We start from the raw sequence: 69,607 nt of genomic DNA, 5'->3' as shown, positions 1-69,607 counted from the left end.
CCATCCCCAAGAAGGGCTGGCAGGAGGATCTGGGAACTCCAGGCCTGTCAGCCTGACCTCGGTGCCCAGCAAGGTTATGGAACAGATCACCTTGAGTGCCATCACACGGCACCCACAGGATGGCCGAGGGATCAGACCCAGCCAGCGTGGATTTCAACATCTGCATTGATGGTCTGGATAAGAGGATTGAGTCCACCATCAGCAAATTTGCAGCTGACACCAAGCTGGGTGTGAGTGTGGATCTGCTGGAGGGTAGGAGGGCTCTGCACAGGGCCCTGGACAGGCTGGATCCAGGGCCCAAATCCAGCAATGGGAGGTTTAAAAAGACCAAGGGCCGGGTCCTGCACTTGGGCCACAACAACCCCTGCAGTGCTACAGGCTGGGGACAGAGCGGCTGGACAGTGGCCAGGCAGAAACGGACCTGAGGGGACTGCTGGACAGCAGGCTGGACATGAGGCAGCAGTGTGCCCAGGTGGCCAAGAAGGCCAATGGCTCCTGGCCTGGATCAGGAATGGTGTGGCCAGCTGGGGCAGAGCTGCTGTGCCATCACTGATCTGTCCCCAGTTAGCACACAGACATTGCTGCTGCAGCTCCAGAGAATGAAACAAAAGGGGGATCTCCAGAGAAGACTTTGCTGGGAGATCCTTTACTTCATTTAGAGCGACTGAGAGCACAGTTCCTCATTGACGCAGTCTGGGGCCACAGCGAAGAAGAAGAGAATCAAAAAGAGAAGAGGCACAAACAATGGCCTTTCTATGTGGACAATGTTGAAAAACAAGAACACAGGAAAACAAAACAAAAAAAACCCCACAACCAAACAAAAAAGAACTATCAAAGATGACTTTTATTATATTCGATTTTCAGAAACCTGCCTATAGTTTAGTGTTTGTGAAATTGTCCAGTGATCAGTGTCCACACTGCAGCCTTGAGCTCCTGGTTCCTCAGGCTGTAGATGACGGGGTTCAGGGCTGGAGACACCACTGAGTACAGAACTGACAATGCCAGATCCAGGGATGGGGAGGAGATGGAGGGGGGCTTCAGGTATACAAAAAATGAGGTGCTGAGGAACAGGGAGACCACAGCCAGGTGAGGGAGGCAGGTGGAAAAGGCTTTGTGCCGTCCCTGCTCAGAGGCAATCCTCAGCACAGCTCTGAAGATCTGCACATAGGAGAAAACAATGAAAATGAAACAGCCAAAAGCTAAACAGACACCAACCACAATAACCCAAACTGCCCTAAATTTGGAGTGTGAGCAGGAAAGCTTAAGGATGTGTGGGATTTCACAGAAGAACTGGCCCAGGACATTGCCATGGCACAGGGGCAGGGAAAATGTATTGGCTGTGTTCAGCAGAGCATAGAGAAAGGCACTGGCCCAGGCAGCTGCTGCCATGTGGGCACAAGCTCTGCTGCCCAGGAGGGTCCCGTAGTGCAGGGGTTTGCAGATGGACACGTAGCAGTCGTAGCACATGATGGTCAGGAGGGAAACCTCTGCTGAAATGAAAAACACAAACAGAAAGAGCTGTGCAGCACATCCTGCATAGGAGATGGTCCTGGTGTCCCAGAGGGAATTGTGCATGGCTTTGGGGACAGTGGTGAGGATGGAGCCCAGGTCGGTGAGGGCCAGGTTGAGCAGGAAGAAGAACATGGGGCTGTGCAGGTGGTGGCCGCAGGCTACGGCGCTGATGACGAGGCCGTTGCCCAGGAGGGCAGCCAGGGAGATGCCCAGGAAGAGGCAGAAGTGCAGGAGCTGCAGCTGCCGCGTGTCTGCCAATGCCAGCAGGAGGAAGTGGCTGATGGAGCTGCTGTTGGACATTTGCTGTGTCTGGCCATGGGGGCCTGTTCAAGGAGAAAAGATCAGTGACAGGTTAGGAGAAAGTTCTTTCAGTAAAATCAAAGCCTTTTCCCACAGACCATTCTTCTGTATCACACTGACAGCCTTTTGATTTTCTAGCAGATTTTCCTTAAACTCCAACTGGGGAGCCCTGGTTGGTGCTGGCTGAGTGGGTCTTCAGGTTCAGGGCAATTACATGCAGGGTTTTTATAATTCAGCCTTGCCGTGCAGACGTGAGAGGGGGACAGGGAACCCGTCCTCGTGTTCCACTTTGAAACCCTGTTAATACAGAAGTCTCTGTCAGCTTGTACTCCCACTGCCAGTGACCAGGAATGGTAAAGTCTGTTTAAATGTTCTAGAGTTTTTTCAACAGCTTTTCTTCATCTCCACTTGACTATTTTTGATGTCAGAAACTCAGCATTTCTGCTGCTGCGCTTAGGGAGAACAGAGCAAGTTCTCTGAGGCAAGGTGGTGCATGGAGAATGAGGGGAGGAGGTCTGTCACCCTGTCCTGTTCCAGGATTCTCTGGGCTTTCACCTGTCCCCTACACAGGATGATCACCCTCCCATGTTTCCTTTAAAAACCGTCCTGACACTGCTGAGAGCTGATGGATCCACCAAAGTCCACCCAATGTCCATCCTCTTCTCAAGGGCTCAGACCCACATTTGTACCCAAGAACACACGGGACTCATTCCACCAACCCAACAGCATTTTCTCCATCACAGAACTTGTGTGTCTCCCCGTGGGGCTTTCAGATAACACAAAGATGCTACAGGGCAGGTTTGCATTGTGGAGGGAAGCTGGAAGCTTGGAAGGAAATCTCAGGGAGACTTTCAAGTGTCCTAATGATGGCACTGGATTAAATGAGATGGAGCTCCTTCCCTGGCTGCAGTGACAGCATTGCCCACAGCCGGGCACTGGGGACAGGGTCACCCTGAGCCAGCTGTGCCCCCTCCCAGAGCCCCCCAGTGCCAGGCAGCTGCTCCCAGCCCTGTGCTCTGCAGAGGGAACTGGGCCCGGGGCTGCAGAGCTGCCCCATGGCTCTGCTGCAGCTCTGCCTGCACAGGAGGGGCTTCATGCCTTGGACCCTCTCTTGGTTTGGGAAGACAGGTATCTGCTAGGTAATAATAAAAACAACAACTGCAGTTTCTTTTGGGATGGAGAGTGTAACCCCCCCCCCCCTTCACTCTCTTTTTTTTCTTTTTTAATTATAAATTACAATCAGAGGCTCTTAGGCAAAGATTTGGGAAATAGGAATAGCAGTTTTTTATTAGTATGTATTACAAAGTAAACAGACACAAAAAAACCCTCACCAAACAACTACAGCATTAATAATAAACGAAAACAGTACCAAGATCCTTGAGGGTTTTGTTTCACAAAAAATAGGGCAGTTTGGTTTCGGTGTCTCTGCAGGATCCTCAGAGCACCAAGCTGAAACTTTTCCAGCCAGCAACAGCCGTTCCCTCTCCCCCCGAACGCCGGTAAAAAGAAGAGCCCGCAGCTGTCTCAAGCTTTGTCTTTTACCTGCATTATCTCTTCCTTCTAACTTTGTCCACCTCTTTGTTTTGGTTAAGTACCCTCAAGTATCCAACACTTGGTCTCCTTGGTAACTTCTGGGGAAAAAATTCTTTAGAGAAAGAAGGAACAAACCTGACCCCCAACAGACCCCCAGCCCTGAGGGCAGAGGCTTGGCTGGGGGACAAGAGGGAGGGGGCTTGTTCCGAGGGAGGGGCTGCACTGGAAAGGATCCTCTGGAGATCTCTCCCTGCCACAGCATTTCTGGGTTTTGTTTTCTCTCATTTCCTGATCTTCTCTCTGCTTCCTGGAGATTTTTCTCCTGGAGGTATTTCCCTGTTCCTGATCTCTCCCTGCCAGCACTCACAGACCCCAAATCTCTGTGCACCCTCCTTGGCCCTACAGAAACCTGCCTGTTTGCAGGGCACTGGCTGGGGGCAGGTTCTGTTTGGAGCTTGGAGAAAGGACAGGTCAGACTAAGCCTGATGGCTCCAGTGAAGGTGATGCTGGTGCTGTCCATGGGCAAAGGAGTGGATGAAAGCACTTTTGGGAGCCCATGAATAGCACTGGAGGTATAGTTCAGATGCCTTAGGGACTTTTAAACATGAAGTTGTTTATTATTTATCCCCCCCGTTCACCAGGAGTAAGAAACTGAAAACAATGACTCAGTAAATTTTATCTTTATAAAAATTATTGTCCTGGAAATATTCCTGGAGTGAGCAGAAGCCCTGAGCATGTCCACATGGTTACAGCAGAGATAGTCTGAGTTGTACTTACAGAATCCATAATGGGATGTTCCTGCTTTAGGAGATCATTGCAGGAGCTGCAGCTGCATTGTCCTGCAGCCAGAGGCTTCCGGTGTCAAGGGCTGGAAATGATTCTAGCCCAGTCAGTCCTCAGCATCTTCCCAGCCCTGAGTGATTGAAGCTCTCAGTGCCTGTGTGCTGGGCCCAGGGTGGCTGCAAGCAGTGCCCCAGCCCTGCTGGGCTGTGCACAGGAGCCACTTTGATGGAGAAATGCCTTTTTGAAGCTCATCTTGGTTGCCAGGAGGTGCCTCTGTGTCAGGAGCCCGGCCCAGCTCAGCAGCACAGACACAGCACAAGGATGTTAATGAGCCTCTCAGGGATTTGCTGTTGTTTACATCAGACTCAGTCCCTGAGAGAGTGTTCAAAAAACTTCTCAAGGACTCAAAGTCAGATTAAAAACGCCAAAGTTTCTTGAAGTTTTAAATGGGTCCCATTGAGGGACACGCGTGAGAAAGTGTCCCCAGGTTCCAGTTAGAGCAGAACACCGCAGGCACTGATGACAGGTGGGGACAAACAAGGCAAAGGTGTCTCTGATGCTGAGCAAACCTGCATGTGTTTCAGGAATGCAAAAGGCCAAGGCCTGAGCTCCAGCCCCTGGCAAGGCAGATGCTGTCCCTTCCTGTGGTGGTTTTATGTTTGCTGAATTTTGTTTACTAGCTGGCAGATAAGATTTTGGGAGAAAAAGCTGAAACAGGCTCAACCTAAAAGTAAAAACAGATAGATTTTATTAGCATACACTAAGAAAAGAGAAAAAGGAAAAATGAGACATTCAAACATCTTTTCACTTACCACAAACCGTTCACTTTCCCACTCAACAGAGAGAAAACCATGATTTTTAGCCAATTGCAGCTATTTAAACACAATCCTGCATCACCTTGGGAGAGGAGCCTCTCTAGAGTTTATGGAGATACATGCCACAGGAAAAGGTCTGGTGGTTCTCATGGTCACAAATGTGCAACCACACGGAATTTTTGCAGATTCTGTGCAGTCCCACCCATATAACAGGTTCCCAAGCTGCTTATGGGCCTCTGCATGTTTGGGGTACCATTTTAAGAATGCTTTTCTAATATAAAACAAGGATTCTCTTCTTCTTTCTCTAAAATCATCACTATCTCAAAAGAAATAGAGACCTCCTTTTATGCCTAGGAGCCGGAACTTCAAAATTACTTCCTTTCTAGAAGCATCTTCGTCTCAAAGGCTGAGACTTCCTTATTTTTTCCCAGGAGCCGGGTATATTTTCTATTCAAAATCCTAAATTAAATCTCATTCATATCAGTACATACAACTGTTTGACTAGAACTTGCGTTCTCCCAAACAGCATTATAATAATCTATTTTTCTGTAATTCACATCCAGAGAAGTCTGGTCAGAAATATCCACTTCTTCCAATAATCTGGAACAGTTGGATGGGTGGGCAGAGTCTAACAAAATGAAGTTTAATGAGTCCAAGTGTCGATTCCTGCATTTTGGCCACAATAACCCCCTGCAGCATTATAGGCTGGGGACGGTGTAGCGGGACAGTGCCCAGGCAGAAAGGGCCCTGGGGGTTAGCTTCAAAATCCCCCATTTCCTCTGTGACAACTCCCCCTTGTTCAAACTGTCCTGCTCTGACACCAGCCTGCTTTGGGAAACAGACTCTGTCTTCTTACCGTGTGTCGTGCTGGGCTCCTTATGTTTGACTCTGGCATTTGACATCTGTGTCCTTTTCTGTGTTCTGCATCTTCCAGCAGCCTCTGGGAGGAAGAAAGCTTTGACCACGTGTTCTTCCCATCCCATCACCTTATCCATTGCCCGTGGGAGCTGCATTGCTCTCTGCACGTGTCCTGCAGAAGATGTTTCCTTGAGGACCTACAGAACTGGAGCTCTGCTGAACACAGTCCTGTTCCCATTCCTAAATCCATTCATCTGCAGCCTTGGGAACAAATCTGTGATCCTGGCCCTGAAGAAATCCATTGCCAGGCCAAGAACAAAGCCTTTCCTCTAAGCATGGTGCATTTCTGGAAAGCCATCCCAAGGATCTGGTATCATCTGTTACACAAAACCAGTGCCTGTGTGTGCAGCCTCCAAACACGGCTGCCTCAGGAGATTGACGCTCCTGCTGGGTTGTGTCAGGTTAAGAGAGAAGAGACTCATCTGCACTCCCAGACAGGGCACCAACAATGGCAGCAGGACAAACTCAGTTCATTCTCTGCCCGGGCTGCTCCCGGGCCCATCTCAGGAGAGCCACCAGCTCATTAAGAGCCCATCTCTGGAACAGAGAAGAGCTCAGAGGAACAGTGGCAAGTGACAATCCAAATTACAGCTCCTGAGCGATGGACACCTTGTCCCAGCTCCTTTCCTGGGACAGCCATCAGCCCTGCTTTGAAACCCCAAAGTTTGAAACCCCAAAGTCACCCTCCCAGTAAAGAAAGACTTTCTCCTGTGCAGTCTAAACCCTCCCTGGTACAGCTTTGAACCATTCTCACACGTTCCATCCCAGGATATCAGGGAGAAGAGAAAGGGAAATGCAGGGCAGAGCCAGGGGGGCAGCGAGATGGGAGTGTGCAGCCTGCAGGGACACAGCAGCAGCTGTGGGACAGCGCAGGACAAGCTGTGCTGGACGTGGCCAAGGGCCCGGCAGGGCTGGCAGTGCCCAGGAGAAGCCAAGTCTTGGTGCCCTGGGGCACAGCAGGGTCTGGGCCACCAAGGGCTGGGAGGGGACACCTTGTCCTGAGGCCCTGGGGCCTCCTGGCACAGCCCCAGCAAGGCTGGGCACTGTCACCCCCTTGTCCTGCCCTCAGCATCCCCCCACATCCCAGTGGCCCCAGGGATCTGCTGGGACCAGTCCCTGGGGAGCCTTGGTCAGGAATGGCCCTGGGGGGCTCCTCAGTGCTCCCAGGGACTGCAGGTTTTTCAGAGCACTTTGGGTTTTGCTTTTGCCTGGGAGTCTCTGAGGGGTTTGTGCAATCACGGCCTCCAATTGTCTGCTGTAATTAGTCCCTTGAGATGTTTTGTCACTAACAACACTCAGTGGGGCTCATTAATGCCTCAAGTTACTCAAGAGTCATTAAAGTACTACTTTTTGACACTGAATCACTCTGAGAGGTTTGTGCAGTCATGGCCTCCAATTATCTGCTGTAATTAGTCCCTAGAGAGGCTTTGTACTGACACTCAGTGGGGCTCATTAATGCTCTGAGATACACAATATCTTTTAAGGTACTTTGGGTTTTCCTTCCCACACTCCGTCTCTGAGAGGTTTTTGGTCACTCTTGGCCTCCAGTTCTCTCCTCCAAGGAGTCCATGAGGAGCCTGTGTTGGGGATGGACCTCAGTGGGCCCCAGGAATGCTTTGAGACACGTTGGGTTTTTCCTCTGACTTGGACTCCTGGAAAGGTTTGTGCCATCTCCTCTCAGGCCCTGAGGGCTCAGCACCAAATGCACCACGGGGCTCTTTGGGATCAAGCAAGTCCTGACAAACCACGGCTCTGCCTTGATTTCCCTCTGCTCTGGTGCAGTTCATTAGGAAGGTTTTGTACTGCAGTTATGGAGAAAGATTTCAAAGAGCTTCTAAGAAATTCACATTCCTGTTATAAAGGGTGTGTTTTATCACTGTTCTCTTTGGAGCAGAGGTGATTGCAGCATTCTGTGATTGATATTGATCCAGGGCCTCTCCTCCAAAGGCCTGGCCTGCTCAGAGAAGCTGTGCCTTGAGGTCTGACCCAGTGTGGACAACCTTGTTCCACATTCCCCAAGCCCACACTGCCTGTCCTCACTCACCTGGGACCTGCTTTGCTCAGAGAGCTGCCTGCACTCAGGCAAAAAAGGGCTTTTCTATTTTTGAAGCAACGTAAAACTCGTAATTTTCCCCACTGAAAACAGACACACTCCTCAAGTATGTGCCAGCCCAAGGGGCCACCAAAACCACTCCAGCCCTGCCCTGGGCCGGCTGTGAGGGTGGATCAGCATCCCAACCTGCCCTGGGACACTGCAAGGGGCTGTGGCCACGGACACACTGGGACAAACTGGGGACAATGGCAACACTGTGGGGAAGACTGGGGAATACTGGGGCGTGCTATGGAAGATACTGGGGGGAACTGGAAGGGAATGGGAATGAACTCAGGTGTATTGGGAGGGACTGGGCTGTACTGGTGATGAAATGGGCTGTAAAGGGGGGCACTGAAGGGCCACAGGGGTAGAACTGGGCTGTACTGGGAAGGACTAGAGGGGTTGAATCGGCTGTTCCCGCCTCCGCAAACTCCCATTTGCCGAGGCTCCCGCCCGTCACCGCCAGCACCCAATCAGTGCCAGGAAACCGGGGCCTCGGGGCGGTGCCTGCTGTCGGTGCCACGTTTCGGTTTTGCCTTCAACTCCCGTCATGCACCGCGGCCCAATTGAGCCCCATTGCAGCCCGGACTACAATGCCCGTCATGCCCCGCGCTCCACAGAACCCCGCCCCCGTATCCCCCCTCCCCCCCATGTGTACCCTACGTTTCCCCCAGACCCTCCAGGATCCCTAAGTGCCCCCTCAGTATTTATTTGGAACCCCCCAAAATCGTCCCCGACTCCCCTGAATGCTCCCAACCCCAGAGATGCCCGTTAGAGCCACTTCTGGGAATTCATCTCCGATCATCCCCCGTGCTCTCAGAGCTCTGCCCAACACAGTCTCGCGCCGAAAATTCCTGCTGTGCCCCGTGTCCTAAAGCGCCCGGTTCGAGCTCCCCAAGTTCCCCCCAATTCCTCCCGAACCGCACACGTTTCCCCCGAGGGCCTCAAGTCGCGACTCGGACGCAGAAGTGTCCGCCAAGCGCCTTCCCGGCCCCGCCACAGCTCGGCTTTATGCACTTCCGGGACTACAGCTCCCAGCATGCTCCGCGGCGCACACAGAGCCCTATTGCAGCCGTGACTCCATCTCCCGTCATGCCCCGCGCCCCACCGACAGCCATTGGAGCCGCGCCTCGAACTCCCGTGATGCTCCGCGGCCCCGTTACACCGTGTTCTACCCGCGCCTACAACTCCCATCATCCCCCGCGCCCCAGAGAGTCCCCTCAGGGCCCCCAAGTGCCCGCCCGGACCCCGAAGGGCCCCAGATTCCCCTCCCTGACCTCCAAGTGCCCACCCGGCTCCCCCAGATGTCCTTCAGACCCCAAATTTTCTTCAGATTCCATCCCCAGGTTTAGAACTGCCGCAAATGTGCCCCAGAAATGTCTCCGTGGACCCCAAAGTGGCCCCTTTTACCCTGTCTGAGAAAACGATAAAGAAGATTACAAAAAGAGTAAAAATAGAAGTAATTAGCATAAAGAGGGAGGAATCAATAGCCAGATGTTGTCAATGAATTAATGAAGGGAATTGTGTTACTTAAAACCAATGACCAATAATTTTTTGGGTCGCTAAAAATGTATCAATTTTTTTAAATACATGTAAAACATAGGTTAAAACGTATATAATAATATTTTATATATTTATAAGTATTATTATAATTTCCTTATAATTTTTTTAAAAAAGAAAAATTGCTAATTTACAAAAATTATTTCAGATGTCAGTCCTTGGTGGGTCATTTCAGACACGGTGAGGTTGGGGTGAGGAGCAGGTTGTCCAAACAGGGTCAGCCTGCAAGGGGCTCATTCTCCATGCCCAGACCTCCTAAGGAGACACTCAGCATTAAGATCACTTGTAGAATACGTCTTTCATGTCGGCAATGATCTGAAAAACAAAAAAAAAATGCACCCTGGATTAGAAAAAACTCAGGAGGTGCACTTTGAAATCTTCCTCCATAAGAGAACTCCAAACTGGCTCCAAGCAGCTGCACAAGCCCTGCAGACGAAGACAAGTGAAGGAAGAAAAGGAGGTCGTGACTGCTTTCTGGATTTGAATCAGCCCCATGCTGGATTTGGGGCTGAGTCCAGAAGCTCCAGGCACTGAGAGAAGGTTGAAGAAGCTGCTCAAGGAGGCAGAAGCAGAACTCCAAGTCCCTTGGAGCATCCCTGGGCCCCACTGAGGGCAGGGAGTGCCAAAGGCTCCCCAGGGACTGCTGAGAGCAGATCCTTGAGGCCAAAATTGCAGGGAGCCGCAGGCTGTGAGCAGGGAACTGCAATGCTGAGCAAGGCCTGGGCTGGTTGGAGGCAGCAGAAAGGCCAAGCCCTGAGCCCAGGCCTGGCACAGCAGGGCCTGTCCCTCCCGGGTGGCTCGGGGCTGCTTGTGGGGCAGTGGGATGGGAGGGGCAGCAAGGACAAATGGCACAAAGCTGTGTGACACTCCCGATCCTCATGGCACTGCGGGCCAGTGTGACACAGCAGGGCTTCATGGAAACAAGAGGCCGTAATGAGCCTGGGGGGCTGTAACACCCCAGAACACTGAAATAATGGGGGTACCCAAAGGTTCTCTTACTCGAGTTTGGTGCACAAGGAGAAATGCCAACCAGATAGTCTCAGGATGAACAGATGCACAGAATATTCTTATTTGCAAGGAACAGTCAAGGATCATAAGTCCAACTCTTATGTGAATGGCACACAGAGGGACTGAACCCACAACCTTAGTGATATTAGCACCATACTTTAACCAACTGAGCTAAGAGGTCAAAGCAACACACAGCTCTACTGGCAAAATAGAGAAAATCAAGGAACTTGGAAAACCATTTAATAAAACATCCAACTCAAAACTCTTATCATAGCAGTAGCTTCATTGACTTAGCCCATTTGACCTGGAAACCTTTACAGAATTACAGAATGACAAAATGACTAGATTGGAAGAGACCTCCAAGATCATTGAGTTCAACCCATGTCCCAACACCTCACCTAAGCCATGGCACCTAGTGCCACATCCAGTCTTTTTTAAAACACATCCAGAGATGGTGATGCCACCACCTCTCCAGTCAGATCATTCCAGAACTTTATCACCCTTTCCGTAAAAATCTTTTTCCTAATTTCCAACCTATATTTCCCTTTGTGCAGCCTTAAGACTCTGTCCTCTCATTCTGTCAGTGGCTGCCTGGAGAAAGAGACCAAGCCCCACCTGACTACAAACACCTTTCAGGGAGTTGTAGAGAATGATAAGGTCACCTCTGACTCTCCTTTTCTCCAGGCTAAACAACCCCAGCTCCCTCAGTCGTTCCTCACAGGAGTTGTGTTCCAAGCCGCTCACCAACCTTGTTGTCTCCTCCGGACACATTTAAGCATCTCAAGGTTATTCTTAACTGAGGGCTCAGAACTGGACACAGCACTCGAGGTGTGGCCTCAGCAGTGCCGAGTACAGGAGAAGAATGACCTCCCTGCTCCTGCTGGCCACACCATTCCTGATCCAGGCCAGGTGCCATTGGCCTTCTTGGCCACCTGGGCACACTGCTGCCTCATGTTCAGTTGGCTGTCGACCAGAAGCCCCAGGGCCCTTTCTGCCTGGGCACTGTCCAGCCACACCGTCCCCAGCCTAGAGCACTGCAGGGGTTATTGTGGCCAAAATGCGGAACTCAGCACTTGGACTTAATAAACTTCACCTTGTTGCACTCTGCCCACCCATCCAACTGTTCCAGGTCTCTCTTCAGAGCCCTCCTACCTGCCAACAGATCGACAAATGTTCCCAGCTTAGTGTCATCTAAAAATTGACTAATAAGAGATTCAATAGCCCCATCCATGTCGTGAATACAAATGTTGAACAGAGCTGGCCCCAGCACAGACCCCTGAGGAACACCCCTGGTGACTGGCTGCCAGCTGGATGCAGCACCCTTCCCCACCACTCTCTGGGCCCGGCCATGCAGCCAGTTGTTAACCCAGCAAAGAGTGTTCCTGTTCAAGCCGTGGGCTGCCAGCTTTTCCAGGAGCGTGCTGTGGGAGACAGTGCCTAAGGCCTTGCTGAAGTCCCAACAGACAACATCCACAGCCTTTCCCACATCCACCACACAAGTCACCTGGCCATAAAAGGAGACATAAAAACTGGTCAAACATGACCTACCCCTCCTAAACCCATGCTGGCTGGCTCTGATACCCTGTCCATGAAACAATATAAACTGCTCCGTGACCTTTACCATGTACTGAGGTCAGGCTAACTGGCCTATAATTACCAGGATCCTCCTTCCCACCCTTCTTGTGAATGGGTGTCACATTGCCCAGCTTCCAGTCATCTGGAATCTCACCAGTGGGCCAGGACTGTTGGTAAATGATGGAGAGCGGCTTCACAAGCTCATCTGCCAGCTCCCTCATCACCCTGGGGTGGATCCCACCTGGGCTCATAGATCTATGAACATCCAAGCAGCTCAGCAGTTCTCTGACTGCCTCCTCCTGGATACTAAGTTCCCTCCCACATCCAGTACAGAACAAAGGTTGGCCTTCCTATTGCAGTTAATATATTTGAAAAACTTTTTTTAATATCCTGTACAAAATTGCCAAATTAAGTTTGAATTGAGCTTTGGACTCCCAAACACTTTTCCTACATGCTCTAGCAATCCCCTTAAATACTCCTTGACCTGACCCTCCTTCCAAAGATGATACATCCTCTTTTTATTCCTAAGTTCCTTCAAAACCTCCTTGCCCATCCAGGCTGGACGTTTGCCTCGTCAGCTCATCTTTTGGCACACAGGGAAAGCCTGTTCCTCTGCCCTCAAGATCTCTGCTTTGAAGCACGCCCACCTTCCCTGGACTCCTTTGTTTTTAAGGGCTGCTTCCCTAGCAACTCCCTGAATAAGTCTTGTAAATAGGCCAAAGTCTGCTGATTGGAAGTCCAGTGTAAAAGTCTTCTTGATGTTCTTCCTGATTTCACCAAATATCGAGAACTCTATAATTTCATCATCACCGTGTCCCAAGGAGCCTCCAACCACCACATCTCCCACCAGCCCTTCTCTATTTGCAAACAACAGGTCGAACATAGGCCCTCCCCTGGTGGGGCTCACTCACCAGCTGCAACAAAAAGTTGTCCTCCATACACTCCAAAACCTTCCTGGACTGCCTCTTTCCTGCTATATTAAGTTCCCAGCAGATATCTGGCAGCTTAAAGTCACCTACAAGAACAAGGGCTGGTGATCCTGAAACATTCTCCAGCTGCTTTTAGATTAAGTTGTCCACCTCTTCTTCCTGGCTGGGTGGATGATAACAGACTCCCAGCAGGTTCCCCTGGTACCCCGTCCTGTTTTCTTAGGGTACAACGGTAACAATGAAAACCTTACCAAGGGCACAACTCCCAAGTCCACAAGGAAAAGAACAGACAAGCTGTCAAGTTCTTCAAATATTTGTCCTGCTTTGCTGCAAGACTCCTACTGCACACACGGTGTGGAAAGCCAAGGGAAGCTGCAGTTGGTGGCACGTCTTGTGACAGAAGCTGCACCTCGTTCTCCAGGAAGTGTTCTTGGAAAGAGCAGACGGGACTGTGGAGAAGATTCTGGGAAAACTGAAAGAGCATTTAAGAAATGAAATGAAAATGTATAGAACCAATACTAAGATGTCCTTGTCAAATGATTTTGATGCTCCCCTTTTCCATCTTGCACTACTTCTCCATCCCATGAACTACAAATGGATCTCACGTCTAAGATCCATGATTTGGCAAGTTTGAGATGCTGTAAAATACCATGAGCTACACACAATTTGCCTTCCCCTGTTTTTCTTGGAAAGCAATGCTGGAGACACAAGTGCAGTGCTTGGGCCAGGTACAAATTCTGCATTCAGGGAACGTGCTCTGACAGTGTGTGACCCTCAGCAGGGACAATGCACAGCAGCAACCAAGGGGAATGCTCTGCCACAGTGCAGGAGTCAAGACTCTGTGTCTTGGCTCCTGTGGGCAAAGTTCCCGTGTTTGGACAGGCTCGGGGCTGCCCCCGGGGAGCGCGGGGCTCGGCGTGGGGCTGAGCGGGCAACGGACAAACGGACCTGGGGAAAAACGGCCCCGGGGCTTCAGTTGCTACAGCAGCAGCGGCAGCAGCGGCAGCAGCGGCAGCAGCAGCGGCAGCAGCAGCGGCAGCAGCAGCAGAAAAAGGACTTTTCTAGACTTCCTCCTGCTTTTCCTCTTCCTCTCCTGCAGGCCCGCACCCTCTCCCTTAGTCCCGCACCCTCTCCCGATCTCCCTGTCCCGGTGTCCCCTTCCTCTCGCAGTCTCCCTCTCCCCTGCAGGGCCGGGCCATGCCCCCGGCCCGCCCCCGGCCCCGGGTGGGGCTGCCCCGTCCCCGCCCCCGGCCCCGGGCCTCCCGCCGCGGTCTCGCCTCCGCCGGGCTCTGGCTGTCCTGGCGATGGCGGTGGCGGACGAGGATCAGCGCCTGGGGCTTCAGCGGCATCGCCGCCCTTTGCCTTCGCCTGTGCCGAGCCCGGCCCCGGCCCTGGCCCCGGCCCCGGCCCCTCCCGGGCCCCGCGGAGGACACAGGTGGCGCTGCCGCTCCCGCGGCCTCCGCCGCGGCTTCCCCGGCCCGAGCTCCGCCGCTCGGCAGCGTGGCCGCCGGCCCCGAGCTGCCGCTGTCGCCTTGCCAGGAGCGAACGCCTGGGGATTCCCGGCCCGGGGCGGTTGAGGGGCGCTCGGGGGCCGTTGCTGGCCCCGGGCCGAGCACTGACAGCCACGTCTCGCCGGCAGGGAAGGCGCAGCAGGGCCTCCAGGAGCAGTACCGGCTGGGTTCGCTGCTGGGGCGCGGCGGCTTCGGAAGAGTCTTCGCAGGGACGCGGCTCTCGGACGGCGCGCCGGTGAGCGGCGGGGCTGGCGGCGGGCGCAGGAGGAGGAGGAGGAGGGCGGAGGAGGAAGAGCATGGGGCTGGGCAGCGTGGGCAGCGTGGGCAGCGAGCTCAGGCCGCTGCTCCCCTTGGCTTGCAGGTGGCCATCAAAAGGGTGCCACGGAACCGCGTCCGGCACTGGGGAGAGCTGGTGAGTGAGCGGGGGCCAGCGGGAGAAGCCGGGGCGTGCCGGGCGGGGACGAGCCGAGGCCCGGCAGGGTGGAAGCCGCCAGGACGCCTCGAGGGAGAGCGGGCGTGGGGCCAGCGGAGGGTGCAGAACATCCCGGGCTGGGTGAGGTCTTCCCCACCCCTGGCACGGCCTCAGCCCCACTGACGGCATCGTGGTCATCCCACAGCCCAACGGCACCAGCGCACCGCTGGAGATCGTGCTGCTGGACAGGGTCTCCACTGGCTTCCCTGGTGTCGTCCAGCTGCTGGACTGGCTTGAGCTCCCCAGTGAAATCGTGATGGTGCTGGAGCGCCCGCAGCGGTGTCAGGACCTCCAGCATTTCATTCGGGCACGGAGGTTCCTGTGCCTGCTGCCTGTGTCACTGCACAGGGGTCATCAGGTGGGCACAGGCAGCCCTTGTGCTGGAGCTGAGTTGCCATGCGAGTTGTTTTGGCTTGTGCTGGTTCACTGACAGCTGGGGCCCTGGGCAGAACACTGACAGCCTGGTCTCACCCCCAGGGAAGGAGAAGGAGCCCCTGGAGAAGCTGGACCAGGTGGGGCTGCTGCTGCTGGAGACAGTGAGGACGACAACAAGGATGACAACCTCTTCCTGAACCTGGCCACCAGCAATTGAAGGTGATGAACTTCAATTCTGGCACCTTCTTCAAAGTCAGGCTCCACAGCCAATTTGCAGATGAGTTCGCACACAGGGGGATGCTCCCAGATTTGGGCATTGCACAGCCTGGCCAGGAACCAAAGGTTCCCCCCTTTCCTGGGGCTGATGCAACTGATTGTTCAGTGGGCTGCCAAGCTGCTTTTTGGCAGGGCTGGGGTCTGGGGTGGTTCTGAAATGGGAGTCGGCTCCTGGCCCTGCCAACAGCCGCCACCCCCCACCATGCCCTGGGCTGCGGCTGGGGCAGCCAGCCCGACACAAACCAACCCCCAAGGTGGGAGCAGAGGTGGGACTCCAGAACCTGTGCTCGGCTGCTTTGCTTTGCCGGCAAGGAAGGACTTGGGCTGCTCCACTCCCTTTGTTTTCTTTGGGATCACCATTAGTTTGGGGGGCAGTGTAGGGGGGGAAGAGTGAAAGCATGGGCTTCCCTCAGTGGTGGGTGGGTTTTTCCCTAGCATGCAGGGCATGGGGGCTTCCTCAACCTCTGACAGAGATAGGATCTTTTACCTTTTCCCTTTTTTTCCTTTTTTGTCTGTAATCCCTTTGTGAATTTTATGTTTGTTTTTCTAAAGGAAGCCTTCTAGGTGGTGTCCAGTCTTGACTGGGAAGTGCTTGGGACCAGCTGTGGAGTGGATGAAGGAGAAGGCTGAGGACGTGGTTTGGGAGCAGCTTTTCTTTGCGCGGCGGATGGCGTGAGGTGTGTCCCCGTCTTGTTGGCACGGGTGGGGTAAGAGCTTTTGGGAGATGGCAGCCAGCACAGGAGCATCCTGCTCTGGGCAGCTGCTGGGGAGGTGGATCTGGCCTGGCTGGCTGCAGGCTGGGCACGTGTCCTGCCCTCCTGCTCTGCCGCCAAAGGCAGCAATGATGGGCAGCTTTGGGCCCCGCTCTGAGCACGGCCAGCATGGCCTGGGCACCGCGGGCGGCTGGGACAAGGGCACAGGAGCCTTCAGCTGACGGGCGGTTTCTGGTTTCTGTCCTTGCAGCCGGGCTCTGCGGATGCTGAGGCTGCTCTGGGCTCTGCCCGGGCTCTGCTGGAGCTCAGCACCGGGCCGAGATCAGCCAAAGAAGAAACGGTGTGACCTGCAGCAGACTTGCCTTGAGCATTTTGGCAATGCAGCTCAAGTTTGCAGAGGATGCATCTCCAAGGGATAACATGACACCTCCCCAAAATAAAATTGTTCAATACCTTCTGAAATGAAATCTATCTGGGGTGACACCAAATGACATTTTTCAGCTTGCTCAAGCTGTAGCTCAGGCCTTCTCTGAACAGTTCTGTCCCCCACCTGCATTTTCCTTCACAACTGCTCCCTATTTTCCCCCAGTGAGTGCCCAGCTGATTGCAGTCTCCATCACACTATTGCCATCCTTGGTGCCCGTCACCATGAGGAAGACCAAGCCCCAGGCTTAGGGACTCATCCTGTCACTGGCTGAGGGGCAGCAATGCCTCAGAGGTCTGGTGGCATTTTAGTGTCATTCAGAGCTGCTCTCTTGCCCTCAGCTCTCCTCACTGCTGAGTTCCCACTCCCTTTTCCTCATCCTTCCAGCAGGATGAGCTCTGTGAAGTCCCATGAGCCACCCCACTCTTCCCGGCCCACCCACCCACCTCAGTTAGGCTGAAGCTGAAGGGTCTGTGTGTGCCAGGGGCTCTGGGATGTCTCTGTACCCATGGACAGAAGGGTCTGTGTGTGCCAGGGGCTCTGGGATGTCTCTGTACCCATGGACAGAAGGGTCTATCTATACAAAGGTTTCCATAACATCATTGTTCCCTTGGGTATGGAATGAACACAGAGTGAAGGTGTCAGTCATGCTGCTTGTGCACTCCTTCCTTTCCATACAAGACACATCCATGCACACCCCCACATACAGATATTTTAAAAGGATAGGGATGGATAGAGATTTCCCACAGAGCTCTAACTTTGGCACAACTCACTTGTTTGCTGATGGTCAGGGAATTTTTTTCCCAGCTCTTTGTGAGTAGGTTTCCAAGAGCTGAGGGGAGCCGCATTCAGAAGCAGTTTCAGGATTTCTAGGCAGGAAATGGAGCTGACAACCATCAGTGTAACTCGCCCTATTCATTGGGATGTGCTGCTGGTTCTTTAGGAATATGGCACGATGGAGCCACTAGACTTGGAAAAATCCCAGCTCTCTGTGGATCTGTGGAAAGGGGGGAGCAGCCGGAAAACTTTGTATCTGCTTTGGGGGCCACAAGGTCCAAGTAGCTGCGGTGGCAGAGGGTGACCAGGGCTGGTGGCAGGTGAAGTCCCATTTCATGACATTCACGAATGGAACAGGACGAAGTTCCAAGCACCCCCAATCCCACTGATGAAGTCTTTGTGATGCTGCACATGCTCAAGGGAAAGCTGCTGTCACACAATCTACTGAGATTTATATATCTTATTTTTTTGCAATACTTTATGTCTAAGTTTCAAACTGCAAAATTTTTACACTCACGATGCAGTCATGCACATTCCATCTTTCAATTTCCTATTGCTCCAATCCACTATTTAAATTAACTTAATATTGGTTAAAAAGCCCAAAATCTGCCAAAGGAATTCAGCTGACGGATTTTTTCCACCAGCACATTAACAAAGTAAGTCACTGAGTTGTCTGTTCAAAAACTCAGTTACCTCTTTCCTAATCCAAAGTTACAGAAGACTTTTCACTAAACATTTGGGGTAGTTTTTATCTTTTATATATTTTCTAATCTTTTCTTTTTCTTTTTTCTTTTTTTTTTTTTTCAAAACATAAAACACATCCTATAAAAGGCATTTCCTTTGCTCCTGGTTCCCCTGTGGAGCTGCTCCCTTCCTGGTGGCCGAGCTGCTCAGGCAGAGCCCGGCAGCTCCTGGCCCTGCAGGGCTGAGGCTTTTCCCCGTTGCTGGGCACAGGCTGATGGAGCAGCACTGCTGAACACGGGGACACACAGAGGGAGCAGAAGCAGCTGCCTTTGTCCACCTGAAGCTCCAAGGCCCAAACTCTGAGCAGACAGGGCCAGAAGAGACTGGCAGGCTCCCTGTTTGCTGTGCTGCCCCACTTGTGCCCGGCCCAGCTCTGCGGGAGGCAGAGGGAGAACAAGGGGCAGCTCCTGCCAGCCCCCATCCCAGGGACCCCTCCGGCCCCGGGCCCTGGGGCACTGTCAGCACCCGCTGCTCCAGCCACGGCTTCTGCTGGCCCTGACAGCAACAACCAAATTGTGCCTGATCCCCAGGGAGCAGCAGCAGGGCCTGCATCTGATCCCTCAGTCTGGGGCAGGGCTGGACAAATGACCCCCACAGCAGCAGCAGCAGCAGCAGCACATGGAGCTGACTTTGAGCACAGCCCCTGCCACTGTTCCCTCCCGTGGGCAGTGGTGTCACAGCAGCCTGAGGCACCCGGGAGCCCTCAGGGCCAGCAGGGACTTGAGATGGCAGCCCTGGGCTCCTGGGGGTTGTGAAAGGAAGAGAGGTGGGGACTCCTTCTCCACGTAGAGCTTCCCAGATGGAAAAGGCTGCTGTGAGCAGGCAGCTGCAAGGGCAGAGAAAGGAGGGTCTCCACCACTGGATCTGTGCCAGTTCCACAGTCCTGGGCAGCAGCCACCGAGCACAGGGGGAACAGAGGGCACAGCAAGAGGGACAAAACCAGGCAAGGTCAGAGACTGGGAAGAGCCGGACCTGGGAGCAGGAGCAGCTGCTTCATTGCACTCTTGGAGAAAGCTCTTGGCTGCTTCAAAGTGCTGAAAGGCATGAAGGGCAGGGAGGAGGCCACACCAAACAGTGCTCCTGTTTTCACACCCTCCCCTCTCAGTGTCCCAGAAGGAATTGGATGAACTGTATTCTTCTCTCCGAGTCGTTTCGTTCAGTGTGAGCAGCTTAGCAGCAGGAGCTGAAGGAGCTGAAGCCTTAGGCCACAAGCACTGACCAAGAGGAAATTCTTGAGTCAAGTAATGCTGCTAACATGGACCTAACTGAATCCAGCAGATGGAATCCTGGAATTATAGAATTCTTTCTGTTGGGAAAGACCTCTGAGCACATCAAGTCCAGCTGTTCACCCAGCAGTGTCAAGCCCAACACTAAACCTGGTCCCTGAAGTACCAAGGCTGGACAACAGGCCCTGAGCCAAGGTGTCCTCTGGATGTAACTTCCAACCAAAGATTATCTTTGTATGTGCTCATTAATGAAATATGCATGGTCATTAGTGCTGTGATAGACGTATCCCCTCATCAGTGAAACATGGATTGATCTTTCTGTATTTAGAAACTGGACAAGGCCATGAAATCCGACATCTGGCCTTGTTTGGGGGTGGATGGTATTGGTTATTGGTTATATTTGAGCTCTGACCAGGCTTTGGAACAAACCCAAGAGGAGAATGAAACCAGATGTTCCCGCACCAGAAGTGCTGTCAGTTTGTTTATTCAGCGCTGTCAGAGCTGGGCCCTCTCACAGCCGGGTTGGAGCCTCACCTGTGGCTGGAGGCACCTGCAGGAATTCCCAGTGTCCGGGAGTGGCTCTGCAGTCCTTGGCTGTGACAGCTTCCCCCAGCTGATGTGTGGATCTGGTTGATGGGAAAGTCTGAGAGTAACAGGTACATCTTTTTTCATAATCACTGCAGGCAATCTTTGGTAGTGACGATTGGGTGCATTGCTGAGCTTCCCCTTTTGTCATTCTTTGCAGTTTTGCGTTATAATAAATCACACCATACCTGAACCTTGTGTCTGTGTTTTTGGTGCCGACCCTGCTCAGTGGCAGAACAGACACTGCAGCCCCACAGAACCAAGGGTACATTGTGACACTGCGGGGCCTGGTGTGACCAAGGGGACCAGAGTGACACCGTGGGGCCCCATGGAACCAAGGGACCGGTGTGAAACTGCGGGGACTCTTATAATCAAGGGCCCATTGTTTTCCTCTCTCTGCCCCAGCCCTGCAGAGCAGCCCAGTCCAGTCTGGCCCAGCAGCAGGAACTGGAGGCACTGGAGGTCATGGACAGCCACTCTGTGTCTGCAACGCTCAGGAGATGCTCAGCTCAGGCAGCTCCTGCAGCCCCAGGGCCAGCCCCGCTGCCCAGCACAGCAGCAGAGAGTTGGCCCCGGGGCTCCTCAGGCTGCTGCTGCTGCCCCAGGGACAGGGCAGCCTCTTGCCAGGGCTCCTCTGCACACCCACGGGCTCCTGCTCTGCTCCTGGCACACGGCAGCTGCCCACAGAGCCTTTCCCAGGGGAACACGTCTGTGCTGGCCTGAGCAGCCATTGCTGCAGCCCCTGCCCTGCTGCCCACAGCCCCGAGCTGGGGCTGCTGCTCTGCAGAGCACGGGGGCTGTGCTGCCCGGGGCCCTGGGCTGCCTCTGCTGGGCTCTGCTGCTCAGCCCGGGAGACAGAGGCAGCTGATGGTGCTCCCTGCACTGACCCCCTCCCACACAGGCTCTGCTGGGGCCGTGGAGGCTGCTCAGAGCTGCCTGCCTTGTTCCAGGGCTGCCACATGGCCTTGGGGCTGCCCTGGATCCTCCTGGGGAAGTTCCCTGAGGGCCAGAGCAGTCAGTGCCCAGACTCCTCTCCCTGTGCCTGCTGTGTCCCCTGGGGCTGCAGAGCTCTCCTGGCTCACAGCAGACATTCAGTCCTTGATCTCGGCGTGACCCCACCCTGGCCAGGCCTGTGCCCAGGGAGCTCCACTCCCTGCTGATCCCTGGCACACGCTGTCCCTGCAGCTCCCCTGTGTTCTCCTGGCAGCTCCCAAGGCCCTCCAGACAAACATTCCCCTGCCATCAGCCCTGGCACAAGCTGCAGAGCCCCAGGAAGGTTCAGCACAGGCCATTCACCATCTGATGGGCCCTGGCCACCAACAAGCAGAACCTGAGGCAGCCCTGAGTCCCCTGAAGGCCACGCTGGGACCCTGATGTCATCCCACTGAGCCCTGGGAGAAAAAGGAGCACAAGGAGCCTCTTCAGAGTCTGTTCCTTGGGCCTGTTCCTGAGAGTGACTCTGCAGGGAGAGCAAAGCCTTCCTGCCCTGCCCTCCCTGTGCTGCTGGAGCTGCTGTGCTGGAGCCCAGCTGTGTCCCAGCAGTGCCCATGGCCAGTCCCTGCCTGTGGTCACAGCAGGGACACGCAGCAGGACAGTGACCAATGTGCCAGAGCACTGCGGCCTTACAGCCACAGAAGGGCTGGGAAGGAGAGGCTGGAGCTGGGAAGAGCAGCACTGAAAGGACCAAGCACTGCTGCTCCCTGGCAGTGTAGCTGTGCTGGGACTCTTTTCCCCTTCTCGCCTCTAACTTCATGCAGGTTACAAAGATGGGATCCCAGGAAAAACAAGCACTGCAAGGTAGTTTATTTTCTTGAAATGTAGCAATACAGTAAATCCTGGTTTACAGAGCTTCTGGATAAAATTCAAGAGGCAGACAGTGAATTAGATGGGGGTGATTAAAAAAATTTCACTGGGGATAATTTTCTGACAGAAAAACCCATTGAACACTACCTAAGACCTGGGAAGGCCTTTTGAGCCTGTCATGAGTTCCATTCTGAAAATTATGGCCAAGAAAACAGGCAGTTTGTTGCTCCTGAAAAGCATCTACTCATCATTTTCCTCAGGGCATCCTTGAGCTCCTGGTTCCTCAGGCTGTAGATGAGGGGGTTCAGGGCTGGAGGCACCACCGAGTACAGAACTGACAATGCCAGATCCAGGGATGGGGAGGAGATGGAGGGGGGCTTCAGGTAGGCAAATGTGCCAGTGCTGAGGAACAGGGAGACCACAGCCAGGTGAGGGAGGCAGGTGGAAAAGGCTTTGTGCCGTCCCTGCTCCGAGGGGATCCTCAGCACAGCCCTGAAGATCTGCACATAGGAGAAAACCGTGAACACAAAACAACCAAGACATAAACAGATGGAAAACAAAAGAAGCCCAAGTTCCCTGAGTTTGGAGTGTGAGCAGGAGAGCTTGAGGATGTGTGGGATTTCACAGAAGAACTGGCCCAGGGCATTGCCATGGCACAGGGGCAGGGAAAATGTATTGGCTGTGTTCAGCAGAGCATTGAGAAAGGCACTGGCCCAGGCAGCTGCTGCCATGTGGGCACAAGCTCTGCTGCCCAGGAGGGTCCCGTAGTGCAGGGGTTTGCAGATGGACACGTAGCGGTCATAGCACATGATGGTCAGGAGGGAAACCTCTGCTGAAATGAAAAAGACAAACAGAAACACCTGTGCAGCACATCCTTCATAGGAGATGGTCCTGGTGTCCCAGAGGGAATTGTGCATGGCTTTGGGGACAGTGGTGAGGATGGAGCCCAGGTCGCTGAGGGCCAGGTTGAGCAGGAAGAAGAACATGGGGCTGTGCAGGTGGTGGCCGCAGGCTACGGCGCTGATGACGAGGCCGTTGCCCAGGAGGGCAGCCAGGGAGATGCCCAGGAAGAGGCAGAAGTGCAGGAGCTGCAGCTGCCGCGTGTCTGCCAATGCCAGCAGGAGGAAGTGGCTGATGGAGCTGCTGTTGGACATTTGCTGTGTCTGGCCATGGGGGCCTGTTCAAGGAGAAAAGATCAGTGACAGGTTAGGAGAAAGTTCTTTCAGTAAAATCAAAGCCTTTTCCCACAGACCATTCTTCTGTATCACACTGACAGCCTTTTGATTTTCTAGCAGATTTTCCTTAAACTCCAACTGGGGAGCCCTGGTTGGTGCTGGCTGAGTGGGTCTTCAGGTTCAGGGCAATTACATGCAGGGTTTTTATAATTCAGCCTTGCCGTGCAGACGTGAGAGGGGGACAGGGAACCCGTCCTCGTGTTCCACTTTGAAACCCTGTTAATACAGAAGTCTCTGTCAGCTTGTACTCCCACTGCCAGTGACCAGGAATGGTAAAGTCTGTTTAAATGTTCTAGAGTTTTTTCAACAGCTTTTCTTCATCTCCACTTGACTATTTTTGATGTCAGAAACTCAGCATTTCTGCTGCTGCGCTTAGGGAGAACAGAGCAAGTTCTCTGAGGCAAGGTGGTGCATGGAGAATGAGGGGAGGACCTCTGTCACCCTGTCCTGTTCCAGGATTCTCTGGGCTTTCACCTGTCCCCTACACAGGATGATCACCCTCCCATGTTTCCTTTAAAAACCGTCCTGACACTGCTGAGAGCTGATGGATCCACCAAAGTCCACCCAATGTCCATCCTCTTCTCAAGGGCTCAGACCCACATTTGTACCCAAGAACACACGGGACTCATTCCACCAACCCAACAGCATTTTCTCCATCACAGAACTTGTGTGTCTCCCCGTGGGGCTTTCAGATAACACAAAGATGCTACAGGGCAGGTTTGCATTGTGGAGGGAAGCTGGAAGCTTGGAAGGAAATCTCAGGGAGACTTTCAAGTGTCCTAATGATGGCACTGGATTAAATGAGATGGAGCTCCTTCCCTGGCTGCAGTGACAGCATTGCCCACAGCCGGGCACTGGGGACAGGGTCACCCTGAGCCAGCTGTGCCCCCTCCCAGAGCCCCCCAGTGCCAGGCAGCAGCTCCCAGCCCTGTGCTCTGCAGAGGGAACTGGGCCCGGGGCTGCAGAGCTGCCCCATGGCTCTGCTGCAGCTCTGCCTGCACAGGAGGGGCTTCATGCCTTGGACCCTCTCTTGGTTTGGGAAGACAGGTATCTGCTAGGTAATAATAAAAACAACAACTGCAGTTTCTTTTGGGATGGAGAGTGTAACCCCCCCCCCCCTTCACTCTCTTTTTTTTCTTTTTTAATTATAAATTACAATCAGAGGCTCTTAGGCAAAGATTTGGGAAATAGGAATAGCAGTTTTTTATTAGTATGTATTACAAAGTAAACAGACACAAAAAAACCCTCACCAAACAACTACAGCATTAATAATAAACGAAAACAGTACCAAGATCCTTGAGGGTTTTGTTTCACAAAAAATAGGGCAGTTTGGTTTCGGTGTCTCTGCAGGATCCTCAGAGCACCAAGCTGAAACTTTTCCAGCCAGCAACAGCCGTTCCCTCTCCCCCCGAACGCCGAAAAAAGAAGAGCCCGCAGCTGTCTCAAGCTTTGTCTTTTACCTGCATTATCTCTTCCTTCTAACTTTGTCCACCTCTTTGTTTTGGTTAAGTACCCTCAAGTATCCAACACTTGGTCTCCTTGGTAACTTCTGGGGAAAAAATTCTTTAGAGAAAGAAGGAACAAACCTGACCCCCAACAGACCCCCAGCCCTGAGGGCAGAGGCTTGGCTGGGGGACAAGAGGGAGGGGGCTTGTTCCGAGGGAGGGGCTGCACTGGAAAGGATCCTCTGGAGATCTCTCCCTGCCACAGCATTTCTGGGTTTTGTTTTCTCTCATTTCCTGATCTTCTCTCTGCTTCCTGGAGATTTTTCTCCTGGAGGTATTTCCCTGTTCCTGATCTCTCCCTGCCAGCACTCACAGACCCCAAATCTCTGTGCACCCTCCTTGGCCCTACAGAAACCTGCCTGTTTGCAGGGCACTGGCTGGGGGCAGGTTCTGTTTGGAGCTTGGAGAAAGGACAGGTCAGACTAAGCCTGATGGCTCCAGTGAAGGTGATGCTGGTGCTGTCCATGGGCAAAGGAGTGGATGAAAGCACTTTTGGGAGCCCATGAATAGCACTGGAGGTATAGTTCAGATGCCTTAGGGACTTTTAAACATGAAGTTGTTTATTATTTATCCCCCCCGTTCACCAGGAGTAAGAAACTGAAAACAATGACTCAGTAAATTTTATCTTTATAAAAATTATTGTCCTGGAAATATTCCTGGAGTGAGCAGAAGCCCTGAGCATGTCCACATGGTTACAGCAGAGATAGTCTGAGTTGTACTTACAGAATCCATAATGGGATGTTCCTGCTTTAGGAGATCATTGCAGGAGCTGCAGCTGCATTGTCCTGCAGCCAGAGGCTTCCGGTGTCAAGGGCTGGAAATGATTCTAGCCCAGTCAGTCCTCAGCATCTTCCCAGCCCTGAGTGATTGAAGCTCTCAGTGCCTGTGTGCTGGGCCCAGGGTGGCTGCAAGCAGTGCCCCAGCCCTGCTGGGCTGTGCACAGGAGCCACTTTGATGGAGAAATGCCTTTTTGAAGCTCATCTTGGTTGCCAGGAGGTGCCTCTGTGTCAGGAGCCCGGCCCAGCTCAGCAGCACAGACACAGCACAAGGATGTTAATGAGCCTCTCAGGGATTTGCTGTTGTTTACATCAGACTCAGTCCCTGAGAGAGTGTTCAAAAAACTTCTCAAGGACTCAAAGTCAGATTAAAAACGCCAAAGTTTCTTGAAGTTTTAAATGGGTCCCATTGAGGGACACGCCTGAGAAAGTGTCCCCAGGTTCCAGTTAGAGCAGAACACCGCAGGCACTGATGACAGGTGGGGACAAACAAGGCAAAGGTGTCTCTGATGCTGAGCAAACCTGCATGTGTTTCAGGAATGCAAAAGGCCAAGGCCTGAGCTCCAGCCCCTGGCAAGGCAGATGCTGTCCCTTCCTGTGGTGGTTTTATGTTTGCTGAATTTTGTTTACTAGCTGGGAGATAAGATTTTGGGAGAAAAAGCTGAAAGAGGCTCAACCTAAAAGTAAAAACAGATAGATTTTATTAGCATACACTAAGAAAAGAGAAAAAGGAAAAATGAGACATTCAAACATCTTTTCACTTACCACAAACCGTTCACTTTCCCACTCAACAGAGAGAAAACCATGATTTTTAGCCAGTTGCAGCTATTTAAACACAATCCTGCATCACCTTGGGAGAGGAGCCTCTCTAGAGTTTATGGAGATACATGCCACAGGAAAAGGTCTGGTGGTTCTCATGGTCACAAATGTGCAACCACACGGAATTTTTGCAGATTCTGTGCAGTCCCACCCATATAACAGGTTCCCAAGCTGCTTATGGGCCTCTGCATGTTTGGGGTACCATTTTAAGAATGCTTTTCTAATATAAAGCAAGGATTCTCTTCTTCTTTCTCTAAAATCATCACTATCTCAAAAGAAATAGAGACCTCCTTTTATGCCTAGGAGCCGGAACTTCAAAATTACTTCCTTTCTAGAAGCATCTTCGTCTCAAAGGCTGAGACTTCCTTATTTTTTCCCAGGAGCCGGGTATATTTTCTATTCAAAATCCTAAATTAAATCTCATTCATATCAGTACATACAACTGTTTGACTAGAACTTGCGTTCTCCCAAACAGCATTATAATAATCTATTTTTCTGTAATTCACATCCAGAGAAGTCTGGTCAGAAATATCCACTTCTTCCAATAATCTGGAACAGTTGGATGGGTGGGCAGAGTCTAACAAAATGAAGTTTAATGAGTCCAAGTGTCGATTCCTGCATTTTGGCCACAATAACCCCCTGCAGCATTATAGGCTGGGGACGGTGTAGCGGGACAGTGCCCAGGCAGAAAGGGCCCTGGGGGTTAGCTTCAAAATCCCCCATTTCCTCTGGGACAACTCCCCCTTGTTCAAACTGTCCTGCTCTGACACCAGCCTGCTTTGGGAAACAGACTCTGTCTTCTTACCGTGTGTCGTGCTGGGCTCCTTATGTTTGACTCTGGCATTTGACATCTGTGTCCTTTTCTGTGTTCTGCATCTTCCAGCAGCCTCTGGGAGGAAGAAAGCTTTGACCACGTGTTCTTCCCATCCCATCACCTTATCCATTGCCCGTGGGAGCTGCATTGCTCTCTGCATGTGTCCTGCAGAAGTTGTTTCCTTGAGGACCAACAGAACTGGAGCTCTGCTGAACACAGTCCTGTTCCCATTCCTAAATCCATTCATCTGCAGCCTTGGGAACAAATCTGTGATCCTGGCCCTGAAGAAATCCATTGCCAGGCCAAGAACAAAGCCTTTCCTCTAAGCATGGTGCATTTCTGGAAAGCCATCCCAAGGATCTGGTATCATCTGTTACACAAAACCAGTGCCTGTGTGTGCAGCCTCCAAACACGGCTGCCTCAGGAGATTGACGCTCCTGCTGGGTTGTGTCAGGTTAAGAGAGAAGAGACTCATCTGCACTCCCAGACAGGGCACCAACAATGGCAGCAGGACAAACTCAGTTCATTCTCTGCCCGGGCTGCTCCCGGGCCCATCTCAGGAGAGCCACCAGCTCATTAAGAGCCCATCTCTGGAACAGAGAAGAGCTCAGAGGAACAGTGGCAAGTGACAATCCAAATTACAGCTCCTGAGCGATGGACACCTTGTCCCAGCTCCTTTCCTGGGACAGCCATCAGCCCTGCTTTGAAACCCCAAAGTTTGAAACCCCAAAGTCACCCTCCCAGTAAAGAAAGACTTTCTCCTGTGCAGTCTAAACCCTCCCTGGTACAGCTTTGAACCATTCTCACACGTTCCATCCCAGGATATCAGGGAGAAGAGAAAGGGAAATGCAGGGCAGAGCCAGGGGGGCAGCGAGATGGGAGTGTGCAGCCTGCAGGGACACAGCAGCAGCTGTGGGACAGCGCAGGACAAGCTGTGCTGGACGTGGCCAAGGGCCCGGCAGGGCTGGCAGTGCCCAGGAGAAGCCAAGTCTTGGTGCCCTGGGGTACAGCAGGGTCTGTGCCACCAAGGGCTGGGAGGGGACACCTTGTCCTGAGGCCCTGGGGCCTCCTGGCACAGCCCCAGCAAGGCTGGGCACTGTCACCCCCTTGTCCTGCCCTCAGCATCCCCCCACATCCCAGTGGCCCCAGGGATCTGCTGGGACCAGTCCCTGGGGAGCCTTGGTCAGGAATGGCCCTGGGGGGCTCCTCAGTGCTCCCAGGGACTGCAGGTTTTTCAGAGCACTTTGGGTTTTGCTTTTGCCTGGGAGTCTCTGAGGGGTTTGTGCAATCACGGCCTCCAATTGTCTGCTGTAATTAGTCCCTTGAGATGTTTTGTCACTAACAACACTCAGTGGGGCTCATTAATGCCTCAAGTTACTCAAGAGTCATTAAAGTACTACTTTTTGACACTGAATCACTCTGAGAGGTTTGTGCAGTCATGGCCTCCAATTATCTGCTGTAATTAGTCCCTAGAGAGGCTTTGTACTGACACTCAGTGGGGCTCATTAATGCTCTGAGATACTCAATGTCTTTTAAGGTACTTTGGGTTTTCCTTCCCACACTCCGTCTCTGAGAGGTTTTTGGGCACTCTTGGCCTCCAGTTCTCTCCTCCAAGGAGTCCATGAGGAGCCTGTGTTGGGGATGGACCTCAGTGGGCCCCAGGAATGCTTTGAGACACGTTGGGTTTTTCCTCTGACTTGGACTCCTGGAAAGGTTTGTGCCATCTCCTCTCAGGCCCTGAGGGCTCAGCACCAAATGCACCACGGGGCTCTTTGGGATCAAGCAAGTCCTGACAAACCACGGCTCTGCCTTGATTTCCCTCTGCTCTGGTGCAGTTCATTAGGAAGGTTTTGTACTGCAGTTATGGAGAAAGATTTCAAAGAGCTTCTAAGAAATTCACATTCCTGTTATAAAGGGTGTGTTTTATCACTGTTCTCTTTGGAGCAGAGGTGATTGCAGCATTCTGTGATTGATATTGATCCAGGGCCTCTCCTCCAAAGGCCTGGCCTGGCCAGAGAAGCTGTGCCTTGAGGTCTGACCCAGTGTGGACAACCTTGTTCCACATTCCCCAAGCCCATCCTGCCTGTCCTCACTCACCTGGGACCTGCTTTGCTCAGAGAGCTGCCTGCACTCAGGCAAAAAGGGCTTTTCTATTTTTGAAGCAACGTAAAACTCGTAATTTTCCCCACTGAAAACAGACACACTCCTCAAGTGTGTGCCAGCCCAAGGGGCCACCAAAACCACTCCAGCCCTGCCCTGGGCCGGCTGTGAGGGTGGATCAGCATCCCAACCTGCCCTGGGACACTGCAAGGGGCTGTGGCCACGGACACACTGGGACAAACTGGGGACAATGGCAACACTGTGGGGAAGACTGGGGAATACTGGGGCGTGCTATGGAAGATACTGGGGGGAACTGGAAGGGAATGGGAATGAACTCAGGTGTATTGGGAGGGACTGGGCTGTACTGGTGATGAAATGGGCTGTAAAGGGGGGCACTGAAGGGCCACAGGGGTAGAACTGGGCTGTACTGGGGATGAACTGGGCGGTACTGGGAAGGACTAGAGGGGTTGAATCGGCTGTTCCCGCCTCCGCAAACTCCCATTTGCCGAGGCTCCCGCCCGTCACCGCCAGCACCCAATCAGGGCCAGGAAACCGGGGCCTCGGGGCGGTGCCTGCTGTCGGTGCCACGTTTCGGTTTTGCCTTCAACTCCCGTCATGCACCGCGGCCCAATTGAGCCCCATTGCAGCCCGGACTACAATGCCCGTCATGCCCCGCGCTCCACAGAACCCCGCCCCCGTATCCCCCCTCCCCCCCATGTGTACCCTACCTTTCCCCCAGACCCTCCAGGATCCCTAAGTGCCCCCTCAGTATTTATTTGGAACCCCCCAAAATCGTCCCCGACTCCCCTGAATGCTCCCAACCCCAGAGATGCCCGTTAGAGCCACTTCTGGGAATTCATCTCCGATCATCCCCCGTGCTCTCAGAGCTCTGCCCAACACAGTCTCGCGCCGAAAATTCCTGCTGTGCCCCGTGTCCTAAAGCGCCCGGTTCGAGCTCCCCAAGTTCCCCCCAATTCCTCCCGAACCGCACACGTTTCCCCCGAGGGCCTCAAGTCGCGACTCGGACGCAGAAGTGTCCGCCAAGCGCCTTCCCGGACCCGCCACAGCTCGGCTTTATGCACTTCCGGGACTACAGCTCCCAGCATGCTCCGCGGCGCACACGGAGCCCTATTCCAGCCGTGACTCCGTCTCCCGTCATGCCCCGTGCCCCACCGACAGCCATTGGAGCCGCGCCTCGAACTCCCGTGATGCTCCGCGGCCCCGTTACACCGTGTTCTACCCGCGCCTACAACTCCCATCATCCCCCGCGCCCCAGAGAGTCCCCTCAGGGCCCCCAAGTGCCCGCCCGGACCCCGAAGGGCCCCAGATTCCCCTCCCTGACCTCCAAGTGCCCACCCGGCTCCCCCAGATGTCCTTCAGACCCCAAATTTTCTTCAGATTCCATCCCCAGGTTTAGAACTGCCCCAAATGTGCCCCAGAAATGTCTCCGTGGACCCCAAAGTGGCCCCTTTTACCCTGTCTGAGAAAACGATAAAGAAGATTACAAAAGGAGTAAAAATAGAACTAATTAGCATAAAGCGGGATAGAATCAATAGCCAGATGTTGTCAATGAATTAATGAAGGGAATTGTGTTACTTAAAACCAATGACCAATAATTTTTTGGGTCGCTAAAAATGTATCAATTTTTTTAAATACATGTAAAACATAGGTTAAAACGTATATAATAATATTTTATATATTTATAAGTATTATTATAATTTCCTTATAATTTTTTTAAAAAAGAAAAATTGCTAATTTACAAAAATTATTTCAGATGTCAGTCCTTGGTGGGTCATTTCAGACACGGTGAGGTTGGGGTGAGGAGCAGGTTGTCCAAACAGGGTCAGCCTGCAAGGGGCTCATTCTCCATGCCCAGACCTCCTAAGGAGACACTCAGCATTAAGATCACTTGTAGAATACGTCTTTCATGTCGGCAATGATCTGAAAAATTAAAAAAAATGCACCCTGTATTAGAAAAAACTCAGGAGGTGCACTTTGAAATCTTCCTCCATAAGAGAACTCCAAACTGGCTCCAAGCAGCTGCACAAGCCCTGGAGACGAAGACAAGTGAAGGAAGAAAAGGAGGTCGTGACTGCTTTCTGGATTTGAATCAGCCCCATGCTGGATTTGGGGCTGAGTCCAGAAGCTCCAGGCACTGAGAGAAGGTTGAAGAAGCTGCTCAAGGAGGCAGAAGCAAAACTCCAAGTCCCTTGGAGCATCCCTGGGCCCCACTGAGGGCAGGGAGTGCCAAAGGCTCCCCAGGGACTGCTGAGAGCAGATCCTTGAGGCCAGGATTGCAGGGAGCCGCAGGCTGTGAGCAGGGAACTGCAATGCTGAGCAAGGCCTGGGCTGGTTGGAGGCAGCAGAAAGGCCAAGCCCTGAGCCCAGGCCTGGCACAGCAGGGCCTGTCCCTCCCGGGTGGCTCGGGGCTGCTTGTGGGGCAGTGGGATGGGAGGGGCAGCAAGGACAAATGGCACAAAGCTGTGTGACACTCCCGATCCTCATGGCACTGGGGGCCAGTGTGACACAGCAGGGCCTCATGGAAACAAGAGGCCGTAATGAGCCTGCGGGGCTGTAACACCCCAGAACACTGAAATAATGGGGGTACCCAAAGGTTCTCTTACTCGAGTTTGGTGCACAAGGAGAAATGCCAACCAGATAGTCTCAGGATGAACAGATGCACAGAATATTCTTATTTGCAAGGAACAGTCAAGGATCATAAGTCCAACTCTTATGTGAATGGCACACAGAGGGACTGAACCCACAACCTTAGTGATATTAGCACCATACTTTAACCAACTGAGCTAAGAGGTCAAAGCAACACACAGCTCTACTGGCAAAATATAGAAAATCAAGGAACTTGGAAAACCATTTAATAAAATATCCAACTCAAAACTCTTATCATAGCAGTAGCTTCATTGACTTAGCCCATTTGACCTGGAAACCTTTACAGAATTACAGAATGACAAAATGACTAGATTGGAAGAGACCTCCAAGATCATTGAGTTCAACCCATGTCCCAACACCTCACCTAAGCCATGGCACCTAGTGCCACATCCAGTCTTTTTTAAAACACATCCAGAGATGGTGATGCCACCACCTCTCCAGTCAGATCATTCCAGAACTTTATCACCCTTTCCGTAAAAATCTTTTTCCTAATTTCCAACCTATATTTCCCTTTGTGCAGCCTTAAGACTCTGTCCTCTCATTCTGTCAGTGGCTGCCTGGAGAAAGAGACCAAGCCCCACCTGACTACAAACACCTTTCAGGGAGTTGTAGAGAGTGATAAGGTCACCTCTGACTCTCCTTTTCTCCAGGCTAAACAACCCCAGCTCCCTCAGTCGTTCCTCACAGGAGTTGTGTTCCAAGCCGCTCACCAACCTTGTTGTCTCCTCCGGACACATTTAAGCATCTCAAGGTTATTCTTAACTGAGGGCTCAGAACTGGACACAGCACTCGAGGTGTGGCCTCAGCAGTGCCGAGTACAGGAGAAGAATGACCTCCCTGCTCCTGCTGGCCACACCATTCCTGATCCAGGCCAGGTGCCATTGGCCTTCTTGGCCACCTGGGCACACTGCTGCCTCATGTTCAGTTGGCTGTCGACCAGAAGCCCCAGGGCCCTTTCTGCCTGGGCACTGTCCAGCCACACCGTCCCCAGCCTAGAGCACTGCAGGGGTTATTGTGGCCAAAATGCGGAACTCAGCACTTGGACTTAATAAACTTCACCTTGTTGCACTCTGCCCACCCATCCAACTGTTCCAGGTCTCTCTGCAGAGCCCTCCTACCTGCCAACAGATCGACAAATGTTCCCAGCTTAGTGTCATCTAAAAATTGACTAATAAGAGATTCAATAGCCCCATCCATGTCGTGAATACAAATGTTGAACAGAGCTGGCCCCAGCACAGACCCCTGAGGAACACCCCTGGTGACTGGCTGCCAGCTGGATGCAGCACCCTTCCCCACCACTCTCTGGGCCCGGCCATGCAGCCAGTTGTTAACCCAGCAAAGAGTGTTCCTGTTCAAGCCGTGGGCTGCCAGCTTTTCCAGGAGCGTGCTGTGGGAGACAGTGCCTAAGGCCTTGCTGAAGTCCCAACAGACAACATCCACAGCCTTTCCCACATCCACCACACAAGTCACCTGGCCATAAAAGGAGACATAAAAACTGGTCAAACATTACCTACCCCTCCTAAACCCATGCTGGCTGGCTCTGATACCCTGGCCATGACACAATATAAACTGCTCCATGACCTTTACCAGCTACTGAGGTCAGGCTAACTGGCCTATAATTACCAGGATCCTCCTTCCCACCCTTCTTGTGAATGGGTGTCACATTGCCCAGCTTCCAGTCATCTGGAATCTCACCAGTGGGCCAGGACTGTTGGTAAATGATGGAGAGCGGCTTCACAAGCTCATCTGCCAGCTCCCTCATCACCCTGGGGTGGATCCCACCTGGGCCCATAGATCTATGAACATCCAAGCAGCTCAGCAGTTCTCTGACTGCCTCCTCCTGGACACTAAGTTCCCTCCCACATCCAGTACAGAACAAAGGTTGGCCTTCCTATTGCAGTTAATATATTTGAAAAACTTTTTTTAATATCCTGTACAAAATTGCCAAATTAAGTTTGAATTGAGCTTTGGACTCCCAAACACTTTTCCTACATGCTCTAGCAATCCCCTTAAATACTCCTTGACCTGACCCTCCTTCCAAAGATGATACATCCTCTTTTTATTCCTAAGTTCCTTCAAAACCTCCTTGCCCATCCAGGCTGGACGTTTGCCTCGTCAGCTCATCTTTTGGCACACAGGGAAAGCCTGTTCCTCTGCCCTCAAGATCTCTGCTTTGAAGCACGCCCACCTTCCCTGGACTCCTTTGTTTTTAAGGGCTGCTTCCCTAGCAACTCCCTGAATAAGTCTTGTAAATAGGCCAAAGTCTGCTGATTGGAAGTCCAGTGTAAAAGTCTTCTTGATGTTCTTCCTGATTTCACCAAATATCGAGAACTCTATAATTTCATCATCACCGTGTCCCAAGGAGCCTCCAACCACCACATCTCCCACCAGCCCTTCTCTATTTGCAAACAACAGGTCGAACATAGGCCCTCCCCTGGTGGGGCTCACTCACCAGCTGCAACAAAAAGTTGTCCTCCATACACTCCAAAACCTTCCTGGACTGCCTCTTTCCTGCTGTATTAAGTTCCCAGCAGATATCTGGCAGCTTAAAGTCACCTACAAGAACAAGGGCTGGTGATCCTGAAACATTCTCCAGCTGCTTTTAGATTAAGTTGTCCACCTCTTCTTCCTGGCTGGGTGGATGATAACAGACTCCCAGCAGGTTCCCCCGGTACCCCGTCCTGTTTTCTTAGGGTACAACGGTAACAATGAAAACCTTACCAAGGGCACAACTCCCAAGTCCACAAGGAAAAGAACAGACAAGCTGTCAAGTTCTTCAAATATTTGTCCTGCTTTGCTGCAAGACTCCTACTGCACACACAGTGTGGAAAGCCAAGGGAAGCTGCAGTTGGTGGCACGTCTTGTGACAGAAGCTGCACCTCGTTCTCCAGGAAGTGTTCTTGGAAAGAGCAGACGGGACTGTGGAGAAGATTCTGGGAAAACTGAAGGATCTTTTAAGAAATGAAATGAAAATGTATAGAACCAATACTAAGATGTCCTTGTCAAATGATTTTGATGCTCCCCTTTTCCATCTTGCACTACTTCTCCATCCCATGAACTACAAATGGATCTCACCTCTAAGATCCATGATTTGGCAAGTTTGAGATGCTGTAAAATACCATGAGCTACACACAATTTGCCTTCCCCTGTTTTTCTTGGAAAGCAATGCTGGAGACACAAGTGCAGTGCTTGGGCCAGGTACAAATTCTGCATTCAGGGAACGTGCTCTGACAGTGTGTGACCCTCAGCAGGGACAATGCACAGCAGCAACCAAGGGGAATGCTCTGCCACAGTGCAGGAGTCAAGACTCTGTGTCTTGGCTCCTGTGGGCAAAGTTCCCGTGTTTGGACAGGCTCGGGGCTGCCCCCGGGGAGCGCGGGGCTCGGCGTGGGGCTGAGCGGGCAACGGACAAACGGACCTGGGGAAAAACGGCCCCGGGGCTTCAGTTGCTACAGCAGCAGCGGCAGCAGCGGCAGCAGCGGCAGCAGCAGCGGCAGCAGCAGCAGAAAAAGGACTTTTCTAGACTTCCTCCTGCTTTTCCTCTTCCTCTCCTGCAGGCCCGCACCCTCTCCCTTAGTCCCGCACCCTCTCCCGATCTCCCTGTCCCGGTGTCCCCGTCCTCTCGCAGTCTCCCTCTCCCCTGCAGGGCCGGGCCATGCCCCCGGCCCGCCCCCGGCCCCGGGTGGGGCTGCCCCGTCTCCGCCCCCGGCCCCGGGCCTCCCGCCGCGGTCTCGCCTCCGCCGGGCTCTGGCTGTCCTGGCGATGGCGGTGGCGGACGAGGATCAGTGCCTGGGGCTTCAGCGGCATCGCCGCCCTTTGCCTTCGCCTGTGCCGAGCCCGGCCCCGGCCCCGGCCCCGGCCCCGGCCCCGGCCCCGGCCCCATCCCCGGCCCCGGCCCCGGCCCCGGCCCCTCCCGGGCCCCGCGGAGGACACAGGCGGCGCTGCCGCTCCCGCGGCCTCCGCCGCGGCTTCCCCGGCCCGAGCTCCGCCGCTCGGCAGCGTGGCCGCCGGCTCCGAGCTGCCGCTTTCGCGTTGCCAGGAGCGAACGCCTGGGGATTCCCGGCCCGGGGCGGTTGAGGGGCGCTCGGGGGCTGTTGCTGGCCCCGGGCCGAGCACTGACAGCCACGTCTCGCCGGCAGGGAAGGCGCAGCAGGGCCTCCAGGAGCAGTACCGGCTGGGTTCGCTGCTGGGACGCGGCGGCTTCGGAAGAGTCTTCGCAGGGACGCGGCTCTCGGACGGCGCACCGGTGAGCGGCGGGGCTGGCGGCGGGCGCAGGAGGAGGAGGAGGAGGGCGGAGGAGGAAGAGCATGGGGCTGGGCAGCGTGGGCAGCGAGCTCAGGCCGCTGCTCCCCTTGGCTTGCAGGTGGCCATCAAAAGGGTGCCACGGAACCGCGTCCGGCACTGGGGAGAGCTGGTGAGTGAGCGGGGGCCAGCGGGAGAAGCCGGGGCGTGCCGGGCGGGGACGAGCCGAGGCTCGGCAGGGTGGAAGGCGCCAGGACGCCTCGAGGGAGAGCGGGCGTGGGGCCAGCGGAGGGTGCAGAACATCCCGGGCTGGGTGAGGTCTTCCCCACCCCTGGCACGGCCTCAGCCCCACTGACGGCATCGTGGTCCTCCCACAGCCCAACGGCACCAGCGCACCGCTGGAGATCGTGCTGCTGGACAGGGTCTCCACTGGCTTCCCTGGTGTCGTCCAGCTGCTGGACTGGCTTGAGCTCCCCAGTGAAATCGTGATGGTGCTGGAGCGCCCGCAGCGGTGTCAGGACCTCCAGCATTTCATTCGGGCACGGAGGTTCCTGTCCGAGGAGGTGGCGCGGGAGCTGTTCCGCCAGGTGCTGGAGGCCGTGCGGCACTGCACCAGCTGCGGGGTCCTGCACAGAGACATCAAACCAGAGAACATCCTGGTTGACCTGGCCACCGGGCAGGCCAAATTGATCGATTTTGGCTGTGGCACCTACCTTCAAGACACGGCATACACGCAGTTTGCAGGTGAGCCCACGCAAGGATGTGCTCCCAGCTCCTGACATCTCATGGCCCAACATCTCACAGCCCAACCTGGGTGTGGCAGTGGGGATTCTCCCTTTTGCTGCCACTCATGGCACTGAGACTTCAGCTGAGTTGCTTTTGAGCAGGGGTGGGTTGGGGCCCAGCTTCCAGCCCTGCTGGCAGCCTTTGCCAGCCACTCTGCCCAGGACTGGGGCTGGGGCAGCCAGCCCGACAGAAACACCCGTGGGTGGGGCTATCAGAGAGCGTGGAGTCAGAACCTGTGCACCAGCCAGTTTGGTGTGCAGGTGAGAAAGGGCTTGGACTGCTCCTCTGGCCTTCTTTGTCTTGTGTTCATAATGTTATTTGGGGCAATGCAGGCAGGGAGAAGGAAGGCATGGTTTTCCTCCTGCTCTGAGTGGGTTTTTTCTTGTTCTGGTCAGGCCTTTCCAGGGCTTCTGCTGCCCTTTTCCTACACCAGTGGTTTCTTTTCCAATGCCCGTTTTTCACACAAAGCCCAGGTCCTGGTGGGAGGGCAGCGGGTCACACCATGTGCCACTGGGGCAGTCCCCACATGCCCAGGGATGCTGGGGCCAGGCTCTGGGAGCAGCAGCATCCCCCTGATGAACTCCATCTGTATTCCACAGGAACACCAGCATACAGCCCCCCAGAATGGACCGACTTTGGCTGGTACTATGGCGAGCCAGCTACCATCTGGTCCCTGGGCATGCTCCTGCACCAGATGGTCTGCGGGCAGCACCCTTTCAGGCGTGGCTGGAACATCAGCTGGGGCCAGCTCCCGCTGCCACAACGGCTCTCTCAAGGTGGATCCTCATCTCTGGGCACGGGGGGAATACCAGTGCTGGGAGACAGCAGTTGGCTCGTGAGCATCCTGCTCTGGCAGCTGCTGAGGAGGTGGCACATGTCCTGCTCTCCTGCTCTCCTCCAAAACAGGGAATTGATGGGAAAGTTTAGGCCCAGCTCTGAGCACATCCAGCATGGCCTGGGCATGGGAATATGGGGCAAAGCAGCCAGGGGCCTTCTCCAACTGACTGGCAGTTTCTGGTTTCTCTTCCCAGAGTGCAAGGATCTCATCAGGTGCTGTTTAGCCGTGGATGACATGGAAAGGCCTTCATTAGAAGACCTTTTTGGTGATCCTTGGATGCAGGAGATTCATCTGGAGTAGAAGAAGGGAGAGAGCCAGAGGCTCATTTTGATGCGGGGCCCTGGTAAGTTCCAGCTGCACACATGCCTTGGCAATCAGAAGCAAAGAAAGCCAGACTTTTTGTGCTGCCTGTGTCACTGCACAGGGGTCATCAGGTGGGCACAGGCAGCCCTTGTGCTGGAGCTGAGCTGCTCTGCCCACCACTGGTGGCTGCCGTGCGAGTTGTTTTGGCTTGTGCTGGTTCACTGACAGCTGGGGCCCTGGGCAGAACACTGACAGCCTGGTCTCACCCCCAGGGAAGGAGAAGGAGCCCCTGGAGAAGCTGGACCAGGTGGGGCTGCTGCTGCTGGAGACAGCGAGGACGACAACAAGGATGACAACCTCTTCCTGAACCTGGCCACCAGCAATTGAAGGTGATGGACTTCAATTCTGGCACCTTCTTCAAAGCCAGGCTCCACAGCCAATTTGCAGATGAGTTCACACACAGGGGGATGCTCCCAGATTTGGGCATTGCACAGCCTGGCCGGGAACCAAAGGTTCCCCCCTTTCCTAGGGCTGATGCAACTGATTGTTCAGTGGGCTGCCAAGCTGCTTTTTGGCAGGGCTGGGGGCACGGGCTGGGGTGGTTCTGAAATGGGAGTCGGCTCCTGGCCCTGCCAACAGCCGCCACCCCCCACCATGCCCTGGGCTGGGGCTGGGGCAGCTGGCCCGACACAAACAAAGCCCCAAGGTGGGAGCAGAGGTGGGATTCCAGAACCTGTGCTCGGCTGCTTTGCTTTGCCGGCAAGGAAGGGCTTGGGCTGCTCCACTCCCTTTGTTTTCTTTGGGATCACCATTAGTTTGGGGGGCAGTGTAGGGGGGGAAGAGTGAAAGCATGGGCTTCCCTCAGTGGTGGGTGGGTTTTTCCCTAGCATGCAGGGCATGGGGGCTTCCTCAACCTCTGACAGAGATAGGATCTTTTACCATTTCCCTTTTTTTCCTTTTTTGTCTGTAATCTCTTTTTGTTAATTTGATGTTTGTTTTTCTAAAGGAAGCCTTCTAGGTGGTGTCCAGTCTTGACTGGGAAGTGCTTGGGACCAGCTGTGGAGTGGATGAAGGAGAAGGCTGAGGACGTGGTTTGGGAGCAGCTTTTCTTCGCGCGGCAGATGGCGTGAGGTGTGTCCCCGTCTTGTTGGCACGGGTGGGGTAAGAGCTTTTGGGAGATGGCAGCCAGCACAGGAGCATCCTGCTCTGGGCAGCTGCTGGGGAGGTGGATCTGGCCTGGCTGGCTGCAGGCTGGGCACGTGTCCTGCCCTCCTGCTCTGCCGCCAAAGGCAGCAATGATGGGCAGCTTTGGGCCCCGCTCTGAGCACGGCCAGCATGGCCTGGGCACCGCGGGCGGCTGGGACAAGGGCACAGGAGCCTTCAGCTGACGGGCGGTTTCTGGTTTCTGTCCTTGCAGCCGGGCTCTGCGGATGCTGAGGCTGCTCTGGGCTCTGCCCGGGCTCTGCTGGAGCTCAGCACCGGGCCGGGATCAGCCAAAGAAGAAACGGTGTGACCTGCAGCAGACTTGCCTTGAGCATTTCGGCAATGCAGCTCAAGTTTGCAGAGGGCGCATCTCCAAGGGAAAACATGACACCTCCCCAAAATAAACTTGTTTAATACCTTCTGAAATGAAATCAATCTGGGGTGACACCAAATGACATTTTTCAGCTTGCTCAAGCTGTAGCTCAGGCCTTCTCTGAACAGTTCTGTCCCTCACCTGCATTTTCCTTCACAACTGCTCCCTATTTTCCCCCAGTGAGTTCCCAGCTGATTGCAGTCTCCATCACACACAGGGCCCCCCAAGTGCCCGCCCGGACCCCGAATTATCCGACAGAATCCTTTAGTGCCCCGCCAGGGGCCCACGTGGCTCCCCCAAGTGTCCTCCAGACCCTTAAGTTCTCTAGAAATTCCTTCCCCAGCTCCAAAACATCCCCAAATGGGCCCCAGAAACGTCTCCGTGGACCCCAAAGTAGCCCCTTTTACCCTCTCTGAGAAAATGATGAATACGATTACAAAAGGACTAAAAACAGGACTAATTAGCATAAGAAGGGACAAATCAATAGCCAGTAGAGGTCAATGAATTAATGAAGGGAATTGTGTTACTTAGAACAAATGACCAATATTGTCTTTAGTTGCTAAACATGTGTACCTTTTTCAATTTAAATCTAAAATTAGGTATGTAAAGAACAATAATAACATAAATCTGGAAAATATGATTTTAAAATTAATTACATTTTATTTTTTTAACGTAATTTTTTTTATGTTTTGGGATGTCAGTCCTTGGTGGGTGAGGTTAGACATGGTGAGGTTGGGGTGAGGAGCAGGTTGTCCAAACAAGGTCAGCCTGCAAGGGGCTCATTCTTCACCATGCCCAGACCTCCTAAGGAGACATTCTGAATTAAGATCACTTGGGGAATGCTTCTGTCACTTCTTCAATGAACTGAAATATAAAAAATGTGCCCTTGGTTAAAAACAAAACAAAACAAAACAAAACCAAAAACCCCACACTTGGAAATCTTCCTCCTTAACAGAACTCCAAACTGACTCCAAGCAGCTGCACAAGCCTTAAATGATAAGGACGGGCAAGGAGACCAGCTCCTTCTCAATGCCATTACTAAGATCAGCTATGGGTGTGGGGGGGCTCAAAGAGCTGCGCCCACCGCCACTGCCCCCGACGAATAACGCAGGGAAGAAGCTAATCACCACTGCCACAGGGCAGAGCCAGGCTTTCCACCCTCGCAAAAGTCCCTTGGACAGAACCCCAGGAAAAACACTCATAACTCGTGGTCTAGAGATGCCTGTCTGGTCGAGTGCTGTTTAAGTTATGGGGACGAGGCGAAATCCGGCCCTGATTGCTGTCAGGTTCTCTATGGTTCTGCCGACCCAGAGGGGTTTGTCTTAGCCCTTGGTTTCATGTTGGCTCGTTGTTTTTAGGGGTTTTTTTCCGCTCCTTCTGGGCGCTGAGGTCCGTGGGAGTCTTCTTCATTTACATACCGGGTGGAGTCACCGGTTGCCGTGCGGGAGCCAGCAGGGCGGGAGCCGGCAGGGCAGGAACAGGTACTCGACGGGGAAGAATACAGTTCTAAAGGAAGAGACTTTGAGGTAAATAGCATTTACCAGGGAAAGCATTACAATAACAATGGGTATGGGGTAAACAGTATTTAACAAAGCAGACCTTTCAATAAGGTACGAGATACTGCGATAAGTAGCCTTTAACGAGAGAAGGCAGGTATGGGGTAAACGGTATTTAACAAAGGAGACCTTTCAATAGGTACAAGATAACAAGGTCACCAGTATTTTAACTGAGAGAAGGCACCTTACAGTAGAAATCTTTAACTGAGTTTAGAAATTTGTATTTTATTTCTTACATTGGAGACATGAAGACAACTGAAGAGAGAGAAAGAGCTCGTGAAGGTATTCTGTATTTTCATGAGCCCCACACTGGATTTGGGGCTGAGTCCAGGACGCTTAGGCATGGAGAGAGGGTTGAAGAAGCTGCTCAAGGAGGCAGAAGCAAAACTCCAAGTCCCTTGGAGCATCCCTGGGCCCCACTGAGGGCAGGGAGTGCCAAAGGCTCCCCAGGGACTGCTGAGAGCAGATCCTTGAGGCCAGGATTGCAGGGAGCCGCAGGCTGTGAGCAGGGAACTGCAATGCTGAGCAAGGCCTGGGCTGGTTGGAGGCAGCAGAAAGGCCAAGCCCTGAGCCCAGGCCTGGCACAGCAGGGCCTGTCCCTCCCGGGTGGCTCGGGGCTGCTTGTGGGGCAGTGGGATGGGAGGGGCAGCGAGGACAAATGGCACAAAGCTGCAAGCCCTGCCAGCCTCCTCAGGGAGGGGCCGGGCAGGAGCAAAGTGCAGCCCCTGAAAGGAAAGTTCCTTCTGTGGGGCCTGCAGAGGCGCTGGCAGAGCCCAGGGGACAAAGGCCTGGGTGCCTGTGGCCCTGCCAGCCCTGCCCAGCCCTTGGCCATGTGTCCTGCAGGCTGTGCCCCCTGTGCGTGCTGCTGCTGTGCCCTGGCCGGCTGCACACGCCCATCTCGCTGTCCCCCCAGCATTTCTCAGCCCAGCATTTCTGTGCCCTCCCTGGGCTCCCTGCACCCAGCGCTGCCGGCTCCTGGCACACAGAGCCAGGCCATGGCCCGGCCTCACGCTGGGACACCTCCTGCACCAAAATTCTGCCCTGGAGGGACTTTTCTTTTTGCTCAGCTCCAGGCTGAACCTTTCAAGCTTTGGGGAGGTTTTCTTCTCTTCCCAGTGCCAAGGAAAGCTCTGTCTGCTGCTGTTCACAAACAGAGAAGGGCTGGTGGGAGATGTGCTGATCAGAAGCTGTTTGACGTACAATGACCATGAAATTATAGAGTTTTTATATATTCTGTGAAAGAAGGAGGGGCATCAACAAAATTCTGCAGTGGATTTACAGAGGGCAGAATTTGATTTATTCAGGATGCAGATTTGTGGAGTGCCAAATCAAGTGCTGACATTTTTAAGGGAAACAGCCCTTAAAAACAAAGGGGTCCAGGAAAGATGGACACAAATCAGGAAAGAAATCTTGAAGGAGCAGGAACAGCCTGTCCCTCTGTGCCAAAATATGAGCTAGCAAGGAAAATGACTGACCTGCTTGGACATGGGGCTTCAACAGGAACTCATGGGAAAAAAGGAGGGTTCATTGCTATTGGACAGAGGGGCAGGAAAATCAGGAAATGTTGAAGGATGTTGTTAGGTCATGCAGAAAGAAAACTAGAGAGGTGAAAGCTCAATTAGAACTTAACCAGGTTGCTTCTGTAAAGGATAATACAAATGGTTTTATAAATATATTACTGGCAAAAGGAGGTATAAAGACAACCTCCATTATTTGTTGGATATGGCTGGGGGGGAATATAGTAACTAAATTGAGGAAAAGGCTGAGGTACTTAGCCCTTTCTTTGCCTCCGTTTTCAACAATAAGACTTGTCCTCAGGACGAGTGTTCTCCTGAGCTGGTAGATGGGCACAGGGAGCAGAAGAGCCCCCCTGTAATCCAGGAGGAAGCAGCTGCTGACCTGCTGAGCCACTCAGATGCTCACAGGTGTCTCTGGGACCAGACGGGATCCCTCCTAGGGGGATGAGGGAGCTGGTGGATGAGCTCCCCAAGCTGCTCTCCATCATTTCTCATCAGTCCTGGCTCCCCAGGGAGGTCCCAGAGGACTGGAGGTGCCAATGTGAGCCCATCCCCAAGAAGGGCTGGCAGGAGGATCTGGGGAACTCCAGGCCTGTCAGCCTGACCTCGGTGCCCAGCAAGGTTATGGAACAGATCACCTTGAGTGCCATCACACGGCACCCACAGGATGGCCCAGGGATCAGACCCAGCCAGCGTGGATTTCAACATCTGCATTGATGGTCTGGATAAGAGGATTGAGTCCACCATCAGCAAATTTGCAGCTGACACCAAGCTGGGTGTGAGTGTGGATCTGCTGGAGGGTAGGAGGGCTCTGCACAGGGCCCTGGACAGGCTGGATCCAGGGCCCAAATCCAGCAATGGGAGGTTTAAAAAGACCAAGGGCTGGGTCCTGCAATTGGGCCACAACAACCCCTGCAGTGCTACAGGCTGGGGACAGAGCGGCTGGACAGTGGCCAGGCAGAAACGGACCTGAGGGGACTGCTGGACAGCAGGCTGGACATGAGGCAGCAGTGTGCCCAGGTGGCCAAGAAGGCCAATGGCTCCTGGCCTGGATCAGGAATGGTGTGGCCAGCTGGGGCAGAGCTGCTGTGCCATCACTGATCTGTCCCCAGTTAGCACACAGACATTGCTGCTGCAGCTCCAGAGAATGAAACAAAAGGGGGATCTCCAGGGAAGACTTTGCTGGGAGATCCTTTACTTCATTTAGAGCGACTGAGAGCACAGTTCCTCATTGACGCAGTCTGGGGCCACAGCGAAGAAGAAGAGAATCAAAAAGAGAAGAGGCACAAACAATGGCCTTTCTATGTGGACAATGTTGAAAAACAAGAACACAGGAAAACAAAACCAAAAAAACCCCACAACCAAACAAAAAAGAACTATCAAAGATGACTTTTATTATATTCGATTTTCAGAAACCTGCCTATAGTTTAGTGTTTGTGAAATTGTCCAGTGATCAGTGTCCACACTGCAGCCTTGAGCTCCTGGTTCCTCAGGCTGTAGATGACGGGGTTCAGGGCTGGAGACACCACTGAGTACAGAACTGACAATGCCAGATCCAGGGATGGGGAGGAGATGGAGGGGGGCTTCAGGTATACAAAAAATGAGGTGCTGAGGAACAGGGAGACCACAGCCAGGTGAGGGAGGCAGGTGGAAAAGGCTTTGTGCCGTCCCTGCTGAGAGGCAATCCTCAGCACAGCTCTGAAGATCTGCACATAGGAGAAAACAATGAAAATGAAACAGCCAAAAGCTAAACAGACACCAACCACAATAACCCAAACTGCCCTAAATTTGGAGTGTGAGCAGGAAAGCTTAAGGATGTGTGGGATTTCACAGAAGAACTGGCCCAGGACATTGCCATGGCACAGGGGCAGGGAAAATGTATTGGCTGTGTTCAGCAGAGCATTGAGAAAGGCACTGGCCCAGGCAGCTCCTGCCATGTGGGCACAAGCTCTGCTGCCCAGGAGGGTCCCGTAGTGCAGGGGTTTGCAGATGGACACGTAGCGGTCGTAGCACATGATGGTCAGGAGGGAAACCTCTGCTGAAATGAAAAACACAAACAGAAAGAGCTGTGCAGCACATCCTGCATAGGAGATGGTCCTGGTGTCCCAGAGGGAATTGTGCATGGCTTTGGGGACAGTGGTGAGGATGGAGCCCAGGTCGCTGAGGGCCAGGTTGAGCAGGAAGAAGAACATGGGGCTGTGCAGGTGGTGGCCGCAGGCTACGGCGCTGATGACGAGGCCGTTGCCCAGGAGGGCAGCCAGGGAGATGCCCAGGAAGAGGCAGAAGTGCAGGAGCTGCAGCTGCCGCGTGTCTGCCAATGCCAGCAGGAGGAAGTGGCTGATGGAACTGCTGTTGGACATTTGCTGTGTCTGGACATGCCAACCTGCAGAAGGAGGAAAGACAGTGATATTTGAGGGGAGATTTCTCACAGAAAAGTCAAAGCCAATTCCCATAGACCATTCTCTGCCACTTAATACCACTCTTTTGTCTATATCTGGGAGATCTTCCTTCACCTTGGTTGCTGAAGCCCTGATTGCTGCTGGCCATTGTTCAGTGGGGAGCCAGACCCTGACCTGCAGGACACCTGGGAGTCAGCCCTGACCCCCAGTCAGTGCAGGGGAACAGTGAGGGCAGGGGCCAGTCCTGGTGTTTGAACTTGAACAAAGAATCTCCTGCTAATGCACGGGAGCTGCCAGAGCATGGGAGGGGATTGCAGGAGGCAGAAAGAGAGATTCTTCTGAACCTGGGGACAACAGAGAGTCCAGTGAGGTAGGAGGATTGTCTGAGCCTTAGTGCAGACTGAGGGGAGCTCCTTTGTTCCTGTGACCTGTTCCCAGCTGCCTGGATTTGCACCTTTCTGAGCTCCAATCCTGTGCTATCCTAGAAAGCCAGGAGACACTGCTGAGAGCAGAGGGATCCCTGGCACACAAAGTGACCCCTGCCTTTCCCTAAATCAGGGAGATTCGGCTCATTCCCAGCCTGCCCTGCCCAGAGCTCCCCGGGGCAGAGGGAGCTGGGACACCCCATTGCTGTGCTCAGCCTGCACAGGAGGAGCCCAAGGGCTGGGCCTGAGCCTGCAGCTGGAACTGCCATTCCCAGAGAGCCCGTCAGCAATGCCAGCAGCACCTGGGCAAGGCAAGGAAAGAGAGAGCTGGGCCCTGAGGAAAAGCCTTTCCCTGCCCAGCCCTGCACAGCCCCTCCCAGGCAGCAGCAGTGCAGGACAGTGGCCCTCAGGCCCTGGTCAGCAGGCAATGGGCACATGGCAGGAGAGATGCCCTGCATCTCTGGGGCTGCTCTGCCGGCCCAGGAGGGGACTGAGGGCCCCGAGCCCCCGGGCTGAGGGCTGTGCTGGCTGGGAGGGGACACAAGAGCTGTGCTGCTCAGGGCAGTGTGTGCCCTGCAGGGCAGGGCCGGCAGGTGCCACATGTCCCCTGCAGCAGGGCTTCCCTCAGCACTGCCTCCCTCCCTCCCTGCCCACGGCTCTGCTGCTGGAGCTGTCCCAGCCCGAGCTGTTCCTGTGGCCCCGGGCTCCTTCCCTGCCAGAGCTGCCAGAGCCCAGCCCAGCCCTGGGCCAGCTCTGCCCTGCAGCTGCTCGGAGCTGCAGGATTAAAGAGCAGCTCCCCCAGGCCTGGGCACCATGGAAAGGTGATGCTGGATGGATCTGGAGGCTGGGGAAGTGGAGGCACTTGCTGAGGTTCCCAGGAATCCTCATCCTGATGCTTTAAGAGCCTCAGCCCTTGCTCTGCCCTGCACAGCTGAGTTTCCATTGCTGCCAAGTTGAGTCAGGGAAAAATGGGAGTACAAATTCAGGAAAGCAGAAACACAAGCAGGAAACTCCTTCCCTGAACGAGCTCATGAAAAGTCCCCTCAGAAATTACCTGGGCATGAGCTGGAGCTCTGAGCAGCCCTGGCACACATAGCACCCTCTCCACAGCAGCAGGACCTACCCTGGCAGGAGTCACTCACTGCACCCACAGCTCCCCTCCAGCATCCATGGGAGCTGCCAGGCAGGCTGAGAGCTGCCCCTGGCAGGTGACAGATCCCCCGGCCTGGCCAAGAGCCCTCAGGGCTGCAGCACCTGCTCTGCACGACAGCCCTGGGCACCCCTGGCTGCAGCCCCAGCTTCAGCCCCTGCAGCCGTCCCTGGCAGCAGGAGCCGTCCTGCCCTGTCCCTCTGACGGTGCGCAGGGCAGCCCCGCTCTGGAGCACATCCTCCCCCAAAGCAGAAAGGGCAGCAGAGCCATCCTTACAGTGCTGTCAGTCCTGTCCTGGGTCAGCTTTAGGAGATCCCTGCAGCCAGAGACTGACTGTGTCTGAAGTGGTGAACATTTCTTCACGAAGAAGCTCAGAATTTTTAAAAGTTGTGAAGATTTTTCCGTGAATTATCTCAGAATTGTCCTTCCAGTTGCTTTCAGCCTCTGTCTGCTTCACAGCTCTCAGGTGCCTGCAGGCAGTGCCCTCAGCCCTGCTGGGCTGGTAGAGGAGCTGCTTCTGAGGAGAAATGTCTTTTAAAATCTCTTCTTGGTTGCCAGGAGGTGCCTCTGTTTCAGGAGCCCGGCCCAGCTCAGCAGCACAGACAAAGTACCAGGATTTTAATGACCCTCTTGGGGCTTTGGTGTTGTTTATATCAGACTCAGTCCCTAAGAGAGTGTTTAAAAAACTTCCTGAGAACTCCTAATCAGATTGAAACTCCAAAGTTTCTTGAAGTTTTAATGGGTCCACTGAGGGACACAACTGAGAAAGTGTCCCCAGGTTCCAGTTACAGAACACTGCAGGCAGTGATGACAGGTGGGGACAAACAAGGCAAAGGTGTCTGTGATGCTGAGCAAACCTGCATGTGTTTCAGGAATGCAAAGGGCCAAGGCCCGAGCCCCAGCACCTGCCAAGGCACATCCTGTCCCTCCCTCAGTGCTCAGGGCTCTTCCCGGCCCACTGGGATGTGGGGATGTGCAATGCCAAGGGCAGCAGCATGGGGCGGCCCCTGCCAGGCTGCTGAGCAGGGACAAGGAGGCAATGAGGCCCCAGGCCTGCAAGGGTCACTTGTCTCCTCCTCATGGCTCAGGCCCAGGCCCAGCAGCCATGGCCAAAGTGCTGCAGGAGTTGGCTCTGTCAGGGCCTTGCAACTGCTGCCCATCCCTGTGCCCTGTGCAGCCCAGGCTGTGCTACGGTGTCCGTGCCCTGCGCCTCTGTCCCTGCAGGCTGTCGTCATCCCCCGGCTGCCCCACCTGGCTGGGCCCTTCCTTTGCTGACAGCTCTGCGTCCTGCCTGCCTCTGCCTGGCCACACAGAGCCTTGGGCTGCTCCAGACTCCTTCGGGGGGACATGTTGCACCACAGCCCTGCCCTGGGATGGAAATTCCTTCGTTTTTGTTCCCAGTCTGGGCTCCCCCAGGTGCCCATGGCATTATTTTTTCCTTTCTCTGGCTGTTCTCTATGATGTCAAAAGGATCCACCATCTCTGAAACCACCCTTCAAGCACTCCCAGGGCTCTCATCCCCTGTCCCCAGACTCCACTCCAGTGAGCACTGAGCTCCTTCATCCCTAGATTGTGGCCTTGTGCTTGATGCCATGGGCACCTGGACAAGAATGGTTCTTTTCTATAGAAAGGAAACCCAGGGTTTTGAAGGCAGATGAGAGGCACTCACCTGAGGCCAAAGCAAACCAGACCTGTCTGTCCTTGCAGTTTTGTCTGAAAGGAGCCCTTGATTATATGTGGAGTTTTGGAGGTGGGATTCCATTTCAGCTATTGGTGCCAGGACTGGAATGACAGTTCTTCTAAACAAAAAGGGATGGACAGAGCCCCAGTGTTTCAAAGGCTGATTAGATGCAGCCCCAAGGAAGCCAACACCAGCAAGACCTGTTTGTCATGGAAGCTTTTGTCTGGTAGCAATCCTTGGATAGATGGAGTTTAGGAGGCCAAATCCCAGCTTTGTCCATGGATGTCAGGACAGGAAGGGCAGTTCTTTTCCACAGGAAAGAAAGTAGGGAGCCCCAGTGTTTCAAAGGCAGGTGAGAGCTGGCCCTCAGGAAGCCAAGGGAACCCAGACTGTCCTTGCAGCTTTTGTCTGGGAGCTATCCTTGGATAGAAGGAGTTTTGGAGGCAGGTTCCCAGTTTTTGTTGTTGTTGCTGCTGCTGCTGTTGTTATTGTTGTTTTCCCTTTGTGCTGCAACCCTATTTGATGCCAGCCGAGCCTCTCTCCAGATGGGCATCTCTGATCATTGCAGTGAAGCAATGCAGGCAGTTCAGGAGGGGGTGACGACCATTTCAGGATGACTCTCTCCAGTTCAAGCCCTGAGTGGGAGTCAGAATAAAAACTCTATCAAACCTCAACTCCATTGGAAGATTCCCTTCCTTGTCACCCTGTGCATAAAATCTACATTACCTTTCTGAATTGTCCATTGTTTTTTCAAGATGGAAAATCCTGTTGATGGTGATTTTGGTATGGTTAGGAATTGGGGAATGGTCTCCTTCTAATGCCAACATGATTTCTGCTTTTCTATTTCCTTCATATATATTCCTAGCTCTGTAGACTACTGTTGTATAGTTATATAGTTCCTAGGTAACTTCAGTACTTTTCCTCCTCTGATAGGCAGAAAGACAAAACACGTTCCAAAGGCTCCTATCTTATCTTGCCTCCTTTGGGAGCCAAGGTTGAAACAGCAGTACTGATAGGCAGTACAGCTAGGAGCAAGAAAGAGGGGCTCCAGAGGAGGTGGGAGCAAAGCAGGAATATTTCCTCATTATTTGTGCTTCTAATTGGGAATTCTTGTCAATTACGCTAATGTTCCACACTTGTAAAAACCACATTTGCCCTATGTGGGGCGGGTGTTTTTCCATATCTGCCCCTGGAGGCCTCCAGTTAAAGGCCAGATTTAACATTACCTGCTACAGTAATGTCGCAAAAGTGTGTTGTTTTATTTTTCAGTCATTAGGGCACCACTTCCTCCACACTGCGGTGCCTTTGGAATATGGCCCATCTGCCCTTGTTTGCACAGCTGTGGTACTTCTACATGAGGCAGAAAACGCATTTCCAGCCAAAAGGCCACAAGGCCCTTGGCCTTGACCTGTAGGCACCCACGCAAGCTTCAAATCAGCTTCCAGAACCTCTCTTGGCCGGCATCCTGACGGGGATGCAGGACTGCTGCGAGGCACTGCTGGCACCCAGCAGGACAGGACCGGCTGTCTCATGTCCACGTAGCAGCACCCCCTGACACAGCCGGGGTCATCCCGACAGCAGACAAGGCTCACGTGTGTGCGGAGAGGGGCAAGGAGCGCTGGGCTCCTCTCAGGGTGTCTCAGCTGGGCCAGCTCCACAACACGCCCCCATTTGAAGGCCTGCTAATGCCCAGCTGCCAGAAATGCCTGCCTTGTTCTCTCCAAGATGCACAGGGAGAGCCAGTGAGCAGGGCGCCTTGGGAGGCAAACCTTCCAAGCCTTTTTTGAGGCCACGGACACCCCAAGATCAGCCAAGACTCTCCGTGCCGCCTGGCCCACACAGCCCAGCTTGGTGCGGGCCCTCTGGGCCGCAGCAGCTTCCAGCAAGCAAGAGGCAAATGCATATTGCCAAGAGTTGAAACACAGCAGACAGGTAAGATGTGAGAGGTGTGTGCGTGAAGGCCTTTGAATTCACAGCTCTCAAAGACAGCTTTGGGGCTGGCAGCTGGACAGAGATGCTCCTGCTCACACCTGTGTCCAAAGGGGGGGAACACACCCTGCTGCAGGGGCTGGCCTTGGTCTCTGCAGGTCCAGGTGGATTCCAAACCCGCTCTTCACAGCCTTCTCCCTTCCCTTGTCCATCTGCCAAATGCAACGGGCCTCAAGGACTGAAAGGACCACAGAGAGCCAAAGGGGGACAGTTGCTCCTACAGCACCGGGAGCTCCTAGGAAAGCGCTTTCCTTCCGCAGCAAGCCCCCTTCCCCCAGAGGCGTTTCCCCAAATGTGTACCTTTCCTGGGGAACACCAACACACTCTTAAGAAACCCTGGCAAGGCTGAATTCCTTCTGGTGCTTTCTGGACAGGCGCTCCAGCTCTAGCTGGGATTTCCCCCAGTGTGATTCCAGGTGGAGGTTCGCACATGCAGCCCCAGACCCTCTACAAACACAAGCTGCCCGCTGCCTCTTCACCTGCCTCGACGCCTGCCTGCGCTCACAGCAGCAAAACCAGGCTCTTCCCGGCCAGAGACCAGAGCCCTATTCCCGCAGGACGCTCCTGCCAGCACCTTCCAGGACTCTCCACTGTGCACACAGCACTTTTCATGCCCGCTCTCCACAGCCTTTGGAACACAGAGCACAGCCTGGCTGGCGCTGCCATCAGCACACCCCAAACACAGGCAGAGGAAGGAGAAGCAGGGGCTGCTTTGTGGCCATGCCCAGGAGAGACTGGAAGGCTGCCCTCCCTCTGCTCTCACTTGCTTGGCTTTCTGACAGGCTCTGAGGCAGGGGCTGCGATTCCTCAGCTCTGGGGACCAGAACCGCAGCCAGGATCCTGGCACTGCCTGACGGCGCTCGGGTCATTGGCTCGGTCACGCGTCCGAGTCTCAGCCACCATGCTGCTGCTGCTTCACTTGCCCTTAGGCACACCCAAAGCTCCCTGTTAAGGCCTGATGGTCTCTGCTTCTGCCCTCTCCCTGACCCTGTGCAAGGATGGAGCACTGCTGTGCTTTCAGGAAGCTATTCTTGAAAGCTTTCAGCATTCCAAGCTCCTTTGCCTTCTGTAGATGCTTGCCATGGAATCCCTCACAGCTGGGTTCAGAGCATACTCAGGTTGGCTCTTCCTAAATCCAGGAGCTTCAGGCTGCTCAGTAGGACCTTATACTCCACAGTGTTGTGGAACTGGACCTTCAGCACAGGCACCTTTCCAGCCTGACGCGGCCTCGCTCCTCTGTGTCTCTGCACAAAAGACAGCGCGCAAGAGGACGGCAGCAGGGGCCTGTGTGTGCCAGGGCTCAGGTTTTTACGCCGCTTCAGCTCCACAGAGACGCAGGTAAAGTGAAGAAGCCAAAGTGTTTATTAATGAAAGTCGAAGGGATGAGCTGGGAGGGAATAAGGGGGGATGGGCAGGGTTTGAGGGCTGGGAGGGAAGGAGCTGTCAAAAGGGTTGGAGAGTGGAGGGAAAAAAAGGGCATGGGCAGGGTCTGAGGGCTGGAGGGAGGGAGCTAACTACAAACAGGGAAAGGTCTGAAGCCATGGGAATTGTGCTCAGCCTCAGCTGTGCGTGGAGCTCCAGCAGCACTGAGAGATGGTGTCCTCTTCAGTGTCTCCCGGTGTGTTCTTGGGACACTGGTTCACTGGTTTCAGAAGACGTCCCCAGTTGTTGAGCTTTTTGGGGAAACCGGGCTTCATTTTCCAGCTTAGTGCATGAGGGGCTGCTGTCATGCCTCTGGGTTTGAAGGGCTGGAAGAGAGAAGAACAGAGCCATGGTCAGAGCCGGGATCTGTGGGAACCCTAGGAGATCTTCCTGCCAGGGCCATCCCACCCAGAAGGAAGCAGGAGACATTGGGATCAGCCAGAAGGTGCTTGCCACGAATCCCCCACGTGCCCCTGAAATCTCTGTGTGTTGTGCCCTCTCCAGCCCTCGTCCACACAAGGAGCAAAGCCCTCCACAGCCGGGGACTGCAGCTCTCGGCCCAGGCAGTGCAGCTTCCCCTGCCAGAGAGAGCCGCTGACAACCCGCTGCCCTCACTCACCCCTGGTGATGAGCTGGAGCTCTCCCTGCTACATCCTCATCAACCGCACGGCCATGCCTGTGAAGACAGAGCGTGTCACGGCCCCAGCGGCACGGCTCCCTGCCAGCGCCGCTGCCAGCCCTGTGGCCACACGGCCTCCTGCCCCGGCAGGGCTCAGCCCGGGCCCTTGCCGCCTGCTGCCGCCCCAGGGCACGGCTGCCAGAGGGCGGCAGCAGCCCCGAGGGCAGGCGGGGCTCCACGGCGCCGGGCCCGGATGCCGCTGCAGCCGGGGCAGCAGCCGGGGCCGGGGCCGAGCTGCGGCGGGCCGGGGAGGGACCCCGGGCTCGTGGCTCACCGATGAACCCCATGGCCGCCTCTCGCAGGGACTGCTGTGGGTTCTGCAGGTGCTCGGCCGCTCGGCTCCTGTCGTCTGCCAGCTGGAGAGAGCGACAGGAGGGAAGGGTGGGCGCGGGCTCAGCCCCTGGGCCGGGCTCTGGCCGCGCCCAGCCCCGGCCTCCCCTGCCCGCACGGCCCTGAGGCGCGGCCAGCAGCCGCTGGTGCCGGGCTCTGGAGGGGGCAGAGGGCCGGCTGCTGCCCGGGGAGCGGCGCTGCCGCCCCGCCCCGCAGCCCCGCTGGGCCGGGACTCCACGGGCACCCGGCTCGGGGCCGCAGGAGCCTGGAGAAGAGCCCGCGGGGCCCAGGGAAGGGAGCGGCGTGTGGGGCGCAGGCCGGAGCCCCTGGGTGCAGCGCTGGGCAGGGGCCACGGCTGCCAGCCCCGCGGCCACGGATCTTCTCCAGGCTGAGGCTGGCACTTCTCCAAGCCATCCTTACCTTACACTCATCGATATTCAACAGATCTTCCTTGGTCGGTAGCTCCTCCAGATCCCTCCACTCCAGGAACTTGGCCGCACAATGCAGGGTTTCCCGAGAGGCCTGAAGAGCAGCAGAGATGCAGAGATGGCACCACAGCCCAGGGCACAAGGACCCGCATCCCTGTGCCAAGGCCTGGAGGAGGACGCAGCCTGCGTGGCACCAGGGCAGGAGGCGGCTGAGCCCCCTCCCAGGGATGCCCAAAACCTCACATTTGCCACACGCCGGTTCTCATCACGGCAGTAGATTAAAAGGAGGTGCAGGCTCTTGTTGACAATTGTCTTCAGGGGTTCTTTTCCCTCATCCACTACCACCTCCATCACCTTACGGAAGAGGTCAATGGAGAGCAGTTGCATGAAGCTATTTTCCTAGAGGAAAGGAAAAAACCTAAGCACCGATTACACCAATTACTCCAGGCCCACCTAGGCAAAGGCCTGAAAACGCAGACAGCGCAAAGTTTCTGGGCAGCACCCAATGCCTGTGGCTTGAGTTGCAGAACCTTACATTGTTAAAGAGCGCCAGGAGTGCCTCAGCCAGCTTTGGGGCGGTGGTGCTGGATATCAGGATGTCTTCATTCTTCAGCATATCAGTAAGCACACGGAGGGTCAGGGCAACCACCACTCCATCTTCATCGCCCAGCAGATCCACAAAGCTTTGAGACAGACAGCACATTTTTCTGGCCTGTGTGGAACACAAGGCTGCACTGTGAAGCTGTCAGCAGCTGCACCAGTGACAGCGCCCTGGCACTGAAAGCCCAGCCTGCTGCCGCAGGGCCCAGAGACCAAAGGCCCGTCCCAAAGCACTCGGGCAGCTGAGGCAGGAGAGCTGGGAGCAGCTGCCTCAGCTCCTGAAGCCCAGCCAGCCCATGGGGCTGCTCTCCCCAGTGCAGCTTCAGCTGCTGTCCCCTTCTCACCATCAGGGGATCCTTGCTGAGCACCAGGAGGCCTCTGAGCGCCAGGCGACACATCTGCCTGCACTCGATCCGCAGGTAACTCGAAACGACCCTCAGGACCCAGCCACCACATTTAGTAAAGTCCAGGCACTCCAGGACCTGAAAGGCAGAGGGCAGTGGCACAGGGCCCAGCTGGTAGGAGCCCAGAAGTGCACAGGGCCAGCCCCAGGCAGCAGCACAGGGCCCTGGTGCCATCCCAGGCCAGGGATGCGGCTACGAGAGGGCAGAGAGCTGGGAGGCAGCTCAGCGAGGCCGCGCTGGCCTTCAGGCTCACCTCCACAAGGAATGCCAGGAGAGGCAGATCGCAGCCTGGCTTCTCAGTGCTGAGCAGCCGGAGCAAGTGGGTTGCGACGCAGGAAGACAAAGGGATTGAGACATGGCGCATCTCCCTGTCAGGGGCAAAAAGGAACAAAGAGCCTGAGGTGGGGGGGCACACTTTTCTCAGAACTGACTCATAGAGGGGCAGTCTTTCCCCAGCATCCCTGCAGGGGACGTGGGTACTTTGGGGGGCGGCCACTCCTGTGCACCCTCCTCTCCCAGCCTTTTCCAGTCTGCTCGGCCATCCCTAAAGTGACGAGGCCCTCTGGCCCACGACCACAGGGACTGTGGGGCAGCCCGGGCACAGGGCAATAATTCCAGGGACAGCAGGGAGAAGGGGGTCTCACCTGGCCAGCAGAGCCATAGCATAGTGCTGGGTGTCAGCACAGGGCAGCGTGTCCCAGCCATGCTTGGACTCCACAGCGATCACCTCCTTGTCACACTCCAGCCGGCAGAGCAGGGACTTCATGGCCTGCACTGTAAACCTGTGTGCAGAGCAAAGCCCGGGTCACACTGGGAGCACTGGGACTGGCCACAAGGACATGGGAAGGACAGGAGGGCGGAGACCTGTTGGGGTCGCTGGGAAGGCGGTGTTCCTCTCGGCATGCTCTCCAGAAGCGATCGACTTCCTGTGGTGGCATCTGCTGCGTGGTGATGACAACATGGAAAAGCAGAGCCACAAAGAGGCGGGAGGAATAAAGGATCAGTGCCTCATGGCACTCAGGCACCTGGACAATCACCCACACCACCAGAGTTGCCTGCAAAAGAAGTTGCCGAAGAGAGCGCTCAGTGTTGAGGTGTCCATGTGGCAGGGCCCCAGGGGAGACGCAGGGGGAGCAGCAGGCCTGGTGCCCCCTGAGCCTGCCCTTGGCCCAGGTTTCAGCCCAGGGCCTGAGGCAGGGAGAGGATGGAGAGCTGCTGGAGAGGCGACCTGGGGGTGAGCAAATGCCCAGGAACTCACAGCCAGGGCAAAGACGTCCTCCTTGTCCCCATCAGAGGTGAACATGCGAGACAGAGGCCAGTCCTCCATCACACTGAGGAGTGTTGGCAGCACCTTCTCCACCGTGGAACTCGATGAGCCTATGGTTCTCCACATCATGGCAGCAGCTCTGTGGGATCAGAGCTCTTTGTCAGAGGGACATCTCAGCCACACTACCATGCCCTGTGCGGGTCTGGGGGCCAGGGGACAGAGCCCCGGTGCCCTGAAGGGCAGGGAGGGAGCATGGCAGCAGGCTGGGGAAACAGAGGGGCCCGAGGGTCCTGGACCTGTCTGCCTGTCTGGCAGAGCCCATTGCACAGGCCGTGCAGGGCCACGGCCCTAAAGGCCGGTGAGCCCTGAGCTCTCAAGGCAGGTGAGCCCATACCTGTCACATGTTGGGGCACAGCGCAGGAGGGTCAGCACCACGTCCGCTGGGTGTTCGTCAGCCAGCCTCACAATGTCAGTTTGCATCCCGGCATCCACAGTGACATGGGATGCTAGTCTCTGGTGAACATTCCTAACAATGGCTGGTACCTGGAGGAGGCATGGGGAAGACTTGGAGCACTGTCTAAGGGAGCAACTTCTCCAGCTTCCCTTCCCACAGTACTCTAATGGCTTCAGAGGCTGAGAGGACCCAGCGGCTTGAGGGGACACACAATCCTGGGAGGCCTCCAGCCCTGGCCCCAGGCTGCTTACCCGCTGCTGAGGAGAAACAGAACGCTCCTCGAAAAAATGCACGGTGGGAGCATGAGTCATGGTGGGAGTGGGGGTGCTGTCAGTATTTGGGAGGCCTTGAGTCATTCTGGTGGCAGTGTCTGTGATGCTCCTGCCCTCGGTCATTTCCATGACAGCAGCCTTCGCCCGGAGATCATTCACTGCAGTGACAAAATTTTCTGAGCGTGCAGTCAAATTTGTGCTGACATCAGGCTCTTCCTGGCAGCTGGTCAGCCTGGAGTTTAGCTTGGCTGTACCTGCAGTTGCAGTGCTGCTGGTGTTCCTACGCCGAATGCGCAGGAATTTCGGGAACATCTGCAGGGGAACAAAGCCAGGGATGTTCCGTGGAGCGCTCCAAGCGCGGTGCTCGGCCGAGCAGTGACAGCAGGCCCAGCCCAGGTGGGGAGGGCTGCAGGTACCTTCAGTGTCCTGCGGAAGCGGCCGCTGGCAGGCCTGTGCTCTTGTGTGCCGTCCGTGGCTGCATCTGGCAAAGAGCGAGAGCAGGCAGAGCTGAGGGGCTGTGGGAGAGGCCGGAGAACACAGCCCAGCCCTGTCCTCCCCAGGCTGGGACTGCCCCGGGATGCCCCAGGGGATGGAGCATGGGTGCTGCCAGGTTCAGCCCCAGCCCCTCTTCCGTCCTGTCCTTGGGCATGTCCACAACAGGTGGGAGAGGACGGAGCCAAGCTGGCTGCAGCCATCAGCCCTGTGGCCCAGTTCTGCCACTCACCGTCCTGCACTGGCTGGAGCTGCTCTGGCTCTTCAGGCCGTTGTGCTCCACGGGCTTGCTTTCTTTCCCCCCTGAAGACTTTGAAGAGGCCAAGAAATCTGCCCGCCATGCCAGAGTGTGGTGTTGAGGGCGCCTTCTAGAGAGATGGCTCAGAAGAGCTCTGAGTCAACAAGTCCTCGATGGTACGTGCAAAAGAGAAGCCTCGGGTAGGCCACAGGTCACCAAGTCCTGTGGTCTGGCCTCGAGGTCACCTCTAGGAATACCACCTCGGAAAAGCTCCGGATCAGACGGGAATGAGTGTGCCTTGGGGGTGCTCCTCACGACACCGCTCTATCCCGTCCTGTCCCGTCGCCTGCTCCGAGCACTGTGGCCTGGCTGTGTCACCGCCAGCACCTATGTCACCACGGGTCACAAAGGGTCCTTTGACACCCTGTCCCGTTCCATGCCATGGTGACCCCGCTGCTGCACCGTGTCACAAAGGGCCAATGCACACACTGCCACCTGCCCTGGGGCCACCCCCAGCCCAGCCAAGGTGGCCCAGGTTGGAAGGAATCCCTCACCCCAAGTGTCGAAGACAGCCCTGAGACAGCATCTTTCGGAGCGGCTCAAACCGTGGGCAAACGCTGCCCGGCTCTGCGGGCCCAGGGCAGCAGAAGGAGCCCCCAGGGCTGCCGACGCGGCCGCAGCGGGAAGGGCACGGGGCCTTGCACAGAAGCTGGCACGGCCTCCCTGGGACACGTCCCCATCCGCTGGCCGTCCTAAACCCGCGGGTGTGACGCAGACGAGGAACGTGTGGGCCAGGGCACGGATGCTGCTCTGAGCCCTGGGGCCAGGGGAGCGCTGAAACCGGCAGGTGTGACGGAGCCCCCGCCCAAGCAGAGCTGCTGCCCCCCGAGCCCTGGCAGTGCTGGTGTCATCTCCTGCCCCAGAGACTTGTGCCCGGGGCGCTTCTCTGCCACAGGGCAGCCAAAGCCAATGTGCGCTGGAGGCCGTGCTCCTTCCTACAGGGCATGTGGGCAGGAGCACCTGGAGCAAGTGCTGGCAACTGTTGCACTCTGTCAGAAGCTGTTACTCCATGCTGAAATTGTTTTCTACTTGGAGCCATTTCCTGAAGCACAAAATCACCCTGGCAGCAAAGGCAGAGAAGGATCTGGCATTTAAGAATCTTCAATTCAGGAAAGCTTTTCTTCCCATTACTCAACTCAAGTAGTTCCAAAAAGTTGCAAACTTCCTAAATTAATAGCAATGGCCTGAGAACCTGATAGATTTGGAAGTTTCCTTCCCACCTCAAAGCAGCAACACATTTGCCTTAAGGTCATCCACTGAATGTCACTTTACAAAGCAGAAGACCACACAGAGGCAAAATAAAGGCCTTGCTTTGGTTTCAAACATTTTTCTAGGAAGGCATGTTAAGAGCCTAATTCTCTTAAGGAATAAAAGCTCTCCACGAATGAAAGTCCACTCAGTGTTACAAAAGCAGCCCAAACAAAGGAGTAGATTGCAAAAGGCCTAATCCTGCCCCTGCTACAGATATCTAAGTGGCCAAGAAGGCACAGCTCTCCCCTCCTCTTCTCTGCAGGAGAAGCAGGATGACTAAGAGAAAAAGTCCCAGCTATTCCTTCTGTCCTCCATAACCAAAGCTGTGCCATACCACAGGTGGTGCCTTCAAAGTGACTCCAGTTCCAGCCTAGACCTCTCCTCTTCCAGACGACTCCTTCCCCAACACGCCCAGCAACACTAACCCCAGCTCAACGCCCTGCCAAGACCCGCAGCTGTCCCCATCCCTCCGCAGAGCTTTCCCACCCCTTGGTTCCCTGCACGTGCCGTGGGATGGCACTCAGGAGGATGTGCTCCAAGGCCTTCCCCGGCAGCAAGCTCAGGCTGCCAGGCCTACGGTTCCTGGATCATCCTTCCCACCCAGCCTTCCCGTGCTCGGCTGTTCCATTTGTGCTCAGCTCGGACTTGTCCGCTTAAGCAGGACTGCTGGTAAAGGATGGAGAGCAGCCTGGCAAGCTCCTTCTCCAGCTCCCTCTTTACTCTCAGGGGAGGTAGAGCATGCCACAGGAAAGCAAGCAGTGCCAAAAGACTTGGGCCAGCATCAGGTACATTTAGGAATGAAACAAGGCCTTTGTTTGATGTAAGGAAGCACAGGCAATTGACAGAAGGAAAGAGTACTTAGCACACATATCCAGAAGTACTTAGCACCAGTTAACATAAGAAAAACCTGGAAGCCTAACTTGGCAAGAGAGTGACTTGACAAAAAGCTTTAGACATAGCCTTGGGGAAGACCTAAGGGCGGCTACAGAATCAGCCCTGTGCAGGGAAGGGGTGAGGAAGATGAGCTGCTTTGGTGCGTTGAGACTCCTCCTGGCCAGCAGGTGGACATTAGCTTCAAGTCTAGGATTCTGGCGCAATGTGTTTCTTTCTAAGCCCCTGCCTATGGAATCACCTCAGCAGTCTAAAGACGGAAGGTATTTTTGATAGAATTCCTACAGAAAGCCACTGAAATCTGGACGTGGCAAAGAAGCCTTGTGGTGGGGTGCAGAGCCCTAACCTCCTGCCAATCAAAGAGCTTTTGGTGGACAATGCATTTGTCTGCTGATTTCTTTGAATTCTAGAGACCTCTCAGGATTGCTCTATCCTGAGAGAACGCCCTTGGCCTTGACCTGTAGGCACTCGCGCAAGCTTCAAATCAGCTTCCAGAACCTCTCTTGGCCGGCATCCTGACGGGAATGCAGGACTGCTGCGATGCACTGCTGGCACCCAGCAGGACAGGACCGGCTGTCTCGTGTCCACGTAGCAGCACCCCCTGACACAGCCGGGGTCATCCCGACAGCAGACAAGGCTCACGTGTGTGCGGAGAGGGGCAAGGAGCGCTGGGCTCCTCTCAGGGTGTCTCAGCTGGGCCTGCTCCACAACACGCCCCCATTTGAAGGCCTGCTAATGCCCAGCTGCCAGAAATGCCTGCCTTGTTCTCTCCAAGATGCACAGGGAGAGCCAGTGAGCAGGGCGCCTTGGGAGGCAAACCTTCCAAGCCTTTTCTGAGGCCACGGACACCCCAAGATCAGCCAAGACTCTCCGTGCCGCCTGGCCCACACAGCCCAGCTCGGTGCGGACCCTCTGGGCCGCAGCAGCTTCCAGCAAGCAAGAGGCAAATGCATATTGCCAAGAGTTGAAACACAGCAGACAGGTAAGATGTGAGAGGTGTGTGCGTGAAGGCCTTTGAATTCACAGCTCTCAACGACAGCTTTGGGGCTGGCATCTGGACAGTGATGCTCCTGCTCACACCTGTGTCCAAAGGGGGGGAACACACCCTGCTGCAGGTGTTGGCCTTGGTCTCCGCAGGTCCAGGTGGATTCCAAACCCGCTCTTCACAGCCTTCTCCCTTCCCTTGTCCATCTGCCAAGTGCAACAGGCCTCAAGGACTGAAAGGACCACAGAGAGCCAAAGGGGGACAGTTGCTCCGACAGCACCGGGAGCTCCTAGGAAAGCGCTTTCCTTCCGCAGCAAGCCCCCTTCCCCCAGAGGCGTTTCCCCAAATGCGTACCTTTCCTGGGGAACACCAACACACTCTTAAGAAACCCTGGCAAGGCTGAATTCCTTCTGGTCCTTTCTGGACAGGCGCTCCAGCTCTAGCTGGGATTTCCCCCAGTGTGATTCCAGGTGGAGGTTCGCACATGCAGCCCCAGACCCTCTACAAACACAAGCTACCCGCTGCCTCTTCACCTGCCTCGACGCCTGCCTGCGCTCACAGCAGCAAAACCAGGCTCTTCCCGGCCAGAGACCAGAGCCCTATTCCCGCAGGACGCTCCTGCCAGCACCTTCCAGGACTCTCCACTGTGCACGCAGCACTTTTCATGCCCGCTCTCCACAGCCTTTGGAACACAGAGCACAGCCTGGCTGGCGCTGCCATCAGCATACCCCAAACACAGGCAGAGGAAGGAGAAGCAGGGGCTGCTTTGTGGCCATGCCCAGGAGAGACTGGAAGGCTGCCCTCCCTCTGCTCTCACTTGCTTGGCTTTCTGACAGGCTCTGAGGCAGGGGCTGCGATTCCTCAGCTCTGGGGACCAGAACCGCAGCCAGGATCCCGGCACTGCCTGACGGCGCTTGGGTCATTGGCTCGGTCACGCGTCCGAGTCTCAGCCACCATGCTGCTGCTGCTTCACTTGCCCTTAGGCACACCCAAAGTTCCCTGTTAAGGCCTGATGGTCTCTGCTTCTGCCCTCTCCCTGACCCTGTGCAAGGATGGAGCACTGCTGTGCTTTCAGGAAGCTATTCTTGAAAGCTTTCAGCATTCCAAGCTCCTTTGCCCTCTGTAGATGCTTGCCATGGAATCCCTCACAGCTGGGTTCAGAGCATACTCAGGTTGGCTCTTCCTAAATCCAAAAGCTTCAGGCTGCTCAGTAGGACCTTATACTCCACAGTGTTGTGGAACTGGACCTTCAGCACAGGCACCTTTCCAGCCTGACGCGGCCTCGCTCCTCTGTGTCTCTGCACAAAAGACAGCGCGCAAGAGGACGGCAGCAGGGGCCTGTGTGTGCCAGGGCTCAGGTTTTTACGCCGCTTCAGCTCCACAGAGACGCAGGTAAAGTGAAGAAGCCAAAGTGTTTATTAATGAAAGTCGAAGGGATGAGCTGGGAGGGAATAAGGGGGGATGGGCAGGGTTTGAGGGCTGGGAGGGAAGGAGCTGTCAAAAGGGTTGGAGAGTGGAGGGAAAAAAAGGGCATGGGCAGGGTCTGAGGGCTGGAGGGAGGGAGCTAACTACAAACAGGGAAAGGTCTGAAGCCATGGGAATTGTGCTCAGCCTCAGCTGTGCGTGGAGCTCCAGCAGCACTGAGAGATGGTGTCCTCTTCAGTGTCTCCCGGTGTGTTCTTGGGACACTGGTTCACTGGTTTCAGAAGACGTCCCCAGTTGTTGAGCTTTTTGGGGAAACCGGGCTTCATTTTCCAGCTTAGTGCATGAGGGGCTGCTGTCATGCCTCTGGGTTTGAAGGGCTGGAAGAGAGAAGAACAGAGCCATGGTCAGAGCCGGGATCTGTGGGAACCCTAGGAGATCTTCCTGCCAGGGCCATCCCACCCAGAAGGAAGCAGGAGACATTGGGATCAGCCAGAAGGTGCTTGCCACGAATCCCCCACGTGCCCCTGAAATCTCTGTGTGTTGTGCCCTCTCCAGCCCTCGTCCACACAAGGAGCAAAGCCCTCCACAGCCGGGGACTGCAGCTCTCGGCCCAGGCAGTGCAGCTTCCCCTGCCAGAGAGAGCCGCTGACAACCCGCTGCCCTCACTCACCCCTGGTGATGAGCTGGAGCTCTCCCTGCTACATCCTCATCAACCGCACGGCCATGCCTGTGAAGACAGAGCGTGTCACGGCCCCAGCGGCACGGCTCCCTGCCAGCGCCGCTGCCAGCCCTGTGGCCACACGGCCTCCTGCCCCGGCAGGGCTCAGCCCGGGCCCTTGCCGCCTGCTGCCGCCCCAGGGCACGGCTGCCAGAGGGCGGCAGCAGCCCCGAGGGCAGGCGGGGCTCCACGGCGCCGGGCCCGGATGCCGCTGCAGCCGGGGCAGCAGCCGGGGCCGGGGCCGAGCTGCGGCGGGCCGGGGAGGGACCCCGGGCTCGTGGCTCACCGATGAACCCCATGGCCGCCTCTCGCAGGGACTGCTGTGGGTTCTGCAGGTGCTCGGCCGCTCGGCTCCTGTCGTCTGCCAGCTGGAGAGAGCGGCAGGAGGGAAGGGTTGGCGCGGGCTCAGCCCCTGGGCCGGGCTCTGGCCGCGCCCAGCCCCGGCCTCCCCTGCCCGCACGGCCCTGAGGCCCGGCCAGCAGCCGCTGGTGCCGGGCTCTGGAGGGGGCAGAGGGCCGGCTGCTGCCCGGGGAGCGGCGCTGCCGCCCCGCCCCGCAGCCCCGCTGGGCCGGGACTCCACGGGCACCCGGCTCGGGGCCGCAGGAGCCTGGAGAAGAGCCCGCGGGGCCCAGGGAAGGGAGCGGCGTGTGGGGCGCAGGCCGGAGCCCCTGGGTGCAGCGCTGGGCAGGGGCCACGGCTGCCAGCCCCGCGGCCACGGATCTTCTCCAGGCTGAGGCTGGCACTTCTCCAAGCCATCCTTACCTTACACTCATCGATATTCAAGGGATATTCCTTCCTCACTAGCTCCTCCAGATCCCTCCTCTCCAGGAACTTGGCCGCACAATGCAGGGTTTCCCGAGAGGCCTGAAGAGCAGCAGAGATGCAGAGATGGCACCACAGCCCAGGGCACAAGGACCCGCATCCCTGTGCCAAGGCCTGGAGGAGGACGCAGCCTGCGTGGCACCAGGGCAGGAGGTGGCTGAGCCCCCTCCCAGGGATGCCCAAAACCTCACATTTGCCACACGCCGGTTCTCATCACGGCAGTAGATTAAAAGGAGGTGCAGGCTCTTGTTGACAATTGTCTTCAGGGGTTCTTTTCCCTCATCCACTACCACCTCCATCACCTTACGGAAGAGGTCAATGGAGAGCAGTTGCATGAAGCTATTTTCCTAGAGGAAAGGAAAAAACCTAAGCACCGATTACACCAATTACTCCAGGCCCACCTAGGCAAAGGCCTGAAAATGCAGACAGCGCAAAGTTTCTGGGCAGCACCCAATGCCTGTGGCTTGAGTTGCAGAACCTTACATTGTTAAAGAGCGCCAGGAGTGCCTCAGCCAGCTTTGGGGCGGTGGTGCTGGATATCAGGATGTCTTCATTCTTCAGCATATCAGTAAACACACGGAGGGTCAGGGCAACCACCACTCCATCTTCATCGCCCAGCAGATCCACAAAGCTTTGAGACAGACAGCACATTTTTCTGGCCTGTGTGGAACACAAGGCTGCGCTGTGAAGCCGTCAGCAGCTGCACCAGCGACAGCGCCCTGGCACTGAAAGCCCAGCCTGCTGCCGCAGGGCCCAGAGACCAAAGGCCCGTCCCAAAGCACTCGGGCAGCTGAGGCAGGAGAGCTGGGAGCAGCTGCCTCAGCTCCTGAAGCCCAGCCAGCCCATGGGGCTGCTCTCCCCAGTGCAGCTTCAGCTGCTGTCCCCTTCTCACCATCAGGGGATCCTTGCTGAGCACCAGGAGGCCTCTGAGCGCCAGGCGACACATCTGCCTGCACTCGATCCGCAGGTAACTCGACACGACTATCAGGACCCAGCCACCACATTTAGTCAAGTCCAGGCACTCCAGGACCTGAAAGGCAGAGGGCAGTGGCACAGGGCCCAGCTGGTAGGAGCCCAGAAGTGCACAGGGCCAGCCCCAGGCAGCAGCACAGGGCCCTGGTGCCATCCCAGGCCAGGGATGCGGCTACGAGAGGGCAGAGAGCTGGGAGGCAGCTCAGCGAGGCCGCGCTGGCCTTCAGGCTCACCTCCACAAGGAATGCCAGGAGAGGCAGATCGCAGCCTGGCTTCTCAGTGCTGAGCAGCCGGAGCAAGTGGGTTGCGACGCAGGAAGACAAAGGGATTGAGACATGGCGCATCTCCCTGTCAGGGGCAAAAAGGAACAAAGAGCCTGAGGTGGGGGGGCACACTTTTCTCAGAACTGACTCATAGAGGGGCAGTCTTTCCCCAGCATCCCTGCAGGGGACGTGGGTGCTTTGGGAGGCGGCCACTCCTGTGCACCCTCCTCTCCCAGCCTTTTCCAGTCTGCTCGGCCATCCCTAAAGTGACGAGGCCCTCTGGCCCACGACCACAGGGACTGTGGGGCAGCCCGGGCACAGGGCAATAATTCCAGGGACAGCAGGGAGAAGGGGGTCTCACCTGGCCAGCAGAGCCATAGCATAGTGCTGGGTGTCAGCACAGGGCAGCGTGTCCCAGCCATGCTTGGACTCCACAGCGATCACCTCCTTGTCACACTCCAGCCGGCAGAGCAGGGACTTCATGGCCTGCACTGCAAACCTGTGTGCAGAGCAAAGCCCGGGTCACACTGGGAGCACTGGGACTGGCCACAAGGACATGGGAAGGACAGGAGGGCGGAGACCTGTTGGGGTCGCTGGGAAGGCGGTGTTCCTCTCGGCATGCTCTCCAGAAGCGATCGACTTCCTGTGGTGGCATCTGCTGCGTGGTGATGACAACATGGAAAAGCAGAGCCACAAAGAGGCGGGAGGAATAAAGGATCAGTGCCTCATGGCACTCAGGCACCTGGACAATCACCCACACCACCAGAGTTGCCTGCAAAAGAAGTTGCCGAGGAGAGCGCTCAGTGCTGAGGTGTCCATGTGGCAGGGCCCCAGGGGAGACGCAGGGGGAGCAGCGGGCCTGGTGCCCCCTGAGCCTGCCCTTGGCCCAGGTTTCAGCCCAGGGCCTGAGGCAGGGAGAGGATGGAGAGCTGCTGGAGAGGTGACCTGGGGGTGAGCAAATGCCCAGGAACTCACAGCCAGAGCAAAGACGTCCTCGTTGTCCCCATCAGAGGTGAACATGCGAGACAGAGGCCAGTCCTCCATCACACTGAGGAGTGTTGGCAGCACCTTCTCCACCGTGGAACTCGATGAGCCTATGGTTCTCCACATCATGGCAGCAGCTCTGTGGGATCAGAGCTCTTTGTCAGAGGGACATCTCAGCCACACTACCATGCCCTGTGCGGGTCTGGGGGCCAGGGGACAGAGCCCCGGTGCCCTGAAGGGCAGGGAGGGAGCATGGCAGCAGGCTTGGGAAACAGAGGGGCCCGAGGGTCCTGGACCTGTCTGCCTGTCTGGCAGAGCCCATTGCACAGGCCGTGCAGGGCCACGGCCCTAAAGGCCGGTGAGCCCTGAGCTCTCAAGGCAGGTGAGCCCATACCTGTCACATGTTGGGGCACAGCGCAGGAGGGTCAGCACCACGTCCGCTGGGTGTTCGTCAGCCAGCCTCACAATGTCAGTTTGCATCCCGGCATCCACAGTGACATGGGATGCTAGTCTCTGGTGAACATTCCTAACAATGGCTGGTACCTGGAGGAGGCATGGGGAAGACTTGGAGCACTGTCTAAGGGAGCAACTTCTCCAGCTTCCCTTCCCACAGTACTCTAATGGCTTCAGAGGCTGAGAGGACCCAGCGGCTTGAGGGGACACACAATCCTGGGAGGCCTCCAGCCCTGGCCCCAGGCTGCTTACCCGCTGCTGAGGAGAAACAGAACGCTCCTCGAAAAAATGCACGGTGGGAGCATGAGTCATGGTGGGAGTGGGGGTGCTGTCAGTATTTGGGAGGCCTTGAGTCATTCTGGTGGCAGTGTCTGTGATGCTCCTGCCCTCGGTCATTTCCATGACAGCAGCCTTCGCCCGGAGATCATTCACTGCAGTGACAAAATTTTCTGAGCGTGCAGTCAAATTTGTGCTGACATCAGGCTCTTCCTGGCAGCTGGTCAGCCTGGAGTTTAGCTTGGCTGTACCTGCAGTTGCAGTGCTGCTGGTGTTCCTACGCCGAATGCGCAGGAATTTCGGGAACATCTGCAGGGGAACAAAGCCAGGGATGTTCCGTGGAGCGCTCCAAGCGCGGTGCTCGGCCGAGCAGTGACAGCAGGCCCAGGCCAGGTGGGGAGGGCTGCAGGTACCTTCAGTGTCCTGCGGAAGCGGCCACTGGCAGGCCTGTGCTCTTGTGTGCCGTCCGTGGCTGCATCTGGCAAAGAGCGAGAGCAGGCAGAGCTGAGGGGCTGTGGGAGAGGCCGGAGAACACAGCCCAGCCCTGTCCTCCCCAGGCTGGGACTGCCCCGGGATGCCCCAGGGGATGGAGCATGGGTGCTGCCAGGTTCAGCCCCAGCCCCTCTTCCGTCCTGTCCTTGGGCATGTCCACAACAGGTGGGAGAGGACGGAGCCAAGCTGGCTGCAGCCATCAGCCCTGTGGCCCAGTTCTGCCACTCACCGTCCTGCACTGGCTGGAGCTGCTCTGGCTCTTCAGGCCGTTGTGCTCCACGGGCTTGCTTTCTTTCCCCCCTGAAGACTTTGAAGAGGCCAAGAAATCTGCCCGCCATGCCAGAGTGTGGTGTTGAGGGCGCCTTCTAGAGAGATGGCTCAGAAGAGCTCTGAGTCAACAAGTCCTCGATGGTACGTGCAAAAGAGAAGCCTCGGGTAGGCCACAGGTCACCAAGTCCTGTGGTCTGGCCTCGAGGTCACCTCTAGGAATACCACCTCGGAAAAGCTCCGGATCAGACGGGAATGAGTGTGCCTTGGGGGGGCTCCTCACGACACCGCTCTATCCCGTCCTGTCCCGTCGCCTGCTCCGAGCACTGTGGCCTGGCTGTGTCACCGCCAGCACCTATGTCGCCACGGGTCACAAAGGGTCCTTTGACACCCTGTCCCGTTCCATGCCATGGTGACCCTGCTGCTGCACCGTGTCACAAAGGGCCAATGCACACACTGCCACCTGCCCTGGGGCCACCCCCAGCCCAGCCAAGGTGGCCCAGGTTGGAAGGAATCCCTCACCCCAAGTGTCGAAGACAGCCCTGAGACAGCATCTTTCGGAGCGGCTCAAACCGTGGGCAAACGCTGCCCGGCTCTGCGGGCCCAGGGCAGCAGAAGGAGCCCCCAGGGCTGCCGACGCGGCCGCAGCGGGAAGGGCACGGGGCCTTGCACAGAAGCTGGCACGGCCTCCCTGGGACACGTCCCCATCCGCTGGCCGTCCTAAACCCGCGGGTGTGACGCAGACGAGGAACGTGTGGGCCAGGGCACGGATGCTGCTCTGAGCCCTGGGGCCAGGGGAGCGCTGAAACCGGCAGGTGTGACGGAGCCCCCGCCCAAGCAGAGCTGCTGCCCCCCGAGCCCTGGCAGTGCTGGTGTCATCTCCTGCCCCAGAGACTTGTGCCCCGGGGCGCTTCTCTGCCACAGGGCAGCCAAAGCCAATGTGCGCTGGAGGCCGTGCTCCTTCCTACAGGGCATGTGGGCAGGAGCACCTGGAGCAAGTGCTGGAAACTGTTGCGCTCTGTCAGAAGCTGTTACTCCATGCTGAAATTGTTTTCTACTTGGAGCCATTTCCTGAAGCACAAAATCACCCTGGCAGCAAAGGCAGAGAAGGATCTGGCATTTAAGAATCTTCAATTCAGGAAAGCTTTTCTTCCCATTACTCAACTCAAGTAGTTCCAAAAAGTTGCAAACTTCCTAAATTAATAGCAATGGCCTGAGAACCTGATAGATTTGGAAGTTTCCTTCCCACCTCAAAGCAGCAACACATTTGCCTTAAGGTCATCCACTGAATGTCACTTTACAAAGCAGAAGACCACACAGAGGCAAAATAAAGGCCTTGCTTTGGTTTCAAACATTTTTCTAGGAAGGCATGTTAAGAGCCTAATTCTCTTAAGGAATAAAAGCTCTCCACGAATGAAAGTCCACTCAGTGTTACAAAAGCAGCCCAAACAAAGGAGTAGATTGCAAAAGGCCTAATCCTGCCCCTGCTACAGATATCTAAGTGGCCAAGAAGGCACAGCTCTCCCCTCCTCTTCTCTGCAGGAGAAGCAGGATGACTAAGAGAAAAAGTCCCAGCTATTCCTTCTGTCCTCCATAACCAAAGCTGTGCCATACCACAGGTGGTGCCTTCAAAGTGACTCCAGTTCCAGCCTAGACCTCTCCTCTTCCAGACGACTCCTTCCCCAACACGCCCAGCAACACTAACCCCAGCTCAACGCCCTGCCAAGACCCGCAGCTGTCCCCATCCCTCCGCAGAGCTTTCCCACCCCTTGGTTCCCTGCACGTGCCGTGGGATGGCACTCAGGAGGATGTGCTCCAAGGCCTTCCCCGGCAGCAAGCTCAGGCTGCCAGGCCTACGGTTCCTGGATCATCCTTCCCACCCAGCCTTCCCGTGCTCGGCTGTTCCATTTGTGCTCAGCTCGGACTTGTCCGCTTAAGCAGGACTGCTGGTAAAGGATGGAGAGCAGCCTGGCAAGCTCCTTCTCCAGCTCCCTCTTTACTCTCAGGGGAGGTAGAGCATGCCACAGGAAAGCAAGCAGTGCCAAAAGACTTGGGCCAGCATCAGGCACATTTAGGAATGAAACAAGGCCTTTGTTTGATGTAAGGAAGCACAGGCAATTGACAGAAGGAAAGAGTACTTAGCACACATATCCAGAAGTACTTAGCACCAGTTAACATAAGAAAAACCTGGAAGCCTAACTTGGCAAGAGAGTGACTTGACAAAAAGCTTTAGACATAGCCTTGGGGAAGACCTAAGGGCGGCTACAGAATCAGCCCTGTGCAGGGAAGGGGTGAGGAAGATGAGCTGCTTTGGTGCGTTGAGACTCCTCCTGGCCAGCAGGTGGACATTAGCTTCAAGTCTAGGATTCTGGCGCAATGTGTTTCTTTCTAAGCCCCTGCCTATGGAATCACCTCAGCAGTCTAAAGACGGAAGGTATTTTTGATAGAATTCCTACAGAAAGCCACTGAAATCTGGACGTGGCAAAGAAGCCTTGTGGTGGGGTGCAGAGCCCTAACCTCCTGCCAATCAAAGAGCTTTTGGTGGACAATGCATTTGTCTGCTGATTTCTTTGAATTCTAGAGACCTCTCAGGACTGCTCGATCCTGAGAGAACGCCCTTGGCCTTGACCTGTAGGCACTCGCGCAAGCTTCAAATCAGCTTCCAGAACCTCTCTTGGCCGGCATCCTGACGGGAATGCAGGACTGCTGCGATGCACTGCTGGCACCCAGCAGGACAGGACCGGCTGTCTCGTGTCCACGTAGCAGCACCCCCTGACACAGCCGGGGTCATCCCGACAGCAGACAAGGCTCACGTGTGTGCGGAGAGGGGCAAGGAGCGCTGGGCTCCTCTCA

General features: G+C 55.3%; 3 protein-coding genes across 3 annotated transcripts; all 3 read right to left on the bottom strand.

Annotated features, from left to right (window-relative positions):
- Window positions 1–879: 879 nt before the first annotated feature.
- Window positions 880–4,131, bottom strand: LOC136304100 (olfactory receptor 14C36-like). The gene is made up of 2 exons (XM_066207760.1): window positions 4,123–4,131; window positions 880–1,821 (listed from the first exon to the last, which is right to left on the bottom strand). Exons 1-2 carry the CDS (start codon window positions 4,129–4,131, stop codon window positions 880–882), a joined length of 951 nt encoding a protein of 316 aa, XP_066063857.1.
- Window positions 4,132–21,969: 17,838 nt separating this feature from the next.
- Window positions 21,970–23,085, bottom strand: LOC136304107 (olfactory receptor 14J1-like). Its single transcript, XM_066207767.1, has one exon. It carries the CDS (start codon window positions 23,083–23,085, stop codon window positions 22,129–22,131), a length of 957 nt encoding a protein of 318 aa, XP_066063864.1. The 3' UTR covers window positions 21,970–22,128.
- A 21,007-nt stretch (window positions 23,086–44,092) lies between these two features.
- On the bottom strand, window positions 44,093–45,118 carry LOC136304102 (olfactory receptor 14C36-like). The gene has a single exon (XM_066207762.1). It carries the CDS (start codon window positions 45,116–45,118, stop codon window positions 44,093–44,095), a length of 1,026 nt encoding a protein of 341 aa, XP_066063859.1.
- Window positions 45,119–69,607: the final 24,489 nt, after the last annotated feature.

The sequence above is a fragment of the Chamaea fasciata genome, unplaced genomic scaffold (genome assembly GCF_029207755.1).
Source record: "Chamaea fasciata isolate MVZ Bird 193981 ecotype frontalis unplaced genomic scaffold, bChaFas1.0.hap1 SCAF_50, whole genome shotgun sequence".
NCBI lineage: Eukaryota > Metazoa > Chordata > Aves > Passeriformes > Sylviidae > Chamaea > Chamaea fasciata.
Note: the sequence above shows the minus strand (reverse complement) of the source record. Positions and strands in the feature narration are given on the sequence as shown.

Bases quoted from the DNA above. Each gene is read 5' to 3' on its own strand.
- LOC136304102 (XM_066207762.1), bottom strand. From the start codon at position 45,118: ATGGGAATTGGCTTTGACTTTTCTGTGAGAAATCTCCCCTCAAATATC.
- LOC136304107 (XM_066207767.1), bottom strand. From the start codon at position 23,085: ATGTCCAACAGCAGCTCCATCAGCCACTTCCTCCTGCTGGCATTGGCA.